A 72089-nucleotide genomic window follows, 5' to 3' on the forward strand; every position below is an offset into this window, starting at 1 on the left:
CACAACCAACATCATACTGAATGGGGAAAATTTGAAAGCATTCCTGTTAAGTACTAGAATCAGTCAAGGATGCTTTCTAGCACCACTTCTATTCAACATAGTGCTAAAAGTCTTAGCCAGAGCAATCAGACAAGAGAAGGAAATCTTGGGCATCCAAATGGGGTCAAAAGTGGTCAAATTATCACTGTTTGCTTACACTAGGATCTTATATCTAGAAAACTCCAAAGATTCTACCATTAGACTACTGGAATTGATAAATTCAGCAAAGTCTCAGGTTACAAAATCAACATATACAAATCAGTAGCATTCCTATATGCTAACAACAATCTAAGAACCAAATCAAAGACTCAGTATCCTTCACAATAGCAACAAAGAAAATAAAATAACTAGGAATATATTTAATGAAGGATGTGAAAGACCCCTCAGGAAAAACTACAAAACATTGAGGAAGGAAAAAGCAGAGGATGTAATTTCCAATTATTTGGGGTCTTTTTCAGATATTTTTGTGTAACTTCTAATTTAATTCTATTATGGCAAGAAAATTTCCCCTGCATACATTTTTAAAATTAATTAAGACTCATTTTAGATCTTAGCTTATGGTCTATCATGGTCAATGTTCTGCATGCAATTGAAATGAATGTTTATTCTGCTTTTCTTGGGCAGGCTTTATCAATATCAATTAGATATTCCAGAGTCTTTTATTTTTTATTGATTTTCTGACTTCTTCTATCAATTACTGAGAAAGAAGTGTTGAAATCTTTAGCTAGAATTGTGGATTTGTCTATTTCCCCTTCCAGTTTGATCAGGTTTTTGCCTCCTGTATTTTAAAGCTCTGTTTTTAAGCTTTAAAATGGATTTTTAGGAATTTTACGTTTTCTGGGCCCCTTTGTTATTATGAATTACCTCTTTTTATCCCTGGTGATAATTCTTGTTCTTTAGCTTACTTTGCATGATAGTTACATAGTGACTTCAATGTTCTCATGATTGAAGAAAAAGTGTGCAAGTTACCTAATTTTTATATCCTCCATTTTTAATTATATTCATATTTTTCTTTAAATCTTTGTTCATATTATACGTGTTTCTAATAACATTTTTAATGTCTGCAAATTCTACTATCTTTTTTATTTCTGGATCCTATTTCTATTTTTTCCTTATTGCATGCCTAATTTCCTTGCTTTTTATATAAGTAGTAATGTTTGATTAGATTCCAGACATTGCACATTTTACATTGATCGGTGCTATATTTTTTGGCTTTCCTTTAAAGAGTGTTAGACATCATTCTGGAAGACACTGTAGTTATTTGTAAATTTATTTGATCCTTTTGAGTCTTGTTCTGAAGCAAAATTTTTTTTTTCGGAAGGACATTTTGTTACATATAGAATATAGGTTAAAATTATTACTATTATTATTATTAAATCTAAATATGTCATTTCTTTATGTTCCCTTATGAAATCAACAGTCTGTCTTATTTTGGCTCGTTTAAAAACAAGGTGGTTCTCCTTGGGTGGTATGAAGCAGTTTTACCATGATTTGTATGGTATGATTGTTTCAATGTATTCTGTTATAGGTTAAAAAGTACTTCTTGAATTTGTGGTTTAATATCTCTTAGCAGATTTAGAAAATTATCTTTTATTATCTCTGCCAAAACTGTTTCTTTTCTATTCCTTTTCTACTCTTCTCTGTGGCTCCATTTAGTGTACTAGACCTTTCTTCTTTCATTATAGCACACAAGGCTTGGGGTTGTTCCCCCCATTACTTTTAATCTTTCACTATAGTCTTAAGACCTATCTCCTAGCTTTGTTGTTGGTTATATAACAGTGGAATTTCTGGATCATAGGGTAGTGTGTATTTAACTTTCTTTGAAACTACCAAATAGTTTCCTAAATTGATTGTGCATTTTGTACTTTCATTAGCCATATATGGGATTGCCCCTGGCTCTGTATTCTTGCCAGTACTTGGTGCTGTCAGTCTATTTTTTATAGCCATTCTGGTGATATATAGCACTACTCCACTGTGCTTTAATTTTGTATTACCCAAGAACTAATAACTTCCATATGATTACAGGTCATTCCTATGTTTGTAAAGTGTTTGATTTATTGGGTTGATTGTCTTTTTATCATTAAATTGAAAGCATTTCTCCCTTTACTATGGAAATGAATTCTATGTAGGATTCGGTATTGCCATTATTTTCTCCATGTGTGTAACTTGCTCTTTTACTTTATTAAAACTATTTTTGATCAGAATAAAATTCTATTTATAATGAAATCTAACTCATCTTTTTTTTCCTTTTTTTTTCTTTTAAGATAGTGTCTTTCTTGTTTTAAGAAATCTTGACAAAAGTCATGGAAATATTCTTGTATGTTTTTCTTCAATATGCTTAAAATTTAGTTTTCACATTTATATCTACAAATAATATTAGATTAATTTTATATATGATGTAAATTACTTTTGGTGAGTTAGAGCTTATAGTTCTTACTCTTCCATATAGATAACAGCTGCTCTAGCACCATTCCTTTTTAAATTAAACCAACACCTTGGTTTAAAATCACAAGAACATATATGTTTGGGTCTATTTCTGGATTCTTGTTTTCTGTTCCATTTATATACTTGCTATAGAGAGATCTAGTGTTCCTTCCTCTTCTCATACGAATGCTAGTTCTATTGAATTAGAGCCTCACCCTTTTAACGTCCTTTAACATTAATTATCTTCTTAAGGAATGCATTTCCAAATACAGTGACTCTGGAGGTTAGAGCCTCAACATATGAATTTTGGGTGGATACAATACAGTCCATAACACTACCCTTTCTTACTTTCCAAAGTCATTTGTCAGCATTAACATTTATTTTGAAGGTAAAATTATTCATTTTTCCTTCTTCTAGCCTTGAAGATTTTCTTTTTTATCTTCGGTTTTATGGAGTTTTTAATGAAGTTATAATACATTGTGCCTAGGTGTGGATTTCTTTTTCACTTACCTGAATTTGGATTTGTTTTTTTGAATCTAGGGATTGTTGTCCTTAATGAGCTGTGTTGTATTTTCAGCCACAACTATTTCAAATATGATCTAGTCTCTTCCTCCCTCTCTTCTGAAACTTCAATTAAATATTCATTAGTCATTTTTTCCAAGTGTTCATTTTATTTCTCATATTTATTCTGTTTTCTTTATTTTTTCATTCTTTCTATGTTAATTTCAATGAGTTACTGTTGAATTTTAGGCCCATAAAATATCTTTGAAAATTCTAAGCTCAACCTTAATTAGACACCCCTGGAGAAAATTCATTGTTTGACCCAGAAGCTGGCAAACTTTGTCTTAAGGTCGTGCATATTTCAGGTTTTGCAAGCCAATGGCTAAAATAGAAGATACTGTATAAATACTCATATAACCATTTAAAGTGTAAACATTGCCTCAGCAGCACCCTGATGCTGCCCTCTACAGAGTACAACCAGTACAACATCTTTACCTGCGAGGTAAATCATCAGAGCCTGGGCTCACCCCTCACCAAGAGCTTCAATAAGCAAGAGTGTTAGAGGGATAGTCTTCCCAGGCCCAGCCTGGGTCCCTCCCCTCCTTAGGCCATGGGCCCTTTTCCCACAAATGATCTACTCGTAGTGCACTCCTCCAGCCCCTCTCCCTGCCTCATCTGCCCTCTTCCTCCTTGGCTTCAATCAAGCTAATACTTGGGGGGGAAATGAATAAATAAAGTGAATGTGCAAAAAAAAACAAAAAAAAGTTTAAACATTAGAAAATGTAAAATCCATTCTTAATTCATATGCCATGCAAAAAAACAGATTCTTGGCTAGAGTTAGCTCAGAGGTCATTTTGTTCCCTTAATTTAGCCTATTTCTTGAGCTCTTAATTTTATTGTGTACGGTTTAGTTCTAAAATTTCTATTCAGTTGTTTTTCAAAGATACATTTCTGTTTCGTATTTTCTCTTGAAAGTTTCAGGATTAGCTATAATTTCCTTGAAAACGATAAAAGTAGTATTTTTAAAGTCTGTCTCATAATTTTGACAAATTGACTCAGTTTGAATTGTCTATTGTTTAGGGTTTTTTCTTGCTCACAATGGCTTGTCTACACATGTACCCAGAGAAACTTTTGGTGCACAGTACCTTGAAAAACTTTTTGCAGAAATAATTTAAGCTCTATGACAATTGCATCTTCCTCCAGAGAAAGTATTTATTTCTGTCAGCTGTTCAGGTATGCTAGCCATCTGAGGCCATCTAACAAATTTTAAGAATTTATAGTTAATATGCTTACTTACCCTTGCTCCTAGAGTGCAGCTCAGTGCAGTGTAGTAGGTGTTTACCAGTGTTCCTAACTTGGCAGGCCCTAGATTCCCACTTTGTGTCCTTGGCTTCACACATTACCAGAAGTACAGCTCAGCCTCTCTGCCACTTCTTTGTTATTGAGAAACACCCCCAGAGCAAAAGTGGTTCTAGGTTGTAGCCTCTGTTCTCTTCAGTTTCTATCATCTGTTTCACTTTTATAATCCCAGAGCTTGCTCTAGTCATGCCTCATTATCTTGGTAGCTGTGTGATGCTTTGTAAAGTTTCTTTGTGGATTTCCTTCAATTTTTTTTTTTTTCTAGTATCCTCTTCAGCCTCAGGTTTGGTCTGAATTAATAACTTCCCATTATCCACAGTAAAATATCAGTGCAAGGACAAATGTTCTTTTTAAACTTATCCAATCATTTTCTTGTTTCCTATCTCACAGCCAATTTCTATGTGTATTTCTGCCATCTATATTTGTATATTTTTTGAACATCCATTTAAAACATATATACAGTTTAATTGTGCTTTGTTATTCACATAAATGTTATAAAACTCTACTTATCTTTTTGTAACATCCTTTTCTTACTTGCCTTATGTGTCTTGAAGATTGAAACATAGATAGATATCAATAGTTCATTTATTTGAAAATTTGTATAATATTTCATCATGTGACTAAATCAGAATTTTTTTTTAATTCTACTCTGCTGTTGATGGACATAGTTTTTCCCCCTTTTTGGTTAGTTGTTTTAATTATACAAATGCTGTAATAAAATTTATTTGTTTCTATATCTCCTGCTGTACATGTATTTCTCTAGAAGTTGTTCAGCAGAGAGAACTCATTTTCTTTTTCTCCTCAGTGCAAAGCTGGGCTATGTTTTATAGTCTCCCTTATGTGGAATCAGGTCATTGATTTGTGATCAACAGAATCTCAGTGGAAGTGATGGATGCTCTCCCTAGAAGACACCTAAAACATCTCAAGCAGTCATTCACATTCTCATTTTCATCTTTCACCTACCAGACAAATATGCATGGACAAGTGGATGACTCTGGGTATAGGGATGGTAGAATCGTTGGATGAAAGGATCCTAATCCCTATGAATGACCTGTAGAGCAGAGATCCTGCCTCCCCTGTGACACTCATTACACTGGAAAATGAAGGCAAAACATACTTGTATTATTTCAGGTTACTGAGAGTTTGTTGTCATTATTGTCATAGTAGATACAAATACTATTGGAAATGATATTTCTTACAGAATATACCTTTTCAAATTCATTAGGCATCATCAGATAACTTTCCAAAATGATTTCATTTCCATTTATTCCCACAATGACCATTTTTTTTGCATTAAGAACATTATTTATTGTTTTCAAATATGGCCAGAGCAGGACAATTGCTACAACATTTATCCTTCTAGAACAGGCATAGTATTCACTTCATTCAACACAGCTGATCCTAATTCACTGTGTCTAAACAAAGTTAGTTTTAAGCATTTGTTTTGTGTGAATAAGGAAAACAAACAAGTCAGTGTACTACTTCTTTTTAAAATATATTTTTTATTTTTAGTTATTATAGGTATATAATAGTTGTATATATTTATAGGGTATATGTGATGTTTTGATATAGGCATATAATGTGAGTTAGTCAAATCATGGTAATTGGAGTACTCATCACCTCAGGCATTCATTATTTTTTTGTGTTAGGATCATTCCAATTCCATTCTTTTAGTTATTTTTAAACTATACCCTAACAAATTGTTGATTATAGTCTATTTCTTCTGCTGTCAAATATTGTTTATTCTACCTATCTAACTATATTTTGCACCCATTAACCATTATCGCTTTATCCCCTCCTCCCCATTACCCTTCTCAGCCTCTGATAACCATCATTCTATTCTCTGTCTCCATGAAATCATTTGTTTTTAGTATTTAGCTGCCACATGTGAGTGAGAACATGCTATATTTGTCATTCTGTGCTTGGCTTAGCTCATTTAACTTAATGTTCTCCAGTTCCATCCATGTAGTTGCAAATGTCATAATTTAATTTTTTTATGGCTATAGAATAGCCCATTGCATATATGTACCACAATTTCTTTATGCCTTCATCCATTGATAAATATGTGGGTTGTTTCCAAATCTTGGCTATTGTGAATAGTGCTGCAATAAACATGAGAGTATGGATATCTTTTCAATATACTGATTTCCCCTCCTTTGTATATGTGCTCAGCAGTGGGATTGCTGGGTCATACGGTAGTTCTATTTTCAGGTTTTTTTTTAGGAACCTCAATACTATTCTCCATAATGGTTGCACTAATTTACATTCCCACCAACAGTGTATGAGGGTTTCCCTTTTCTACAAGTCCTTGACAGCATTTGTAGTTGCCTGTCTTTTTGATCAAAGCCATTTTAACCAGGGTGAAATGGTATTTCGTTGTAGTTTTGATTTGCATTTCTCTGATGACTAATGATGTCAATCATTTGTTCATACACTTGTTGGCTATTTGTATGTCTTCATTTGAGAAACATCTAGCTCCTTTGCCCATTTTTTCAGTCAGATTATTTGATTTTTTCCTGTTGAGCTGTCAGAGCCCTTATATATTCTAGTTATTAATCCCTTGTCAGATGGGTAGTTTGCAAATATTTTCTCCCATCTGTGGGTTGTCTCTTCACTTTGTTGATTATTTCCTTTGCTGTGCATAAGCTTTTTAGCTTGATGTGATCCTATTTGTCTAATTTTGCTTTGGTTGCCTGCGCTTTGGTGGTACTAATCAAGAAATCACTGCCCAGACCACTGTCCTGAAGCATTTCCCAGATGTTTTCTTTCAGTAGTTTCATAGTTTCAGGTCTTAGATTTATGTCTTTATCAAATCCAGTTTGAGTTGATTTTTGTATATGCTAAGAGATAAGGGTCTAGTTTCATTCTTCCACATGTGAATATCCAGTTTTCCTAGCACCATTTACTGAAGAGACTGTCCTTTTCCCACTATATGTTCTTGGTAACTTTTTTTGAAGATAAGTTCACTATAGATGTGTGAATTTATCTGGGGGTTCTCTATTCTGTTCCATTAGTCTGTATGTCTATTTTTATGCCAGTACCATGCTGTTTTGCTTACTATAACTCTGTAGTATAACGATTCAGGTAATGTGATGCCTCTAGTTTTGTTCTTTTTGCTCAGATTAGCTTTGGCTATTCTTGGTCCTTTGTTGTTCTATATAAATTTTAGGATTATTTTTTATTTCTGTGAATGTCCTTGATTTTTTGATGGGGATTGCACTGAATCTGTAGATTGCTCTGGGTATTATGGACATTTTAACAACATTGATTCTTCCAATTCACAAGCATGGAATATTTTTCCAACTTTGTTTCCTCTTCATTTTTTTCATCAACATTTTGTAGTCTTCCTTATAGCAATCTTTCACTTCTATGGTTAAGTTTATTCCTAGGAATTTTTTTTATTTGTAGCTACTTTAAATGATATTATTTTCTTTTCCCAATTGTTTACTGTTAGCATATAGAAATGCTACTGACTTTTGTAGGTTGATTTTGTATTCTGCAACTTTACTGAATTTGTTTATTAGTTCTAATAGTTTTTTTGTGGAAAACAGACCATATAATCTGCAAAGATAGTTTAACTTCTTCATTTCCAATTTGGATGCCTTGTACTTCTTTCTCTTGTCTGATTGCTCTAGCTAGACCTTCCAGTACTATATGATATAACACTGGTGAAAGTGGGCATCCTTGTCTTTCTCAGATCTTAGAGGAAAGGTTTTCAATTTTTCCCCAATCAGCATGATACCTTCTGTGGGTCTGTCATATATGTTTTTTATAATGTTGAGATAAGTTCCTTCTCCTACCCAGTTTTTTAGAGATTTTATCACGAAGGGATGTTGAATTTTATTGAATGCTTTTTCAGCATCAATTGACATCATCATGAAGTTTTTGTTCTTCATTCTATTGATATGATGTATAACATTGATTGATTTGCATATGTTGAATCATCTTTGTATCTCTGGGATGAATCTCACTTGATCATGATGAATAATCTTTTTAATGTGTTGTTGAATTCAATTTGCTAGTGTTTTGCTGAGGATTTTGTATCTATGTTCATCAGAAATATTGGCCTATAGTTTTCTTTTTTTGTAGTGTCATTGTATATTTTTGGTATCAGGGTGATATGGGCCTCATAAAATGAATTTGGTGTTATGGTATTCCTTTCTCTTCAATTTTTGGAATAATTTAAGTGATTTATATTAGTTCTTCTTTGAATGCTTGGCAGGATTTAGCAGTGAAGCCATTGGGTCCTGGGTTTTTATTTGATGGAAGACTTTTTATTACTGCTTCTATCTCACTACTTGCTATTGGTTTGTTTGGGTTTTGAATTTCCTCCTTGTTCAATCTTGGTAGATTATATGTGTTTAGGAATTTATCTATTTCTTGTAGGTTCTCCAATTAGCTGGCATACAGTTCCTCATAGTAGCCTCTAATAATTCTTTGAATTTCTTCAATACCGGTTGTAATGTCTTTTCTTATTTTTCATCTCTGATATTTATTTGGGTCTTCTCTCTGTTTTTTCTTAGTCTGGCTAAAGTTATGTTAATTTGTTTTTCTTCTCAGGAAATCAATTTTTTGTTTTGTTGATTTTTTTATTTCAATTTGATTAATTTCTGCTCTGATCTTTTTTATTTTTTTCTTCTATTAATTTTGGGTTTGCTTTACTCTTGTTTTTCTAGTTCTTTGAGAAACATTGTTAGGATGTGTATTTGAAGCTTTTCTACTTTTTGATGTAAGCATCTATTACTATAAACTTTCCTCTTATTACTGATTTTTCTGTATCCCATGGTTTTGATATATTGTGTTTTCATTTGTTTCAAGAAATTTTTAAATGTCCTTCTTAATTTCTTCATTGACCCACTGATCATTTAAGAGGATATTGTTTAATTTCCATATATATATGGTTTCCAGTGTTCCTCCTGTTATCGATTTCTAGTATTATTCCTTGCTGTCAGAATAATACTTACATGATTTCAATTTTTTTGAAATTTTTAAGATTTGCTTTGTTGTCTAACATATGGTTTAGTCTTGAGAATGATCCATGAGCCACAGAGAAGAATATTCATTCTGCGACTGTGGGATGAAACATTCTGGAAATGTTAGGTACATTTAGTCCACAGTACAGATGAAGTCCAATGTTTCTTTGTTGACATTCTGTGATAATCCATCTAATGCTGAAAGTGGAGTGTTGAGGTTTCCAGCAATTATTGTATTGCAGTCTATCTCTTTCTTTAGCTCCAATAATATTTGCTTAACATATCTAGGTGTTCCTGTGTTGAATGCATATATGTTTAGAATTGTATCCTCTTCCTGAGCTGACAGCTTTATAATTATATAATGACCTTCTTTTTCTCTTTTTTTAGTTTTTGCCTTAAAATCTATTTCATCTGATAGAAATATAGTGACTCCTGCTCTGTTTTTGGTTTCCATTTGCATGGAATATCTTTTATTATTCCTTATTTTCAATCTATGTATGCCTTTATAGGTAAAGTGGATATCTTTTAGACAATATATAGTTGGTTCTTTTTTATAATTAATTCAGTCACTCTGTGTTCTTTGTTTTTTTTTTTTTTTTTTTTTTGTTTTGTTTTTTTTTTTTTTTTTTTGAGACAGAGTCTTGCTTTGTTGCCCAGGCTAGAGTGAGTGCCGTGGCATCAGCCTAGCTCACAGCAACCTCAGACTCCTCAGCTTAAGCGATCCTACTGCCTCAGCCTCCCGAGTAGCTGGGACTACAGGCATGCGCCACTATGCCTGGCTAATTTTTTCTATATAGATTTTTAGTTGGCCAGATAATTTCTTTCTATTTTTAGTAGAGATGGGGTCTTGCTCTTGCTCAGGCTGGTCTTGAACTCCTGACCTCGAGCAATCCACCTGCCTGGGCCTCCCAGAGTGCTAGGATTACAGGCGTGAGCCACCGCGTCCGGCCACTCTGTGTCCTTTGAATGGAGAGTTTAGTCCATTTACCCTTAATGTTGTTATTGATACATAGGGACTTACTACTGCTATATTGTTATTTGATTTCTTTTTTTTTGCAGTCTTCTCTTTCTTTCCTTCTTCCTTCCTGTCTTCCTTTGTTAAAAGTGGTTTTCTCTAGTACTGTCTTTTAATTTATCACTTTTTATTTTTTGTGTATCTGTTGTAGGTTTTTTTTTATTTGAGATTACCCTGAGGCTTGCAAAAACATTTTAGAACCAATTATTTTAAACATATGGCAACTCTGCTTACAAACAAATAAAAAACAAAGAGAAAACTAAAAGAAATTTTACACTATACCTCCATCCCCCACTCCCCCCCCCCGCTTATTAAGTTTTTGTTGTTTCTACCTATATCTTTTTATACTATCTATCTCTCAAAAAGTTGTTGTAATTATCTTTGATAGGTTTGTCTCTTGGTCTTCCTACTCAAGATATAAGTAGACTACACACTGTAATTAAACAATAGAGTATTCTGTATTTGTGTACTTACTGTTACCAGTGTATTTTATGCTTTCAGGTAATTTCTTATTGTTCATTGATTTCCTTTTCTTCCATATTGAAGAACTCCTTTTAACATTTCATGTAGGACAGGTCTGGTGTTGATGAAATGCCTCAGCTTTTGTTTATCTAGGAAATTCTTTATTTTTTCTTCATGTTTGAAGGACATTTTTATAGGATATAATATTGTAGGGCTAAGGGTTTTGTTATTGAGTACATTAAATATGTCATGCCACTCTCTCCTGGCCTATAAGGTTTCCACTAAGAACTTTGCTGCCAGATGTATTGGAAGTCCCTTTAAATGGTATTTTTTTTTCTTGCTTCCTTTAGAACCTTTACTTTATCTGTGACCTTTGGGTACTTGATTATTAAATGCCTTGAAGTACTTTCATTAGGGTTAAATCTGCTTGATGTTCTACATGATCTTCTTATACCTGAATATTGACATCTTTCTCTAGGTTTGGGAAGTTCTCTGTTATTTCTTTGAATAAACTTTCTACCCTGATCTGTCTCTCTACCTTGTCTCCCTCGGTCTCTCTATTTGCTTCTCTTTAAGGGCAGTAGCTCTTAGATCTGCCCTTATTTTCTGGATCTTGTAGCCATCCTTCATTCTTTTTTATTTTTGTTCCTTTTCTGATCTTATATTTTCAAATAGCCTCTCTTCAAGCTCACTAATTCTTTCCTCTGCTTGATCATTTGTGCTGTTGAGAGACTCTGATGAATTTCTGAGTTTTTCAATTGAATTTTTCAGCTCCAGATTTCTGCTTGATTTTTAAAATTATTTCTATCTCTTTTTAAAATTTCTCTGATAGACTTCTGAATTCCTTCTCTGCATTGTGTTGAAGTTCATTGAGCTTCTTTAGGATAGCTATTTTGAATTATTTGTCTAAAGAGTCACATATCTCCATAATTCCAGGATTGGTCACTGGTAACTTATTTAGTTCATTTGATGAGGTCATGTTTTCCTGGATGTTCTTAATGATTGTGGATGTCTGTTAATGTTTGGGCCTTGAAGAGGTAGGTATTAATATTTCTTTTAACTTTCATAGTCTGGGCTTGTTTGAAGCCATGCTTCTTGAGAAGGCTTTCCAGATTTCAAAGAGAATTGAGTATTGTAATTTGTGTCTGGTTACATGGGGTGCCCCAAGCCCAATAATGCTATGACTCATGCAGACTCCTAGTGGTGCCACCTTGGTGGACTTGGGTAAGATACAGGAAAATTCCCTATATTACCAAGCAAAATCTCTCCTTTCCTCGCTCACTCTCTGTGCTGGGTTCCTGGAGTTGGGGGAGGAGTGATGTGGTACTTCCTCATGGCCACACAGCTAGGACTGTGCCAGCTCACACCTCAAGCCAGCGCAAGTGTGACTTTTGCCTGGTTGCCTCTGAAGTATATTCAAAGCCCAAAGACTTATTAGTCAGCAGGTGGTGAATCTTACCAGAACTTGGTCATTCCCTTCAAGGCAGTGTGTTTCCTTCTGGACCAGCACGGGCTAGAAATGCCATCCGGTAACTAAAGCATAGAATCAGGGTATTCAGGAGTCTGCTTGGCACTTTATTTTATTATGGTTGAGCTGCTGTCCAAGTTGCAAAACAAAGTCCTCCACAGTCATCTCTTCTTTCTCCAAGTAGAAGAAGATTCTCTCCAAGCTACACTCTGTGGAGTTGGGGGAAGGTTGACAGAGGCACTGTCTTGGCTGCCTCGGCTACTATCCCACTCGATCACGTGAGTGCTGGCTCAGAGACAAGTCTGCTGGCTCTGAGCCCACAGAGCCATAGGAATTGCCCAAGGACTGCAGCTTTTGTGGCCTGAATGCCTTACAAACTCATTTCAGGTCCCAGGCCACTTTTTATCAGCTGGTGGCGGGACTCGCTGGAACTCAAGATTCTAGGTGAAGGATTTGCCTCTGGCTTGGCTGATCTAAATATTCCCTGCTTGCTTGCCAGCAGTATTTTCCCTGTGCTTTGTTCGCCTGTGACAAGGCGGCCCTGAGTTCCAATGCAAAGTCCCATAATCACTTCACTCTCCCTCTGGTGAGCACACAGATCCTCTCTCCACATGGCATGCTGGTGTGGCACTGCCAGGGGATGGGAGAGGGGTGATGCAGGCAATGTAAGACTGTCTTTTCTGCTCTCTTCAGTAAATCTGTGCTTGATATAATGTTAAAACCAGACGGATGAGAAAAGATGGTGGACTGGAAACAGCCAGTGCATGCTGCTCTCAAGGAGAAAATCAAAAGTTGCAGGTGGATGCCCACCTACAGATGAGTGTTCCTGAAGAGACCATTATGAATTATCAGAGAAGCAATGAGGGGCAATCAGAGTGAAGGAGAAAGTGAGGGGGCAATCCATTTGGGCAAGATCAAAAAGTACCTGGGGGAGGCATCCAAACACTAGGGAAGGACAGGAGAGAACTGTGGGGCTCCACACTCTCCCTGTGTGCACTGCAGCCCAAGCCATGAAGGAACCTCGACCACCATTGCAGATCTCTGAGTTGATCAGAGAGCTGATTGAAGTTTGTACAGCGATATTGCACCACAGAGTGGTCACAGCAGGGATCTGGTAGCTTCTGTTCTCAGCAACTGATGCCTTTCTGGAGCACCTGGTCAATGCAGGGCTTAGCTTTGCTGAAACTGTGTCTGCATCATTCTGGCCAGGCTGAGGAGGGAGCAGGAAGAGCAGATGCTTTCACATGCCCTGTGATTGGGAGCTGAGAATCCCTCCCCCTCACAGGGGATTATACCAGAACAGGCACCACAGAAGCCACCTGAGCAGGCTCACCGCAACTTCCTCAGTTGGATCTGGGCAGGGGGAGAGCCCTGGAAGCCCTATGGCCCAGTTCCATGGCCTTTGCCCACAAGGCTCTTGCACCACCACCAGAAGGTATCATGAAACATGAGCAGAATAATATCCCACATATTAATATTAACAGTGAAAAAGAATGGTCTTATTGCCCCAGTTAAAAGACATAGAATGGCTGAATGGATGAAAAACATAAGGCCAGTATATGTTATCTCCACAAAACACATCAAACTCCTAAAGAATTACACACATTTAAGGTAAGAGATGGAAAAAATATTCCAGGAAAATGGAAATCAAAAGTGAGCAGGTATAGCCATTCTCATATCAGATAAAATAGGCTTTAAATAAACAATGGTAGAAAAGAGTATATATGATCATTATATGGTGGTAAAGGGAGTAATTCAGAAAGAAAACATAACAATCCTAAATGTATATGCACCTAACACAGGAGCTTCCAGGTTCATAAAGCAAATTCTACCAGCTCTAAGCAAAGAAATAAACAGTAGCATCATAATTGCCAGAGACTTCAACACCCCACTGACAGGACTAGACAAATCATTGAAGCAGAAAATCAATAAAGAAATATAGGACTTTAACTGAACTCTAGAGCAAATGGACCTGACAGACATGTACAGAACGCTATACCCATAAAGTGTAGACTGTACAATCCTCTTATCGGCACATGGGATATTTTCTAAAATTAATCATATCTTTGGCCACAAGACAAGTCTGAACAAATTCAAAAATATCAAATCATACAATGTATATTCTCAGACCACAGTGGAATAAAACTAGAAGTCAATTCTAAGGAAAACACTCAAATCTACACAAAAAAAACATGCAAATTAAACAACTTGCTGCTGAATGATCCTTGGGTCAATGATAAAATTAAGATGGAAATCAAAAGGTTCCTTGAACTGAATGATAAAGGGGACAGAAGCTTTCAAAATCTAAGGGATACAGTAAAAGCATTCCTCAGGGGAAAGTTTATAGCCTTAAATGCCTACATCAGAAAACACAGAAAGATCACACATTAACAACCTAAAGTCACATCTCAAGGAACTGAAAAATAAGAGCAAACCAAACCCAAATCCAGTACAAGAAAAGAAATAACGAAGCTCAGAGCAAAAGTAAATAAAATGGAAACAAAAAACAGACAGTACAAATGATCAATGACACAAAAATCTTGTTCTTTGAAAATATAAACAAAATCAAAAGACCACTAGCCAGATTAACCAGAAATAGAAAAGAAAGGACTCAAATAAGCTCAATCAGATATGAAAAAGGAGACATTATAATTGATACCATAGAGATACAAAATATTGTCTATGAATACTATGAAAACCTATACACAAACTAGGAAATCTAGAGGAAATGGATAAATTTCTGGAAACACACAACCTCCCAAACGTAAATCAGGAAGAAATATTAATAGGAACCCTGAACAGACTAATAATGAGTAGCAAGATTGAAGCTGTAATTAAAGAACAAAAAACAAAAACAACTGCCATCAAAAATAAGCCCTGGACCAGATGGATTCATAGCTGAATTCTTCCAGATCTATGAAGAAGAATTTACACTACAGAAATTATTCCATATCATCAAGAGGATCCTCCCTAACTCATTATATAAAGCCAGTATCATCTTCATACCAAAGCCAGAAATGGACACACACACACAAAAATAGAAAACTACAGAACAATATCCCTTATGAAAATAGGTGCAAAAATCCTCACCAAAAATACTAGCAAACTGAATTCAACATCACTTAAAAAAGATAATTCACCATGATCAAGTGCATTTTATTTCAGGGAGGCAAGTATGGTCTAACATATGCAAAACAATAAAAATAATTCATGACATAAACAGAAGCAAGAACAAAAATCATGTGATAATCTCAATAGATGCAGAAAAAGGCATACAATAAAATTCAGCACACTGTCATGATTAAAAACTCTCAACGAACTAGATATAGAATGAACATATCTCAAAACCATATAAGACTGGGATGGGGGGTGGGGGGAGGGGATGGGTGTATGCCTACATGATGAGTGCGTTGCACACCCTCTGGGGAATGGTCATGCTTGAAGGTGCAGACCCGGGGAGGTGGGGGGGGGAGGGGATGGAGGTATGACTACATGATGAGTGCCAGGCGCACTGTCTGGAGAATGAGAACAGATGCGCTTGGAACTCTGATTTGGGGGGATGGGTGGGACATGGAAAATGTATATAACCTAAACTTATGTACCCCCATGATGAGCTGAAATAAAAAGGAAAAATAAATAAATAAATAAATAAATAGGTCCATTCTTTTAAAAAAAAAAAAAAAAACCATATAAGAAAAACCCATAGCCAACATCATACTGAAAGGAAAAAAGCTGAAAGCATTCCCCCTAAGAACTGGAACAAGACAAGAGAGTGCTCATTGTCACCACTTCTATTCAACATAGTGCTGGAAGTCCTAGCAAGAGCAATCAGGCACAATATGGAAATAAAGGGCATCTAAATTGGAAAAGAGAATGTCAAAGTATCTTTGCTGATCATATGATCTTATATCTAGAAAACCCTAAAGACTCCTCCAAAAGACTCCTAGAACTGAAAAAATAAATTCAATAAAACTACAGATTACAAAAAAGACCCTTATCCTAAGTGAAATATCTCAGGAATGGAAAAACACATACCACATGTACTCACTTATAATTGGGAGCTAAACAATGGCACAAAGAGATGTAAAGGACATTGGAAACCAATAAGAAGGGAAGGTGAAAGGGGGATGAGGAGTAAAAACTTACTTATTGGGTACAATAAACAGTATTATGGTGATGAGCAAACTAAAAGCCCCAACTTAAGCATTACACAAAGCATCTAGGTAATAAAAACATTTGTACCCACTTAATATTTTGAAATAAATGAAGAAAGAACAGTTACTGGCATCCCTCACCTGATTTTTGGTTCTTCTGAAGGTGCTTCCTTGTGTGGATAGTTGTTGAATTTGGTGTTTGTGCGAAGCGTAACCATCACTGGCATATTCTATTCAGCCGTTGTGCTCCCGAGGGCATTTTAATTTCTAGCATTCTCACTAAAATGTCAATAATCCCAAATCTGTGGTAGAATTGTCTACCCTCTATTTCATTTGCTACTGAGGAAATTGAGCTTTTAAAGTTTGGTTTTGACCACTAAAATTTCTTTTTCTTATATGTGTGCAATTTGCCTCTTATTTTATCTCCTCGTTTTTCATTGGATTTGCCTTTTTAAAGAATTTTAAAAATCCTGTATACATTCTAAATAGCTAATCCTTTGCCTGTTGCTCTTGTTCTGAAATTTTTCTATCAGTCTAATGATTTGCCTTTTGACTTTTTATGGAAATAATACATAATATATAATAGTATAATAATTTATTGGTGATATGATATTCTATAACATATGACTCATTATTTTCCAAATTATTCTTGGAGCTATATGTATATTATATATTTTATATTATATACATATACAAAATTATTTCTTCTTTCACACAATTATGTGGTGGATATTTCTGTGCATTTTTTTTTGTTTATTGCCCTAGAATAAGTTACAGTGAGAGAAATTAATGTGTCTAAGGTTATTAACATTTTCATGTCAATCCCTGATGTTTTTGGTCAGTTATCTGTTTTGATTTTGCTTTTTAAAATCATTACTCATTTAGTAGGAATAAAATTTTACTTTTTTTTAACCTTGTATCTCTTTGATACATAATATTTCTTCCTGTATTTATTTTTATCATCTCATAAGAAAATTTGTTTGTTTTAAGCACATTTATTTCATGAGAACTCTATTTTCTTAATAATTTCTAATAACTCCTTATGTAACACAAATATTATCTAGTATGATTTCAAATTGTGAATAGTTTTCTACCCTGTTATTTTTATATTACTGCTCATTATATTTTCACAATTTACATAAAAGTTCAAATTTTACATTGTTGAATGTATCAGACTTCCAGTTTGACTTTTTTATTATTGTGATGAAATTTTCTTTTAATTATCAGAAAAAATTTATAAAGTTATGTCTACAGATTTGGTAAAAACAATCATAATTTCATTTTATTTGAAAAAAATACTTACACCTTTACCATATTTTAGTCTATATGTGTGTGTGTGTGTGTGTATATTTATAGAATTTATTTATTTATTTAGGGGCAGGTTCTTACTCTGTCACCCTGGCTAGAGTGCAGTGGCATCATCATAGCTCACTGCAATCCCAAACTCCTGGGCTCTACTCTTCTTCCTGCCTGAGCCTCCTGAGTAGCTTGGACTGTAGGCATGTGCCACCATGCCTGGCTAATTTTTCTATTTTTTGTAGAGACAGGGTCTCGTTCGTACTCATGTTGGTCTCGAACTCCTGACCTCAAGTGATCCTCCTGCCTTGGCCTCCCGAAATGCTAGGATTATAGGCATGAGCCACCTCGCTTGGCCAGGTTTTATTTTTAATGCACACAAAAAAGAGAGAGGTGAGCATTTAAAACCATGGGATAGTTCTCAATTGTTCAATAGCACCTCAGAGGTTGAAAAAAACATTCTTTATTGGGCAAATATGTATCCCTCTGAGGACTCAATATCTTAAATAGGTTAAACTATAATTTGAACTATCCAGCAGATGCAGGACTTTGATCCTGGGGTCTTACATCTCTTCTGCTTCATGTTTTATGTTGGGGCTCAGGAAATGATACTTCAAAATGAAGTCCTCAGAATCATGGTTTCTCTGTGACCTTCTCCTGCCCTCTTGTCCATTGCCCTTTACTCTCTGCTAAGGTAAACCATAGAAATGAAAATTCTTCTTCACCAAAGTGGGTCATAGAAACCAAAACCCCCCTTTTCTCCAAAGTCATACATAAAACTTGAAAATATTACTGTAACCTTTCCCTGTATTTCTGTGTAAAAGCTGGCCAAAGAAATCGCCTGATGTACCTTGTTTGATAGTAGGTCATAAGACCCTCCATTCCAGAAAGGGTCCTCCCCATAACCAGAAGAGAGGAATGCTACACAGATAGATCAAGAAGTATCTGAACAGACAGGCCTTGATGAGTGTCCCCACTTAGCTATTACCATTAGATCATTCCCTTTTTGTCCAATCATATTCCTACGTGGCTGTGCACTCTTCATTGAATGTAAGCATAAAAATAGACCATTTTCCCTTGAGTCTTTGAGTTTTTATTCTGAAGGCTCCTGTGTCACTTAAAATTATGATTAAATAAATTTGTTTTGCTTTTCTCTTGTTAACCTCTCTTCTGTTATTAGAACTGTCAGCTGTGACCCCTATGATTGAGAGGAAAGGTATCACACTCCTTCTGCCCCTACATTTCTAACCAGTGCTTAATGAGCTTCCCCATGCGTGACCCTTATATTTAAAAATTACTCTCACTACAAGCATTTGTTGAGGTTGAGAAGTTTTGTTCAAACAAGATAAGAAACCCTCAGCTGTCATGAATAAATACAGGTGTGCTTTGTAATTTGGTAAAACACCCATATTTTTGGAAGACATTGCCTTCAGCACAATTGGAAATGTGATCATCTCTATTTTTATGAGACCAGTGGCAGTTGCTATAGTTGACAATATGGTTCATTACAGCTAGCCTAACAAGCATGTCTTGTTCCTGACTAAAACATCCTTATTCTTTTCTCTTCTCACTGCTCACTATTCCTAAGCAATTGCTTTTATCTCAATGGTTTCAACTTACAACTATGTGTCAGTGACTATAGAACCTATACCAGGTTTTCATCCCTTATTCCTTTTTTACCTGATTGTCATGGCTGGATTCACTTTTCCCAAAGCAAATTTATCTTACTTTGCCAGACAACTCCTCCTGTCTTTTCTGTCTTCATGACAGTTACCATGATTTATTCATTTCTTAAATCCAGAAATCTGGTATCTTGGTGTCAATTTCTGGTGCTGAAAACATTACAAAACAAAACAGAAACACAGTATTTAATGTAGCCTTCATCTGGTACGTATGGATAATCACAAAGACCTATACTCTAACTACAAAATATTAATAGCCCTCAAATGTTATCAACTCTTCACCTCACTGCCACAACCTAAGGATTTCTTGTTCCACAACTCACACACTGCAATAAATCTGCAGCCATCCCCATGTCTCTGTGATATGAGCTTTCACATGAACATAGGGACCTAGAGAGAAATCACAGCTGTGCTCTTGACCAGCTGGGTGACCTTGTGCAAAGGGCTTAGTCTGTACAAGATTTAGTGTCCTTTTCTGTAAAATGGGAATAAATATACTTTATATAATTGCTGTGGAGTTTTAATGAGATTAATAAAGAATTTAACACAATTTCAAGATTATATTAAAAGTTAATGACTACTGATCAAGATGGTCTCAGTTACCCTTAGCTTGACCAATTTTAAACAGGCTTCTTTCCACTTCTAGGCTTCTGATCTCCATTTTCTTAGAGCATTGATTCTATAAAACTTGCAATTTGTAAATTCTTTCTCTGCCCCTTTGTAATAGCTATAAGTAGCCTCTTGCCAGCTTATAACTCAGAAAATGTCTTTCTCTACGAACTGGGAACCATCTCTTTGAAATGTAAACATGAAGATTAAAATATTAGTGAGGAAACCAGGAATCATTTCTGGTTTGTTTGGGTATTATTATTTTCTTTTTCTAAGCATGATAAAAAAAAGAAATTAAAGAATAATGCTGAATATATATTATAGTGAAAATATATAAAAATAAAAAATATACACACATTATATGCAGGAATATTTTGAGAATACATATAATAAATCTTTTAGCTGAAGCAGAGATGTGTGTCTTAAATTGCTGTCTGAGGTGAAGCATGTCGTTGACGAAGACTCTTTGCTGACTAAATTATAGTATACTTCCTGAATCTTCTGCTAGGCCCATCTGTACATTTCCTTACAAACTTCAGTTTTAGCAAGAACCCTTCTAAATCAGTTTAATAAGACCTTCTTTTCCTTGATACCTGATCATCCTTGATATTTGGTTTCTCATATTGTACCAGTACCATACCCCAGGTGATATCTAATCACACTGTCCTGTCTCCAGCAAGAATTCTATTAGGTTGGTTTAATCAGAATCTCTCTTACCCTGATGTTTACTCTTAGTAATTTTTCATCTACTGACCCTGCCCTGATCCTTGGCTATAAACCCCCATTTGCCCATATTTTACTAGGAGCTGAGCTCAATCTCTTTCCCCCACTTCGAAATCTTACTGCAGTGGTTTTTGTACCTATCACAATTGCCGTGAACAAAGTCTGCCTTACCATGTTTTAATGATTATCATCGAATAACTTTTTCTTTAACGTTCTCAGAAAAAAAATGTGCTCTTGACACTGTAGCTTTTTATTGTCATGGAGTATTTGGAAATACTGAAACACTTGCTGAAATAATCCTTGATTTTCAACAAGATCTGTGTTTTTATAGGGTAGAACTTGAATCATATCCATAGCTAAGAGTGTCTGGAGGTTGAAAGACTAGAGGAAAAGACTCTAGAGCCCTTAAGACATTACTGTGAAAAAGAAACCTGCATAGTACTGCATAGTACTGGGACTGAAGGTAGCAAGGAGCTATTGTTCCAAGTACAGATATTATGTTACTTTCCTATGGGTCCTGAACAAAGTATCACAAACTAGGTTGCATAAAACAGCAAAAAAAAATCATTCTTTCTCACTTCTGGAAGCTAGAAGTCTGAAATCAAGTTGTCAGCAAAGTTGGTTCCTTTTGAGAGTCGTGAAGGAGAATCTGTTCCATATCCCTCTTCTAGCTTCTGATGCCAGCTTACAGTCCTTTAGGTCCTTGCCCTGTAGATGCATCACTCCGATCTCTCTCCATCTTCACATGGCATTCTCTCTGTCTTCACATGACCATGTTCCTTCTGTGTCTCTCTCCTCCTCTTATAAGAATACCAGTCATATTGGATTAAGAGATCAACCTACTCCAATATGAACTCATCTTAACTAATTACATCTGCAGCCCTCTTTCCAAATAATGTCATATTCTAAGCAACTTGGGAAATTAGAATTTCAACATATCTTTTTGGGAAGGATGCACAAGTCAACCCACAAAATATCCCTTTCCCAAAGAGCCTATGTATGTACTGTAAAGTAGGAACTACATTTTAAAAGAAAAGCTGTCCTTACATTGCTAGGACTCTGAAAATTCTGCAGAAGGAAATCCATTTAATGAACTGATCACAAGAGCAGAAGCATTTTCCTACTGATCTTGTTTGGAGACAAACCCCAGAGTTGGTGGTCTTGAGAAAGTATCATTGATGAGATTAATGCTCGCCCAAAAAATGAGAGGTGAGTGACAGTTGTTCATGGGAACAAATGGCTGGAAGAATGCTAGAAATGAGGGGAGAACAAAGGGGCCTGGAAGGAAAGTCTGGAAGAGGGTCATGCCATAACTTCTGTGTATTATCTCTCCCTTTTTTCTCTGGTTTTCATTTTTATTTGGCAAAAAAAAAAAAAGCCAAAAAAACAAAAAAACAAAAATCTAAAGTTGCAAGAGATTTACAACGAACCCGAATATGTTCTTTACCTAGACTTGCTTTTTTTTTTACTTCAATAGATTTAGAGGGTACAAGTGGTTTTTGTTACATGGATGAATTGTATAACACTGAAATTGGAACTTTTAGTATGTCTGTCACCAGAATAGTGTTCATTATACCCAATACATAGACTTTTATCACTCACTGCCTTCCACTATTCCTCCTTTTAGTTTTCAATGTCCATCACACCACTTTGTGACTGTATATTACCCTCCTTTAGCTCCCACTTGCAAGTGAGAACGTGTGGTATTTGTTTTTCCATTCCTGAGATACTTCACTCAGGATAGTGATCTCCAGCTCCATCCAAATTGCTGTGAAAGATATTATTTTATTCCTTTTGATGGCTGAGTAGTACTCCACAGCATATATAGACCACATTTTCTCCCATCTAAACCAGCCCTGACCGTGCTTAGCTTCCAAAATCAGATGAGATTAGGCACCTTCAGGGTTGTATGGCTGTAGACATATATACCACATTTTCTTTATTCACTCCTCTGTCTTGGACACTTAGGTTGATTCCATATCATTGCAATTGTAAATTGCACTGTGATAAACATTTGGGTGCAGGTGTCTTTTTTGTAAAATGACTTCTTTTCTTCAGGTAGAGATCCAGTAGTGGAACTACTGGATTGAATGGTAGGTCTACTTTTAGTTTTTTGAGAAATCTCCATACTCTTTTCAAAGAGGATGTACTTTAATAGTTTATATTCCCACATACAGTATAGAGGCATTCCCTTTCCACCACACCTGGACCAACATCTATTGTTTTTTGACTTTTTTAATAAAGGCCATCTGACAGGGATGGTAAGGTGGTATCTTGTTGTGGTTTTAACTTGTATTTCCCTGATGATTAGTGATGTTGAACATGTTTTCATATGTTTATTTGTGATTTGTCTACTTTCTTTTGAAAAAAATCTTCATGTATTTCATTTCAAATTCTTCCTTGTGTTATAATTTTAAAAGAGCTGGGAGTTTTAACTTTCAGGTGTTTTTACACTGGTGGGCATCAGTTGTTCTCTTCCATGTATATAGCACTTTTGAGCCTTTCCTGTAGGGCAAGTTTAGTAGTGACAAATTCCCTTAGTCTTTGCTTGTCTGGGAAAGACTTTATTTCTACCTCATTTATGAAATTTAGTTTTTCAGGATAAAAAAATTATTGGAATTATTGGCTGACAGTTGATTCAGAAGACTAAAAATAGGACCCCAATCTCTTCCAGCTTGTAACATTTCTGTCTAAAGTCTGTTGTCAGTCTGGCAGGTTTTCACTTGTAAGTTAGTAGTTGTTTTCTTCTCACAGCTGTAGGGTTTTCTCCTTCACTTTGACTTTGGCCAAACTGATGGCAATGTGCCTTGGTGATGTCCTATTTGCTGTGAATCTTCCAGGTGTTCACTGACCTGCTTGTATCTGGATGTCTAAATCTCTAGCAATACCAGGGAGTTTCCTCCGATATTCCCTCAGATAAATTTTCCATGTTTTTTGCTTTTTCTTCTCTCTCAGGGATACCTATAGTTCTTATATTTGTTCATTTTACATAATCCCATATTTCTCAAAGAGGTTGTTCACTCTTTTTAATTCTTTTTTCTTCATTTTTGACTGAATGAGTTAATTCAAAAGTCTTGTCTTCAATCTCTGAAATTCTTTCTTCAACCCTGCTGTGCCTTCTCTCTGGAGTACTGCCACTCCACAGTCTCCAGTCAGCTCCCTGGATCAGACTGGAGGCCTGCTGCAGTGGAAGGGCCCTTCCACAGCTCTAATTGCAATGTCCATGGGGAACGTGTGGAGCCCAAGGGTTCTTTCCTCTGTCCCTTCCCCATATGTGGCACCTTCCCTAGATACTTCCAGTTCTGCTGAGTGGGTTCCTCCACTTCCCTCTCCTTTAACTTTGGGTGTCTCCTGTCACCTCTCTGTTGATTCCCAATGCTCTCTTCTTGATGAGAGATCTGAAGGTGAATATCTACTCACCACTTTCGACCCTCTCCACGAGAGTGGCTTGTCCAGGCTGCTTCTAGTCTACCATCTTGACCCCTCCTACTATGTATTGTCTTTACTGATGATGTTACTTCTTTAACAAAGAACCTATTTCTATTTAGGTTTTCAAATTTTTATTTTAGGTTATCTTTTCTTAATCTACTCGTCATCTATCTCTGATGGATCTTTTAATCTCATCTTGTCTTTTCGTTTTTGCCTACTCTTTCCATAAAGGTATTTCGGGATCAAAAAAAAAAACATTAATTCAATAAATATTTGTTAAAAGGATAAATTTTATATATGTCAAATATTGTCTTTGTTCTTGTTAATTATTGTTGAAGGATAAACCTAGACATTTTCCTCCTGATGAGTGAATTGTCCTTGCCTATAAAGTTCACTTGGGAGGTGACAAATTCCCCTTCACATATCTAGAGAAGATCAATTAGCACATGTATGAACTCCTTTCTTCTGCATCTAAGGAGATTTTTAATTTTCGTAGCATACAACTCTATAGGACTGTAGGAAGAGAAGATATTCTCTTCTACCACTTATGCTTAGTTCTCTGACTTCCTGAATCCATTTTAAATATATAAACAGCTGAAATTCTCAGTGTGAAGCATCTGAGGCACGTTCCATCTATAATACTTTGCCACATTATAATGATTTGGACAATGTTTCCTGGCATTCAATATGCCATACCAGCTCCCACTGTTTTGGTTTGCTTTTGGATTTCATGATCTCCATATGGATATGTATAGAGAGGTACTTTAGGATACTTGGGGGAACAGTACTCTGTCCACTTCACAGAGTGAGGAATACCCTTGCAAGAAACACACAGCCACCACGTTTTCTATTCAGTGGAATCTTGCATTTCTGAGCATGGGGCAAATAGTGCAGTAAGAATGAATTGTCTTCCTACAAAAACAGCTGGGTTCTGCAGACAAGACCATACTCTTTCCTATGGCTCTGCTCATATAAGCCACAAATTGAGTTCCTTAGTGGTAATCCATTACCTTTCATTAAATGAAAATGCTTCTCAGTTTTTAGCAATACATTATTAACTTTATATTTTTTCTGTTTTTATTTGTAGTCATTATATGTAAAGTAGGGGAAGAATGTGTCAGGAACTACTAGCCAGTTGCATGTTTCCCTTATCAATATGTTCCCCTGAGTAAAAAAACTTTAATTCTCTGGGAATATAAAACAAATGGTGTACATTTATATATGTATGTACTTACGTTTATGTGTGTGCATGTGTGTGTGTATTAAGCACTTGGTAGGAAGATAAAATTTCTCAAGAGAAATAATAAATTCAATTAAATCTTCTTCAAAACAGTAGTCCCAAGGAGATATTTAAGTTATTTAAATTAAGCATGCTGTAAATTATTTTTATAGACATAGACTTAAAAAGAGACTTAAATCTAGTAAAAGATAAGATTTTCAGGCAGTAGAAGGATCTCACCAGAATAAGCTTTTTATCAGGGGAACAGCTTTTTGGCAACACTCTCAAAGTATTTTGACAAAACACAGGTGAATTCACACAGGTGTTATTATGCTGACAGAAATAAAAGTTGTGTTCAAATGTGAGAAAACAATGACTTTGTGTTAGCTGTGATAAATATTCAAAAAATAATTCAAAATTTTCAATTAAAAATTATAAAGTCAGTGGACCGAGAAAAAAATAGTCATTTTTGTTTACATATATTGTCAACACTATATTCCTACCCTGCTGGACAAGTTTATTTGAGTAAATTTATTTGCAGTGGCATTGGAATACTCAAAATCCCAAATGAAAGAGCTCAGAATTTTGGCATTTGGGTTCCTCCTCCACTGCTATTTGCTATTGTGAAACAAGACAATCCTTCTTAGTGTGAAAGATGCTTTCAAATATTCACATATTGCTATATATTTTAAACTTGTAGAAATTTACATGAAGCATAACCAGAAATTAGTAGAAAATGTCTAGGTTTACATGAAGCATAATTATGACATTAACAGAAAAGGAGGTATTATAATCACTGGAATTTTTGACATCTTTTGCTATACCAGATCTCTCCAGATATATTTGTATGATTTTTTTTTCAACAGAAAAGACAAAATGAGGAACCCAATATATTTTCTATTTCAATTACTTATCTGAAAACAGAAGGCAAATTGCATAATAATATATACATTCTTTTTTTTGGTACTTCTCTGCTTCTTTTAATATATATTGTTTCTCTATATTGAGTATACAGCATCCATTTCCATATGCATTTGTTTTTAAAAGAAAATGATTATTTAAAAAAACAGCATCATGAACCTCACACTAGCTACTGTTTCACCCATACTTTTGAAACCTTTTCCAGGTCCTAAGAATTGTTTTTAAGGACCTATAATTATATTGGCCTTTAGAACTTAGACAGTGTATTGAATCATATTATCTTATAAAATAAAACTCAGAGTGACTCTGTGAGGGAAATATTTACTTCCCTTTGCAAATAAGCCAAGTCATTTGATCAAGAAAACATCATTCATAATTGATAGCAACTAGATCTTAAAACTCATTTTCTAAATTCTAAAGTAATAATTTTTAAACTAAACTATTACTATTTAAATTGCCTGATATTCTCCTTTGTGTCATTTTTACTACTGATGGGGTATAGGATACACTGCACCAGAATAAGGCACCTTGAAGGTCATTCTGACCTTTCCTACTTTTCTGTGTGAGGGCTGCCCATAAAATACTTTTCTGGCTTAACTTTTCTGTAAGTAGATCATAAGACTTTCATATGACAGGTGTCCAACCCCATGCCCAGGAAGCAGGAACATCATACAGTCTTAGAGAAAGGGATCCAAATACACAGGCCTTGCTGGGTCTTCCCTAATTTATTACCAATAGACCATACTCCTTTTTATTCAATCATGTTTCTTCATAACTGTCTACTTCTTTTATCAGACATCACATATAAATACAGTTTTCTCTGGGTCTTCATTTTTAAAGTATCTTGTGTTATGCAAAAGGAGATGGGGGTGGGGGAGGGGATGGGTGTATACCTACATGATGAGTGCGATGCACACTGTCTGGGTAATGGACACGCTTGAAACTCTGACTTGGGGGGATGGGGGAGCATGGGCAATATACATAACCTGAACTTTTGTACCCCCATAATAAGCTGAAAAAAAAAAAACTTTGGTTAAATAAATTTCTTTTTTTCTTGTTAATCTGTCTTTTGTTATTAGGGTGTTGGCCATGAACCTTGTAGTATGCAAGCAAGATATTATTTTTTCCTCCCATACACTATCTAGGACTTTGGCTAATATCATATGCCTTTAGTAAGGTGAGAAAAGCTAGCTCCTAGGAAAGTGGAGAAATACGTGCCACCTTAAGTGGAGAGATAGGTCCAGACTAGATCTTGCAGGATATGTTGCTAGACAGTAGTAACAACCAGTGGTTTTGAAAAGAATGGACAAACAATATCACCAAAACAAATTTAAAAATAAAACTCCTACTATTTCTATTTTATGAGGCTTTGTACTAGACTCCAACAAAGAAACAATAAAAAGACAATGGTCCCTTTCAGTATGATACCATTCAAATCAACAATATAATGTTTAATTATATATATATATATATATATACACACACACACATACACACACATATGCATGTATATAATTATAGTAAAACAATAATGAAAAACAAGGGAATAATAAATAAAAAATTAAAATTAAGTTTGAAAGTGACATAGGCATATTCTATTAGTAAGGGGTACATGAGACCTTTAGTATATTGATAATGTTGTCACTTAAGTTAGTGCTGATTATTTTGAGTATTCACTTTATTATTCTTTTTTTAATTCTTTTTTTATTTCAGCATATTATGGGGATACAAATGTTTAGATAACATATATTGCCTTTGCCTCACCCAAGTCAGAACTTCAAGCATGTCCATCTCCCAGAGGGTGCACACTGCACCCATTAGGTGTGTATATACCCATCCCCTCCACCCCCCCACCTGCCCGACACCCAATGAATGTGGCTACTGTATGTGCACTTAAGTGTTGATCAGTTAATACCAATTTGATGGTAAGTACATGTGGTGCTTATTTTTTCATTTTTGGGATACTTGACTTAGTAGAATGGGTTCCAGCTCTATCCAGGATAATACAAGAGGTGCTAGATCACCATTGTTTTTTGTGGCTGAGAACTCCGTGGTGTACATATACCACATTTTATTAATCCACTCAGGTATTGATGGGCACTTGGGTTGTTTCTGCATCTTTGCAATTGTGAAGTTCACCATTTTATATGTGTGGGATTTGTGGCCCCCACAATCACAATAGTGACATCAAAGATCACTTATCACAAATTACCATAACAGATATGATAATACTGAAAATTTTGAAATATTGCAATAATTGCCAAAATGTGACACAGAAACATGAAGTGAGCACATGCTATTAGAAAAATGGCACTACTAGACTTCCTGGACACAGGGTTGCCATAAACCTTCCATTTGTAAAAAATGTAATATTGGTGAAGTGTAATGAAACAAGCACAATATAAAAGGGATACCTATGTATGATATACTGAGAAAACAAAACTATAGAGACAGTAAAAAAATCATTGGTTTCTAGTGCTTTGGAGAAGGGAGGCGTGAATATGAACAGTGCAGAAAAATTTTATAGCAGTAAAACTATTCTTTATAATACTGTAATTGTAAATATATTTTATTATGCATTTGTCAAAATCCAAAAACAACACCAAGAGTGAGCCCCAATGTAAAGTATGAACTTGGGGTGATAATGATATGTCAATATGGGTTTATCAGTTGCAACAAATGTATTGCTCTGTGGGGGATGTTGATAGTGGGAAGGCTGAGTGGGAAGGGAACGAGATTGTATGGGAAGTCTCTGTACTTTCTGCTCAATTTTGCTGTGAACCTAACACTACTCTACAAAATAAAGTCTAATTAAAAAAATTTTAAAGACATGGGAATTTTTATCAAAGATTGCATATATATTTAGAAACAAAGGCATAGAAACCGACAATGATAATGACATAACATTGTTGATAGGATAATTGGGGTTAGTGGGTTCAAGGGAAGTTTCACTGTGATTCTGACATTTTGGGTTTTTAGTAGGTTTAAAGGAGAAAACATAGAGAGCAGCATAAAAAGATAAAGGAAGAATGTGCATTTTATATGTTTGGGGGAGCTAGTTTTTAGGCATATAAAAGCATGCTATAAGGATAAGATGCTTGGGAGAAAAACCTGGGGAAATGGGAGAATAAAGAAAGAATGAATTTTAAAAACAGCCATCACTATTCAACATAGTAACTATATGTCTCTGAGACTCAGTTTTCTTAACCTGAAAAATCAAAGGGCAACTGAAAGGGTGGGAAGATAAGATGATTCACCCAATCTTAAAACTGAGCTTATCTAGATCCTGTCTTCATCACACATAGGGAGAAAGAAATCCTTAAATAAGCTCATGCCACACTTTTTTCACTGGCTAAAGCTGGGTGCTAAGGGGCTTGTCTGCCAAATAATGAAAAGGGATGTGTGAGAAGGATGTACATTCTTGTTTCAGCCACTTCAGGGCTGCAGCATAATTTACTTTAACAATTTGTTTGGGTAACAACAGTGTACTGTTAGAGTTATTCCTGCACAGTTCTAAGAACAAGCACACAGAGTTTAATTTTTGAGTAGTTTTGACATTAATATTTTACTATAATTTCCTGAGAGGTAGGTTAACATGGCAAAACCCTCACCCAGTATGTAATGACCTGCTGCACCCGGAAGAGTATGAGCCATACAGTGAGATCAAAAGCACCTGGAGGAGGGGAAGGGGTTATGAGTTTCAACAGGAAGAGGGTCTATTTTCATATGAAAATGCAAACATGTAGAGCCTGTAAACTTTGAAGGGAAGGAGAAACAGCGACAAACAGAAAGTCATGGGTGTGCCATGCAAAAATTAGTTGGGGTAATTCTGTTGTGAGAGAAGTGGGATGAGACATGAGTAGTGAATGACAAAGTTACATGATTGTCTGCTGTGCTTAAAGATAGTGGAAATGCTAGCCAAGACTGTTGAGACTTACTATGTGTTAGACACTAGGATACATGCTTTCATATATTATACCATTTTACTTTAACAATAATCCTTTGAAGTGAGTGCTACTATATATATATATATATATATACATATATATATATATACATATATATATATATATCACCATTTTAAAGGTGATGAAATAGGATTTAGCAAGATTAAGTGATTTACCCAAAGTCACACAACTGGCAAATAAGAGAAGATTTGAATTCAGGTAGCCTTTCAAAAATTATTCTTCTTGTTACCTTATTTTATTGATTTATTCTCTCTTAGCTCACTGGTTTCAGTATTTAAGTCTAAAATGAGCCAGAGTAACAGCTGACTACAAAGGGAAAGAGATATCAGAAGCCAGGCTATCCCCACCCCAAGCCCCGTCCAATGTGTAACACGTGTTCATTTATATCTTCTGGAACTAGTAAGACGGAAAGATATAAAATATGTCAGATAGCCAATAATTAAATTAAATCCAAGACTACACTCTAAGCTGGCTAAATATTTACTGAGCATTCTCTTGTTCATTTCAGATCTGTAGTTAGGCCCCTGTCCAGCCCTGCTCACTGAAGAACTTTATGGCGAGTGCCATGTGATAGCACAGCACAGATACAACATCTGCAATGTAGAACTGACTCACATTGGAACAATGTGGGTAGCTGTTATCAAATCTACCAAAATTGAAGCCTAAAAATAAAGTCTATTTCTTGTCCAGAAAATTAAAATTATCCCAAAACCTCCTTTACAACTTTTTACTCAACCGTGTCTGAGCCAGAAGGATTAGTGAGATTCTTGGTGGAAGCTCGTACCCTTCAGCAGCTTCAATCTGAAGGTGCCCTTACCTACATCTATGGGAGCTTTTGTAAATCTTCCAGTGTTAGACTAATCTAACTCTACATTATTCATGTGTCCCAATTCCAAATTGCCAAAAATTAATAGTCCCCATAATAACATACATGCCTCAGTGTCAAACCCATAAAATTTAGAAATGCAAGCAATTTCTTACCTTCTAAGCAATTTATCCATAGCAAAATAATGTTATTAGAACCTAGTACATATTGTAATCCAAAGGTGCACTACTATTTCCAGGCAAAACAATATTACCTGAGTGAAAGAATTTGGACAGAGTAAGAAAGAAGAAATTTTTTCTTGGTTTCCATGTCATTAGGATATCTAGTCAATTAGTGCCTATCTTTCAAAGTCTTTGATGTTTACCTTAATTCCACTGGGAGAGAACTCCTGTCAAAAGGGTAATTGGGCTTCTGTATGATCTTAACAGAGACTTGAAGAACCCCAGGGATTTCTTCACCCTGTGGATATGCTCTTAGCTCTTCTAAAATTCACTTTGGATTTAGAGGTCCAGTGAAAGGTAATAATGTCGTTTTATGTTCCCTCACAAAACTTCTGTCTTTTTTTTTTTTTTTTTTTTGGTAATTGAATAATCTCCACACTATTTGGATTCTATTACTTTTCTCCTAATGTCATTTTTCTGTTCCAAGGTCCCCTTTAGGATCCCCCATTACCATTATTATCATATATCCTCAAGCTATCCTGTGCAAGTTTCTCGGACATTCCCTGTCCTCACAAAGCTTGATAACTTTGTAGACTATTGGTCAAGTATTTTGTAGAATGTCTCTCAATTTGAGTTTGATGTTTTTTGCATGGTTAGACTGGAGTTATTGATGTTGGGGAGAAAGACCACAAATGTGAAGTTTCATTCTGAATGCAACATATTAAGGTTTCATGCTATCAACCTGACTTGCCACAGATGATGTTAACCTTGATTACCTGGCTAACATGGTGTTTCTTAGAATTCATTGCTGTAGACTTACATTTTCATTTACCTCCTTTCCATACTGTACTTTCAGAAATCAAGTCACTACATGTAGTTCATATTTCAGAGACAGAAAATTATACTCTATCTCTTTGAGGGTGGAAAATTTGAGTAAATTCATTGGAATTCTTCTGTATCATAAAATTATCTCTTCTTCCAATTTATTTATTTATATCAGTATGGAATCATGGACATCTATTTTTTACTTTGGGTTATAATCCAAAACTACTTTATTTATTGTGCTGCCCAAATTGTTATAGCTTTGGGCATTGGAAGATCTTTCAATTTAGCATTTATGTCCCCTTGACATAATACCATCATTTTATTTTTTGGGTATTTCCTTACTTTCTGGCACTATGAGATGTTCCAGATTTATGCTGTGTAGTCCCTGCCCCAGACCTGTAATCAATCATCTCTCTAAAGAATCATGAGAACTTTTTTTTTCACTGGAGAATGGCATTATAAACCAAGATCTGAGTGCTAGTGCTGAATGTGCTTCACTTACTCCTTACAGGGATGTCATTTCTTCGAGACCCTCTCAATGAACAGAGCATTTCCTTGATAACAAATGATGTTGAACATCTCTCCATGTTCTTATTTACCATCTGTATATCTCAACAATGTATTTCACAGAAGTATTTAATTTCAATAATGTTCAACTTATTTTTTCTTTTGTAGATAGTCCTTTTGGTAAAGTAGTTCAGAACTCATCACAAAACCCAATATCATGCAGATTTTTGTGTATGTTTTCTTAAAAAAAGTTTTATTATTTTGCATTTTACCTTTAAGTCTATGATCCACTTTGAGTTAATGTTTTATAAGTTGTAAGGTCTCTATAGAGGTTTTTCTTTTTCAAAATATGGACATCCAATTTTTTCAGAACCATTTATTGAAAATATTGTCATGATTCAATTGCCTTTGCATCTTTATAAAAATCATTTGACTATATTGTATAGGTCTATTTCTAGGCTCTCTTCTGTTTCAATGATCTATATCTATTTTTCTTACCAATATCATGCTATCTTTATTATTGTAGCCTTATAGTAAATTAAATTTGAACATTGTGAATCCTATAAATTTGTTCTTTTTTCTAAAATTGTATTGTGTAGCTTTGTACTTTCATATAAATTTTAGAATCAATTTGTCAATATCTACAAAAAGTTTGCTGGGACTTTGATTGTAATTAAACTGAATCTATTTATCAAATTGGGAAGAATTGATATCTCAATAATATTAATTATTCTAACTCATGAACATGAAATATCTCTTCATTTATTTAGGCCTTCTTTGAACTCTCTCATGTCTAGTTTGTTTTCTGTGTACAGCTAGATCCTATACATGCTTATTTGCTCTATTGTTTCTTTGTTTTAAATTTTTTTATTTCTGTCCTAATTTTTTTCATTTCCTTACTTCTGCTTGCTTTAATTTGTGTTTCTTTCCACGGCCTTAAAAGTGGAAGTTTAGATTATTGATTTTAGATGTTTTCTTTTTTCTACTATATGCACTTAATACTGTACAATCCATCTAAGCGTTGCTTTAGCTGCATCCCATAACATTTGATGAATTATGCCATTTTTATTTAATTAAATATATTTGTAAATTTCTGTTGAGACATCTTCTTTTACCCATAGATTTAGAGGTGTGTCTTTTAATTTACATTATTTTGAAATTTTCCAGCTCCTTTTTTGTTGTTGATTTCTAGTTTAATTCCATTGTAGGCTGAGAGTATATGTGAATGATTTATATTATTTTGACTTAGTTAAGGTGTGTTTTATGGTCAGAATGCTTGAGAAGAATGTATATTCTATTTTTGTTGGATGAAATGTTTTGTAAATGTCAATTTTATCAAGTTGATTGATAGTGATGTTCAGGTCATCTATAGCCTTACTAATTTTCTGCCGGCTTTATCTATGAATTGCTGAGATATGGATGTAGATGTCTATAATATTATAATATAATATAATATAATATATTATACAATACTATAATAGTATGTTTGTCTATTTCTTTAATTAATTCTATTATTTTTGCCTCTTGTAATTTGATGTTCTGTTGTTACATGTGTAAAAATTTATGATTGTCATGTCTTCCATAATTGACTCCTTTATTATTGTGTAATGTTCTCCTTTATTCCTGATAATTTTACATATTCCAAAGTCTGCTGTGTCTGAAATTAATTTACCTCCTCCAGGTTTCTTTTGATTCATATTAGCATTGTATATTCCTCCATCTTTTTAACTATCAGTGTCTTAATATTTAAAGTGAGTTTCTTGTAGAAAACTTGTAGTTGGCTTTTTTATACACTCTGATAATCTCTTTCTTTTAATTGGTGTATTTGGACCATTCATATTTAAGGTAATTAATAGTATATTATCTTACTTTATGCTATCCCTTAGCATATCAATTGTACTTCTTTTTAACATTTTTTTAGTGGTGGTCTACATTTTCTATTATATATTTTTAATTAATCTAGGTCTTCCTTCACATAACAACATACTGTTTCATGTGCTGTGCAGGGATCTTGTAACAAAATATTCCTAACTCCTCCTTCCCATTTCTTATGGCATTGCTGTCACTCATTTTAATTACCTCACATTACTTTACATGCTTTTGATATGATCCAATATATTGTTACTATTGCAGTTATCTTTCACATCAATAAAGAATAAGAAAAAAATAAATTATATTATTTTATGTATTCCTTTCCTGATACTCTTCTTTATAGAAATACAGATTTCTGGCCTATATCATTTCCTTCTGCCTGAAGAACTTCTTTTGAGATTTCTTTCAAGAATGTTTTACTAGCAATATATTCCCCAGTTTTTGTTGTTGAGAAAGTTTTTATTTCTCCTTTACTGTTGAAGAATACTTTTGCTGGATATAGAACTCCAGGTTGGCAGGGGTTGTTTGTTTTTCTTTTCAACAGTTCACGTTTCACTTTACCTCTCGTTGTTTGAGTCTATTGTAATTCATTATGATTATTTTTTCCTTGAAATGTTTTATAATTACTTGTTCTTCTTTAGATAAGGACACCCCCCTCCCAGTTCCTTCAAAATTTTCTTCATTTCTGTGATCTTGTTCTTGATTTCTAACATATCCTTTCAATTTTTCTTACAGTTTCCATATCTCTGGGGACATTACTCCTCTGGACTTGCATGTAGTCTACTTTTTCCTTAGGGCCCTTAACACATTAATATAGTTCCTCTGAATCCCCTATCTGATAATTACAACATCTGTGCCATATCTGCGTATAGTTTTGATGATTACTTTGCCTCTTTGGACTGGTTTTTCTTACCTCTTGTTATGCCTTGTAATGTTTTTGTTGAAAGCTAGGCATGTTTTATACGATAATATGAACAGAAGTAACTAGGCTTTTAGTATAAGGATTTATATTAATTGGACTAGACAGTGGGCTGTGTTTAATTTTTGTTTGCTTGGTTTTTGTTTTGGAGTTTCTTTATTTTTTGTAACTTTTAGCACAATATCTCGCTAATTGCCATGGTTATTTTTTTTTTCTTCATTTCCTTTTGTCTTTGGGACTTCCCTTTGTGCTCCTCTTCACAGAGGGCCTGTGTTTTCAGCTCTTTTACCTGTGACCCACCATTGATTTCACTGTAGGCTCATTAGCATGGTGATAGCATATGAGAGAGGAGGGGTATGATCTCTCTCTCTCCAGATACATATATATATATATATAAATATAAATACTATCTTCATTGTCATATAGGCATATATTCCACACATATATGTATGTATAAAATAATGCATGCATGAATTATTTGTGTATATATATATATACAATATAATATACATATGGTGTATGTGTATATATAATTTATATTTATATGTATATAAATTCCTATTGTTTATGATTTATACTAGGGGTGTTCTACAACCTTCTGATTTAGTCTGCCTTTTAGCAGTTCTGTGTCTCAGGGGATTGCCTTCATACGTGTTTCTGTTCCCTTCCAGGGGTACAGCTTTTTTCCTTCATGCTAAATTACACATAATTCATGTTGCAATTGCAAAGAAGGGACTATCCCCAAGTCCTTTTCCTGAGTACAGCATTCTTAGTCTATTTTCTTTTTTTTTTCTTTCTTTCTTTTTTTTTTATTTCAGCTTATTATGGGGGTACAAAAGTTCAGGTTATATATATTGCCCATGTACCTCCCATCCTCCCGAGTCAGAGCTTCAAGTGTGTCCTTTCCCCAGACAGTGTGCAACGCACTCATCATGTAGGTATACACCCATCCCCTCCCCCCACCCCTCACCTCAGTCTGATACCCAATTGGTGTCATTCCCAAATGTGCATTTAGGTGGTGATCAGGGAAACCAATTTGCTGGTGAGTACATGTGGTGCTTGTTTTTCCATTCTTGGGATACTTCACTTAATAGAATGGGTTCCAACTCTCTCTAGGAGAACAAAAGGGATTCTATATCACCGTTATTTCTTATAGCTGAGTAATATTCCATGGTATACATATACCACAGTTTACTAATCCATTCATGAATTGATGGGCATTTGGGTTGTTTCCACATCTTTGCAATTATGAATTGTGCTGCTATAAACATTCGGGTACAGGTGTCTTTGTCATAGAATGTTGACTTTGTCTTTTATTTTTAATTTGTATTTATTTTTTTCTTAATTGAGACAGGGAAAGTGGAGTTGGATGAAGTGGGGCAGAATTCCCTTCCTCTAGCTGGGAAAAAATTCAGAATTCCCCTCTGGTTCAAATCCAATTTCCTTACATACTAGGCCTTTGGGAGGAAAAAGTTGTGTGGGTGGGTGTCACAATGATTACCCTTCCACTCCCCTGTCAGTGCCATGGGGGGAACTGTCCTGGATCCTACCTGTGGGAACATGGTAGGGATCCCGAAGCAAAAGTGTGAAAGTGTGAGGGTCCCCCTACGACCACAGTCACCCTACGACCATGGTCCTCAGGAGCTTCTCATGCTCATGCTGGTTCCCACTCAGCCTGCAGCACAGCGTCAAAATTAGCAATAAGGTGTTCCTGCTGCCTTAGGCTTTGGGTGGCACCTCCTCTCAGTAAGCAAATCTGGGATGTTGCATCTTTCTGGATGTGCCCGACTCTCCAGATTTTGGGGTGATGATTTGCCCTGTGATGTCTATTCTCTTATAGTTTAAAACAATGATAAAATAATAATTGATTTTCACTTTGCCCAGCTCTCTCTTATTGTAAGAATAGGAATAACAATACCTGTGTTCTTTATATGTGGGAGCTGAACCCAGAATTCCTTTATTCATCTTTTTAATTTCTTGAACCTTTAAGTTTTAAAGCAATGAAAAAAGAAAAAAAAAAATCCATTACCTATTTTTCTGCGTTGTGATCTGACCTACTCTGAAAAATACAGTAGCCCTGTCAGGCCCAGACAAGAAGAGATAAAGAGATCAAGTGGGGAGATAACTCAGGAAATCCAGGATGACATTGAGATGGGTTTTTTCTGGCCTAACCGATGCTTTGTGTTCTCCACATGGGACTATACTCCAAAGTATGCCTACTTGTATGAGTATAGAAGTTTCCATAAACACTTTTAGGAATCTCACTCTCTGCGTGTCTTTGTCTGTTTCTGTCCTCCCCCCCCCCACACACGTGTGCACACACACTCACATACACATACACATACACACTGACACTCAAGGAAGGAAGTTTCTAAACTAGATTTCTACTTGCTTCCTTCTGACAAGCTTATTCTGACCCTGTGTCTACTGACATAAATTTATTCTAAATTCACTGTTGCTTTTACTTTATTCTTTTTGGTTATGACATTTAATTCATGTTGAAATGACAAATTAAATCAATCATGGTATTTTTCTAGGATGATGAAATAATAAAATAAATGTTGGCTTCACTGTCCTCAGACCAATCTCAATATCTTCACCACTGAGGTTAAAGAAGACCAAGGGGTGGATTGATGCGATGAGCCTTCAGGGACTGCTGGAGCTGAGTTATTTTTAATACCCAAGTCCAGGCATGCCCAGAATTGATCTCTCAGTTTCTCAGCCTCACAGTAAAACCCTCAGGAATTGGCTGGGCTCATCGCTGGTGTTTCCAGTACCAATTAGATGTTAGGAGGGTCAGGCACCTTCAAGAGTACAGCATAGACGATGTTTCTTAGGCTTGTCAAACCCTACTTCCAAAAGGTGGTTCTATAAGGAACAATAAATCCCCATGGTAAAATCTGGGGAGAAATGGGAAACATGCTGCATGTGAAAACTCAAAATGTCCTTGCAATCAAACTTCAATCCCTCTGTTTCTCTTGGTATGTTACTGTCAATCATTGTCCTACAGTGATATTTCTGCAACAGCGAAAAGCCATTGAGAAATAATTATCCTAAACACTTTGCATATTATTCTTTATCCCCCAAGTTCTGCTACTATTTTCTTTTTCTTTCAATATTCGGCAGATAGTTTACAGTTTGCTGTAGGATACTATCAGTATCCATTCTTTGTTTTATCCTTTTTCATCACGGAAAAACCAAGTATAATTTCTTTATAGGTTCTCACCTGACTTGTCCAGTTTTCTCTGAAGGACTGCCTATAGGATAATATAGACTTACATTGAATTCTGAGCCTAACAATTGTATGCTTATAAAAAAATTACTTAATATTCATCTGGACTTCAGTTTTATTTCTTCCTGAAAGCATTTTCTTTTCAAGGAAAAGGTGTGAGAGGGTAGTGTGACTTCCATGATTGATCTGCTAAAACCTGAAAAGCTGCCCCCAGAGTAGATATGGTTGAATGAGTTGAGAAGGCTGATTCCACTCTAGAGGAGAGCTGAAGGTGGGTGATTTTTACTGATCAGAGGACTGGGCTAGTTGCTGTGGACAAAGCAATGATAGGCATTAAGTGTGAGCCTAGACAGAATTAGACAGAGAGGGGTGGGAAAAGCTGAAAAGTCAGGAATTTAATAAAACATTACTAAAGACTTCTCAGAGATCTGCCCTTACCTACGGAAGGTTGATGCCTTCCTGGATAGTTGATATCAGAGTGGGAAGCACATGATTACTATGTGGGAACATCAGTATGATATCCCAGTGATCTGATACTTTAAAAAATTCTGCATGTCATCAGAGAGGGCACTACCAGAGAGCACTGGAATACATTGGCATTTGTACATTATACAGACATTTAATTATTTATTTGAATTGTAAAGTTTGAAAAATTATCTAGGAAGCAATTATTTTTTTTCCACAAAAACATAACAGTTCACTTCCTATCGTCTATAAGACCGAGGGAAAATATATGCAAGGAAATTAACTTAGCTCTAAGTAGTGAATGTTCGTGCGTGTGTGTGTGTGTGTGTGTACACGTGTGTCTGAATGCTCAAGACAGCACAGAAGTGGCAGACAATTTAGATTTCCTTTTCTAAATTATTTTCCCTGCTCCCAAAGGTAAATGAATTTGACACACACATTTCATCAAACTATTTTTGATAATGTTTTATTAAATTCTCACAAAAACTATGAGATGAATCAGGATTAAAGCTCAAAATGATAATGTCACAAAGCAAGAAATGCGCAGTGTTTCATTATTAATCAAAGGATAGTTCTGATCAAAATTATTCATTTTGAATAATGAATAGACTGAGAGTGACATAGCAACCGAATCTTGCCACAGAAATAGGGGCTGAATCAGCATCAAGAGAACTACATCCAGGTGCTGGTGCTGAGAGAAGATACTAAGTTGGAGGCTATAAAGCCTGGTGCACAAGGGATTGCAGTATCAGTCCCACACAGTTCATTAAAACAATTGTCAGGAAGTCACCCAAGATGAATAAATGAGTTTTGCAACAGATGGGAGAAGTAAGTTGATGGGAAACTCAAGACAACGGCTATATGAAAATCCAAGAAATTATTGTCAAGTAATGTAAGTAGGTATTACAGACCCTAGGACATAGCTGTACTCTCTTAATGTGGAGCTGGAGTGTATAAAACTAATCTAGTTAAATGAAGTGGCTATGGGATTAGGAAGATTTATAAAAAGTATATTCAATAAAATAAAACAAGGCTGAATCTAGATACTCAAACTGAAGGTCCTAGTCTAGGCTGGAGTAATATACTAGTCATGAGAGGGTAGATTAAGCTGTATTAATAAAGAATAACCCATACCTTAGTGACCTAAAATACTTATTTCCTGTTCAGATATACTTGCACCCAAACTTGGCTGGGAGCCCTGATCTGTATTGTCATCATCTTCTTTTTGGGATCCAGACTAATAGAGCGGTTGCTTTCTGGAACATTTTCAGTGGCAACAGGAAAGGAAAACAATGCGTGGCATAGTGACTGGCTTTTACAACTCTGCCCAAAAGTGAAATATGTCACTTCTCCTCAAATTTCATTAATCAAAGCATACCATGTGTCAGGCCCGAGTTTAGTTGGATGGGGGAACTATAATTAACATCCAAGAAATAGAAATAGAGAGATGAAAAATTGATAGAGCCTGCTGCAACTGGCCCGGTGTAACTGAACACTGAGCCATAGAACGTGGGCCCTGGTCAACGCTGGTCGCTTCCAATACTTTCTAAGGTAGCCTAGAAAATAGGGAAGTCAAACTTCTATTTTAAGTTAAATATTTTAGCCAGATTTGTGTGTTGGGGTGTGTGTGTGTGTGTGTGTGTGTGTGTGTGTGTATGTGTGTGTGTAGAGAGAGAGAAATAGAGAGAGGAAGAGTATGAGTGTATGAGTGTGTATGGGAATGGGGGCTGGGAATGGAATGTAAAGGTTTAAATAGATCACTTGCTAAGACAAAAACATAAAATGGGGTTAAATTATGAAACCATACAGAATGAATTCCAACTTGACTACTTAGGGCCTAGAGTTTGAAAGAAACTGACACAATACTAGGGCTCACAAAATATTTTATTCAATTCCTCCAACAACCCTCCAAGATCAATATATAGGCTTAATATTAACATTCCAATTCTGTAGATGGAGAAACTTGAAACTCACATAAGACTACAAAGTTATAGGTCCAGAATTTTAACCTCACCTACAAGTTATTTTTCTAACCCCTTTATATAATGTCTCCTCATTTCAACCACCTGGGCAGCTCACAAACATTTCCCACACAGGGCAGGATGAATATAAAGCTATAGCAGCCAAGAATTCCCAATCCAGTGGGATTGGCTCAGTCTTGAAAAAAACTAAAAACTTAAATTCCTAAAGTCACTCCATTAACCACACATCAAATTTTAGATAGACTCTTAAGGACTAGCTTGTAGCACACTGCTTTGTCTAGCTTTTAGTTTTACCACAAAGTGTCTCCCAGGCTCAGGAAAGGTGCTTGTTCTAGCAATAGTTTTACAGACAGTCTATTTTTTCTTGAATGGTCAGCATCGTGAGGGATTTTTCTTCCTTTGGAAGAAATATTAAAGGCGCCTATTATTTGACCTCTGCCAGGTAGGTAGCCTTGCAGCTGGCCCTCTGGTGTAAATTCATCCAGGCAGCTGAGATCAGCCTTAATCTAGGTACGTAGGTGAGAGGTGCAGCGGACTCCCCATCCGCATGCATTTGTTATTCCAGAGAAGTAGCTCAAGCCCTGAAACCTTGTTAGAGGAAGAGGCAAGCTGCACAAAGACCTTGGATGTGAATCATGCTTTCTCTCTCAGCTTATTAAAGCCGCGTCTATTCCTGTTTGGCCTCCGATGCTGTTTTGTTGCTGTCAGGGAGATTTTTGAGTGAGGAATGAACAGTCAGATACTTTGCAGTTTATTGCACTGTGTGGACACGGGCCATTTGTCAGAGAGCCGACCAACAGCAACCTCAAACAATGCTCTCTCTTAAAAGATTAAGCAGAATTATTGATATGGACAATTCTAGCAGTGGAAGGAAAATATATTTTGATTTCTGACAGACTTTTACCTGAAACACTAAAATAGAACTTAGAAATAAATAAATTTTAAAGAGCTCCTTAAGGGTTCACAGGGGGGAGGGCGGAGGAGGGGAGGGGGATAAAACTTTACATTTGTTTTACAGTAAAAGGGCCTTTCCCTAAACCTTTCCCTTCTTTCTTTGTTTCCAAGAATGATAAAATTTTATCCTGAATCTAAGACAACTATTTGAGATTTACTTTAGAGATTTATTCATTTCTCAGGTTATCTTCCATATGTATGAGGAGGTACACGTGTTATTAAAATTCTGTTTGTTTTTCTCTCATTAATCTATCTTTTGTTGCCGGGAGTCCCAGGTAAGAACTCATGAAGGGCAGAGGAGAAGCTCATTTTTGCTTATATCCAGGACTGTCTGCACAGTCCAGGACAATAGAAAGAGCGCTGTACTGGGAGTGACATACCTACTCACTTCCTCTTTCTCATCGTGGGCTTCCTATCATTAAGCTGGTATCAGTGATGCCCAACCCACCTCTCTCCTAAGGCAAGAACCTGCTGGTGTGAGGCAAAAATTCACATTTTGTAGAGCAGGGTTATTGGATGAAAGGAAGTTATTTGACTAGCTGAAAGGACAATACGGAGTTGCATTTTTCTGTAGATCACAACAGCACTTGTTTCATTTACAGTGTCATGCAAAAGACCACCAGCATGGTTAAACAGTAAAAAGGAGAGCTTTATTGGTGATATCAATTTGCAAACTGGGAAGAGGTAGTCTCTGGTGTGGATCAAAGGTACTCTCTCTTTGAAGGGGGTAAGGGTAGGTTGGATTTTATACCTCACAAGGCCTGTATTACAAAATAGAATAATATATATTCATCAGGTTCTGGGGGAGGGGTAAAGCCATACATATTTATGAGGGGAGCTGAGTGAGTTTATGCACAATGGGTGAATATACATGTAACATACATCCCCTGTTTACTTCAGGGTGGGGTTTTAGCATTAAAATGAGGTGGAATTTGGCTCTTTACATCAAAAGGTAACAAAGGGCACAAAGACACAAACATGAAACACAATGACATTGTGGTTTTGATTTGCAAGACATCTGCACTCAAATGTTTATAGCAGCACAATTCATAATTGCAAAGATGTGGAAACAACCCAAGTACCCATCAATACATGCGTGGATTAATAAAATGTGGTATATGTATGCCATGGAGTTCTACTCAGCTATAAGAAACAATGGTGATCTAGCACCTCCTGTATTTTCCTGGATAGAGCTGGAACCCATTCTACTAAGTGAAGTATCCAAAGAATGGAAAAATAAGCACCACATGTACTCACCAGCAAACTGGTTTCACTGATCAACACCTAGGAGCACATATAGGAATAACATTAATCTGGTGTCGGGCAGATGGAGCGGGGGATGGGTGTATACCTACGTAATGAGTGCGATGCACACCGTCTGGGGGATGGGCACGCTTGAAGCTCTGACTTGCGGGGTGGGGGGCAAGGACAATATATGTAACCTAAACTTTTGTACCCCTGTAATATGCTGAAATAAAAAAAAACCACAATGACAGTTTGAGCCTATATAAACTGGCTGAAACTGGCTTAATGTCTGCAGTTGCTTATCAGAGAAGAATGTTTGTAAGGCCAGTTCTCTGTCCAGTCAGAGTTGTGGTGATCTGGGTTGTAAATTAGAGTTAGGAGAGGGGAGGGGAAAATGCATGTTCCCCACCACACAAAGAGGAACACTATGCTGTGCTAGCTTGGAGTGCTCAAGAAAATTGTTACAAAATAGATTAAGCAAATGCCAAAAGATAGTGATAAGGCACAAGAGATGTGCTTCATCTTTCTTGAGGCAGAGGCGTACACTAACCCTGACTCCTTTTGAACTACTTTAGCAGACCTACTACTCTTTAGCTAATTATAATACTAAAATCTCCTTTTAGTGGAGAATTATAATATTATTAACATAACATGGGTTGTTTGAAGGCATATGATGATTATACTGTGCATGCTTGATTTATTTCAACATGAACATGCTATGATACAATGTAAGAGCTCTGCCACTCACTAGGAAGAGATTTAAGGTGACATCATGGGTAGGCAGTATGGGTTCTACTCTCCAATGAACTTCCGCAAGCCCGGGAGTAAGTATCCAGAGAGCTGAATTTCCAGGGAACTCCTGTGCAAGGAATGAACACCCCGTGTAAGTAACCTCTAATGAAATCATCTAACTCACCAGGCTGGTCTTGTCTGAGTCATTCTTTGGTCTCTCGCCTCCATCTCAGTTTGTGGGGCATGGGGTGGGGGCAGTTTTTCTACACTGTCCTGGGTTTTTCCCAAAACAAGAGGTCTGATAATTTGCCTGATAGCTCCTCTTGTCAGGGAGTCCAGCAAGAGTGTGGTTTTTCTTGTAGCCACAGAAATTTAGAAATTTGCCATGCTAACCAGGCCCTGAACCCTCCACCCATAGGTAACTTCTGTTTCCTTAGCCTTGGGGTCCATCTCAGTTGGTAAAAGGGTGTCTATTTTGGTCTCTCAGATCACAGCTACCTTTTAAATGGATCAGCATCAAATTCTTCAGGTTGAAAAACTAGGTAAAATCCACTCTTGAAGAGTAAAGAAAATGGAAGCCTATGGGCAATTCATTTAGTCCTATAGGACATATTAACAGAAAACCCAGAAAATGCATGTTGGTGTTATTTCCCGGCCCCCTGCCCCCCGCCCCCTACAATTGGGGCAAAAGTCCACAAAGTTTCACTTCGTGAACACAGTTTTCAAGAGTATTCCTCTGAGCGTAAACATGGTAGAGAGGGAAGAGTATCAGGGCCCCTGTCATAGCCCATGGTAGTGGTTATCTGGCACTATCTTCCCTGTGCTTAGGGCTGCTTTTTTGTGGTTTCTTTCCCCCTGTTCTCATTCATTTGTCTTGGTGACAGTGTCCCTCTTTTTCCCTGGGCTCCCGGGAGCCAGGTGACACGGATGGAGATGCCATTCTCTGGGTCAGTGAAATTGTGATCCAGCGTGTCAGCCACGTGGCTTCCTCCTTTTCTGTCTGTCTGGTGTAGGGACTGGAGGCTTCATCCTACTGGAGCCTGCAGGGGTGCATTTGTGGAGGCTTAGAGATCTGTCGAAAAGCTCTCAATGTCTCCGTTTGCTACTAGAAGCCAAATCTGAGATCAGCCACTGTCACCGGAATAGCAGACAGAAAGCACTTGTGATTGCCTCTGACAGCTGCTCCGTGGCCGCCTCAGGCTGTGGCGCTGTGGCCACGGGCTTCCCCGCAGTTTGGCTGCACAGTGCTCCCATCTGAGGTAACGAGGGAGAACACATTCCTTGGTCAAGTTCAGGCCCAATACAGTTTCCGCACACCAACCGCCTACATCGCATAGGTGGAAATTTCAGTTGTGATTGGGAGGTTATGCGAAGACCCCTGCTTATCCTAATGCGAAACGGTTCAATGGAGAAACGCCGAGCACTTGGGGTATCGGATCCACGTGTGTTTAGGGATAACACGGGGAGGCGGCAGGGTTGATAAACTGAGTCAGGAAGTTGTGTTTATTCATTGTTTTCAGAGAAGTTCGTCAGTCATCTGCTCTGCACATCAGGTTGAGAAGGAGATGTGGCTCAAGGATAGAAAAAATGAAAAATTAGCAAATCACAAAACAGGCCACACAGACTTGGAAACGGAAAGGCAGGGGAGTCAGCTTTAAGGTGGAGGAGGAAGCTGTTAAATCACAAATTCTTCAATCTAAAGACTCAAATGCTGAATTTGTTCCAACTTCTACCTGCAGGAATTGAGAAACCCAGTCTAAAAAAAAATGTTAGTCCTTAAATAAAGTGCAGGTTTATTTGAGAGGGAGGAGAGTGAAATGTAGATTTTAAATAGTCAAAAAAAAGATTCTGGTATATTCTCATCAAAAAAGCTGATTGGGTAAAGTCTGATAGTCCAAAAGGGCTTGTAAATAGTGAGGATTCAGTTCCTAGTTTTATAGATTCTAATATACAGATGGATGGCATCTTGCAAGAGATAGTGGGAGTAACAGCTTTCTCCCTGGTGCAGGTAGGTTTTTAATTCATTTTTTTAAATTTTTATTCTCAAAGCTAATTAAATGTCAATAGCCAGAAGGGTTGATGGTGCTTACATGTTCATGGATCTTCTAGTCAACCTGGACTGAATCTTGTTTAGAATATAATAACAGGAGAAGGAGAGGAGAATTATATTAAATAGACCTTAAGTTAAATCTAGCCTATAAAACTAGTTAATACATATGTTTCATTCAACTGTGTGAGAATGCAGTTAAAGTGGAAAGGGCTGTTAGACTTTAGTTCATTGGCTTTTTATAGGGGAAACAGAGGTGACTGGAAGTGTGTAGGGACATTTTGCTGATTTGTGTTTGTGGTTGCCACAATGATCAATGTGTTACTGGCATTTAATGGGCAGCACTTAGAGGGTAAGCATTCTGTATGTTCAGGACAGCCCTACAAAATCAATTTTCCCACCTCAATGCCAATAGTGTCCCCTGCCACCTAAGAATTTCCCACTGGGAGATTTAAAAAAACTTCAGGGGCCAAAGAAGCTCTTGAAATGCTCCTTTTGATCAGATCATAATAGAAGATTATGGCCCAAAGACCAGAATAGAAAATTACTGGGTCAAGAAATAAAATATCTTTTCTTCTAATCTAGGGATTTAGGGCCCAGGCTTGAGGACAAGATCGTGTAATGAACATCCACTGGACAGATATTGGGTGCCTTTCCACATTGCACATCTGTTCAACAACTTGATGAGAAAGGGAAGATTTCCCTGTTTTACAGACAAGAAAACTGAACAGAGAAGAGAGAAGCTTGCCCAAGGGCACAGAGTTACTAATAGTAAGTAGCATATCCCAGGGGAATGAGAGGGCAAGGCCCAGGGGCCAACCTTCAGGCACCTCCTCAGCCCTTTTCACCCAGAACAGTTCCACTTAACACACTGCATTTCTAAGTGGAATTTATTTAAAAAAGTGAAAAGGAAACTCCAAAGCTAAGAATTTATTGGACCATGTTTTCTTGACTATGTGAACTAGCTTTGAGGTAGAGTTGTGCTTCCAATGGAAATGTTGCTGAAGCATTTGAACAACTTATATCCCAGCCAGGGGACCTCATTACCATAAAATTATTCTTTGTGATTCTGTCTTCATGGTAAGCCTAGGTCTTTTTATTCTTCTTTTCTGTTTGTTTGCTCATGTTGGTCTACACCAAATACAAAGAGAATACTGTAGTTTTTATGTCAATCCTATAAACATAGTTACTGAAGAATTAGAAATGATTAGCCTCACAGCTATCTGAAAATGTACTGTTAAATAGTAAGAACTAATTCTGAAAGCTAGAAACTCTTATGCACAGCCCGTTACTATAATTGGCTTTTGTGCAACAAATGGAGTATGTTCCTCGGGGCTTTGTAGGGAAATGAAATAAATTGAATATAAACTAGATTACCAGTTCTTAAAGTACTGTTAAGTACTTTGTGTAGTCTAGTACTTCAGAGATATTTGCCAATGTTATGGCCTCTCCCATGTCTCATTCATTTGCTGATTTTCATATTAGAATCTAGTAAACAGATCACTGAAGAATATCAGAGAGCCCTAACTTAAGTATCCACATTATTACAGATTTGATTTTACACTAAATATAACATGACATTTGCTTCTTTATCAGGATAAATATAAGCCATTAATTTGTATTAATGTAACTTTTAGTTATTTTTTTTAATTTTAAAGAAATTTATTCTGAGCCAGATTTGAGGACCATGACCCAGAGCCACACTCAAGAAGTCTTGAGCAAGTGGACTTGCTGTGGTTGGGTCACAGTTTGGTTTTATACATTTCAGGGAGACAGGGGTTACAGGTAAAGTCATAAATCAGTACATGGAAGGCATACATTGGTTTGGCCCAAAAAGGTGGGCCATCTTGAAGCAGGGGGCTTACAGGTTATAGGTGGGTTTAAAGATTTTTTGACTTGTAATTGGTTAAAGATATGAAGCTTTGTCTAAAGGCTTGGAATGTTTAAACATAAGGAGCTGTTAATCAGAGACGAGCCACCTGACATATATTCGTTGTGTAAATTGAGGACTGCAGGTTTGTCTTGAATACCCTTAGGCCTGCTAATGGGTTACAAAGGGTGTCCCCAAGAAGTGGAGGGGGGGCAATGATGAGGCATGTCTGACCTCCCTCCTCCTGGCAGGCAATTTAGTTTTAGGATATTTCTTTGGCCAAGAGGGGGTCCATTTAGCCAGCCTGTGTGGGGGGTGGTGAGCCTTAAAATTTTATTTTAGTTCACAATTCTCTGCTTTTGGCCAAGGTCTATCAGAGGGAGAATCTATGGCCAAACTCTTATTTTGTCCCACCTGTTGCCAGGGTCGTGTGGCTTCCTGCCCTGGGTCCATCCAGTCCCTCAGTGGGACCCTTGTGGCCAGGAGGACTGAAGAGCCAGAAGGGGGCTTACAGTTAATTAAATACTTTAGGCCAAACAGGACTGGAGGTAGACAGGCACTCATCAACACTTGAACATCTTTTAGGTGACATAAGAGTAAAATCTAAAATGTCAAAGGCAAGACTACAAAACTAATTTATCTATAAGTGTTGAACTACTATATTCTTGGGTTTAGTGGTAGACTTGTAGCAAATATAAGCATCATTAACATTTAAGCTAAGGGAATTTAGAGACTTTTATTGTGTCACAATATTTTAGTCTCTTTAGTAATTTATACTAAGGTGGCTGATACATTACTCATTATATCTTCTTTTGTATAAATCCATAACTGAGAAAAATTATACTCAGGAAGTTCTAAGTCTAGAAGAAGCAGGAATAAAAAATTTATTATTGGGATGGATATCTGCAGCATGTGGCCTGAAAAGACAAAGCATTTTAGTTGGTATTCCTTTAGGCTTCTGTGTGCCCCTCCTTGATCTGAAGCATCTGAACTAATTCCATTCCTCGGAATTGGCCCTTACAATCTCACACGCCCCCTCTTCCACGATAGTCCCTGGTCCTAGCGGGAGGATATTTGAACAGGGCTTTGCCAGATTTCATCAGATAATCCATGTACTCTCTTTATTAGGTTTTTACTAACAAAAAAAACTAAACTTTAAAAGGGTTAAGGTTTACACCCATGTAACTTTATCACCTTTAGAATCTTTTGATGAGTATCTCTCTTGGTTAAATAAATGACCTTTATTTAATAGTGGTTTGTGATTTGTATTTGAACAAATGTTTTAAGCCTTTGATATCTGACAAATTTTTTAAAACTTAAATTCTAAATCCAGCCTTTTGATCTTAACCTGGCTTTTTATATATTAGGATCACTGAAAGTCTAAGACGGACATTAGATTTATTTGATGTGTCAAAACCATCCAGGGAACATTATCAAATATGAAATGACGTTTAACTTTCATTGGGCTATACTTGTATAAGTATGTTATTAATATATGTTTCAGTATCATAAAATATTGACATGTCTTGGTGTGTATCAGTAATTATGGTTATTATGTAAATTGCTGTATGCCATAAAAATAACCAGTTTGGTTTGTCAGTTGTCTCTAACCATGGCTAGTCCAAGTGCTATCATCTTTAGAAAATTATTATTTTACTTTGATTCATCTCAGAAAATGGTTCTTTCTGGCCAAGTCCAAAGTTGGCTTCTTCAAGAAAAGTCATGGAAAGGACTGACAAATCCACTTGAATACTGGTCTCTGATAACTTTGGAGATTATATACCACTGGACTAAAACAAAGCAAACTTCCAGGACTTTAATTAAAAAAACTGATATGACCATGAGTACAGCTAACTCAACCTTATGAGACAGAACTAAATTTTCACAAAAAGACTATTTAAAACATTACTAATTCTTTTGTTTTGTTTTCCAGAGTACTGACAAATTTTAAGTAAATGGAAAGTTTACCAATCTCTGGGACCTGATATAACTTTTAAAACAACATTTTAATCTTATAGTTTTGAGGCATTCTAATGTATCGTCACCATATACATCTTTAATATGTTTCCATATATATATCTACCCCATCCTTATGAACATTTTACATCTGATGATTCATAGTGCCATTATTAACCATTAGGCATTCAAATATCTTGATGACTTAATAAATTCTCATCTATCATTTAGAAATATAGGAAGACTGTTGTTTTTATGCTTGGTCACAGTATCCAGGAAAAAAATCAAACCTTTTCTGGGGGCAAGTGTGGACAGTCTTCAAGCTGCTCATTAGTCTTAAGAGATTAATTTTTAAGATTTTATAAATGACATCTTTTAGAATAAGGAAGATATTAATGTTTATTCTATTTCACCTCTTACTCTCCATGATTCTCATAATCTTCAACTTGATTCATGAGGGATAATACACATGGAATTAGTAAATATACTAGTAAATATACCTCTGTGTATATGTCAAAATTAATACTCAAGGATCTATTTTTAGAAGTATATCTTAAGAGTTTTACCAATTTGTAATCTGTGGACCAGTGACACTGATACCACGTGGGGGCTTTTAGGAAATGAGTCCCATGCCTTACTCCAGCTCTGGAGTTTCAGAATCTGCATTTTAACAAGAAATCCCAGTGACTCATATTGAAGTTTAAATACCCATTCCTAGAGAATCATATATATGTTTAAATACTGATGTAATCAGTTCAAGCTTATACCTTGCTGCAGGACAGCCAATCAGTAGAGAGGCGTTGTGTTGGGGCCAATGCATTGTGTGTTCCAAGAGCCAGCAAAGCAAGAAGATGGCTGACTAACGTCTCAGAGATATCTTAAGTTAGAATGAACTTTAGGCTCTTTTTTATCTTAAAGGAAGGGGAAGGTGGTGGGAGATTTGGGTTGTATCTCTTACAACCCAGGAGGTCTGAGGACCACAGACATCCTGGCATTAGCGAGGGACTGAGGAGGTTGTAAAACTTCTTTGCTCTTGGTCAGTTAACTTTGGAGGATGAAGGTGAGGATGTTCCTAAAAATCTTTAACATAGCATTGTTGCTTGTGTATATACTTTTCTTACCTCCCTGGGAGTTAATTTTGGAAAAGGCACAGTTCTCACTTTTCTTCTAGCCTATGTGGAGAGCTAAGCAGAGCTTTTAAACTAAAGGATATTACTCTAGGAGGTCAGAAGCAAAATAGAGCTAGTTGTGGTATGCTTCCCTTCCACTGTTACACAGATAGGTATTTCCAATATGAATATCATTAATCATTTTTTAAATTTGTGCAAGGCTAATTGATATTGTGTTATTTTAATTTTCATTTACTTGATTGCAAATAGGTTAAGCATCTTTCATTATATTTGTTAACAATTTGTTTTACTCCCTGAATTGAACATTCATATACTTTTCTCTTTTTTCTACATTTTTTTGTCATTTTCTTTATAATACAAAAAATTGTGTATTGCCTTTGACATGTTGCACATATTTTCTCCAGCCATTTGCTTAATTTTATTAATTTTGTTAAAATATATTTTATTCTGAAAAATGTTGAAGTTAAAACTTCAAGCACAATTTATTTGTCAATCTTTACTTTTTTGGTTCTTAGGTTTTTTTTCTCAATTCAGATGGCCTTTATTATCATAATAATTATAAGTTTGGGGTTTTTTTTACACAGATGTTTTTAAAATTTCTGAAAATTAGTTTTTTTAAATTTTTCTGAATTATCTCATTGTATTTTTTCTAAATGCTTATTCAATTGTTCCCAACCATTTATTGAAAAATATATTCATTCCTATATTGAAAAGCCTTCTCTGTCGTGTATTGAATCCTCATATATGGGTCTATTTCTGTATTCTGCATTCTGTTCCATTAATCTATTGCTATTGTTGTTTATATTTCCATATTGCATAGTAAGTTTTGATATATGGTATAGAAAATCCATGCTTTTCTTCTGTAAATATAAACTTTGTTAGTATCTGCTTTTTTGTTTTTTTAAATTTAAAAAAAAGAAGTTTTTTTGAGACAATGTCTTAGTTTGATACCCAGGCTGGGGTACAGTGGCATGTCATAGCTCACTGCAGCCTTGAACTCCTGAACTCATGTGATCCTCCTGCCTCAGCTTCCCGAGTAGCTAGGACTACAGGTGCATGCCATCACACCCCGCTAATTTTTGAAATTTTTTGTAGAGATGGGGTCTTGCTGTGTTGCCCAGGCTAGTCTTGAACTCCTGGCCTCAAGCAATCCTCCCACCTCGGCCTCCCAAAGTACGGGATTATGGGCGTGAAGCACCACACTCAGCCAATATTTGCTTTTTGTGGAGGCTCATTTTAGTTTGTTAGAATGTTTATATCTTTATTTATAAATTCATGCATGATAACTGTTAGAAGGAGAGAAAAATATAGATGAATAAAAATAAGTATTATGTCATATGGGACATTTCTCAGAGACCTTCACTTTTAACAGTTAAATGTATATACATATGTGTATAGTGTGTTTTTTTAAAAAAAAGTAATAATGGTATTAGCAATAACACCTAGCATTTATCATGAAGTATAATACAAATGCTAAGTGCTTAACAGATTTTTTTTTATTTAGCTTCACAGCAATCCCTAAAGGGAAATACAAATAGTAGCATTTTACTAATGAAAAAAACAAAGTATAAGTAAAATGAAGAGTCCACAGTCTCATGGTTAATAAGTTGTATGATCAGGGCCTTGATGGCACACAGGACTAATAAGTTGTTGATATTCCAAAAATAATCTAGATCTATGTGCCATCAAGGCCCTGATCAAAAGTGCCCAGGAAGCTTTGACCACTTAACAATATATTCTATACATGTGTAGTTAAATTTTCTTCCACCTGTGACACTTAACTGATAGTTAGATTCCTAGTATGTAGATGTATTGGAGTTTATTTAAAAATTAATGATTAAATCATAATCATACCTAACAGGTACAATGCACACTATCTGGGGGATGGACACAGTACAAAAGCAATTTATGTAGCCAAATCGTGTGTACCCCCGTAATATTCTGAAATAGAAAAAAAATTAATGATTAACTTAAACCTCAATTTGCCATTCATAAAATCAGAATAATGATAGTGCTTGCTGTAAGTTTAATAAAAATAAATATACAGGCCGGGCGCGGTGGCTCACGCCTGTAATCCTAGCCCTCTGGAAGGCCCAGGCGGGTGGATCGCTCGAGGTCAGGAGTTCGAGACCAGCCTGAGTGAGACCCCGTCTCTACTAAAAATAGAAATAAAAATTATCTGGACAGCTAAAAATATGTATAGAAAAAATTAGCCGGGCATGGTGGCGCATGCCTATAGTCCCAGCTACTCGGGAGGCTGAGGCAGTAGGATCGCTTAAGCCCAGGAGTTTGAGGTTGGTGTGAGCTAGGCTGATGCCATGGCACTCACTCTAGGCCGGGCAACAAAGTGAGACTCTGTCTCAAAAATAAATAAATAAATAAATAAATAAATAAATAAATATACAGCCATATAAATATACATCCAATATATGTATAATGGATGAATGGAACATATGAGAGACAGAGAGAGAGAGAGAGAATAGAGTTTTATATATGTATGCACTGTGTGTGTGTATATGTATACATACACACACATGAATGTGTACTCATATATATCCATCCATAACTTCTGCAAATATATAAGAAAAGGATAATTAATCCAATGAACAACTACCAAAGACATGCTTATACAGTTTCTAAGATGAGACATACACGTGCCTAATAAAAATTTGAAAATATATTCTACTTTACCTTGCTCAAATAAAGGCAAATAAAAACCAAATGGAGGTTCCAGCATCATTCATGTTCTTTCTGGGAAGAAGCAAAGTTTATTAATTTTTATACAAGCATGATTTTAAAATTAAGCATACGTAAAAAGAGCACAGTTTATAAATGCATAGCCTTTAATATTCACAAGGTGAACATACACATGTAACCAACACCGAATTCAAGAAATAGCCTCCGTAAGGGTCCTTTGTATCTACCTTCCAGTCACTGCGTCCCTGAGTTCTCTGCCCATTTTTCTATTACCCTGTCTTTTCTTTTTCCTACTGACATCAGGACTTTTTATATAAATCATAGGTATGACCCCTTTGTACTTTAAACATCTACACCCACTCTGTGGCTTACTTTTTCATTCGTTTAATAGTGTCTTTGGTGAACAAAAGTTTTTAAACTTGATAGAATGCAATTTATAATTTTTTCTTAGTACTTGGTACTTTTTGCACCCTGAAAAAGAAATATGTACTCATTCCGAAGTAATAAAGTTCTCCTACTTTTTTTTTCCTAAAAGCATTATTGTATTACCTTTCACATTTAGATCTGTAATGCTATTGCAATTGATTTGTGTTTATGGTGTAAGGAGAGGATAAAGAATACTTTTTATTTCTCATAAAGCTGGCCAGTTGACCAAACATCAGTTATTGAAAATACCAACCTTTCCTCGTTGCACTTAAGTGTCAGGTAACCGTAGCTGTGGGTGTGAACTCTATTGTATTCCACTGATCTGTTAGCCTTTCGCTGCCTAATTCCATGCTGTCTTCATTACTATAGCTTTATAAACATCTGGAAATTGGTAGTAATAGAGATTCTCTGAATTTGTTCTGTTAATTCAAGGTTTTGATTAGGCTATTTTAGGATCTTGCATTTTCAAATAAATTTTAATATTAACTGTCAATTTTGAGTTTAAAAAATCTGCTAAGATTTTGGTTGTAATTGTGTTGAATTGATAAATGCAGTTGGGAAGAATGGAGAGCTTTAAAATATTCAATTTTCCTACCATATAATATGGTACATTTCTGGAGGTAATGCCAGCAACGTGGCAGAATAGGAGGCTCCTGACTCTCCATCCCCTCACAGACAGAATGTACTTCTACACGTGAATCAATTATCTCTAAGAGAAAGCCGGAATGTAGGTAAATGACTCTTACACACTGGATGACTGAGAAAATACCCATATCAAAAAGGGTAAGAAAATCTGAGATAGACTCACACCCTAAGCCAAGTCTGAGCACAGTGCCATACAATTAAAAAAGGATTCTCAGCTCCCAGCTTCTTCCTGAGGGGTTAGGGGTTGTACCATATATATATAGTGCACATCTTTTACAGTCTCCGCCAGAGGGCTTGGCTCATAAATCACCTTGCTTGAGAAATGGCAGGGAGAGGGCATCAGAGGATCTTCCTCAAGCACAAAGAACAAAGGGGGATTTTGAATCACACAAGCACTCCCAGAAGCTGCATCCCCCAGGATCAGTATATCTTCCAACTTCCCTATGGAAGGGGTTTGGCTGCATACTGCTCCAGCTGCTCCATGTGGTTCTGGCCTCTAACAAGCCAGTATGTGGGAGCCTACGAAGTAAATAAAGAATAAATCTCCTCAAGCCTATATGGAAGGGATGACATTTTCAGTGCATTCGACCCCAGCTTGCTTCAGTGATAAATCCTTGCAATATCTCATCGGAAGAAGAATAGATGACCTTTCTGTGCCTGAAGATAAAACTGGGCACCCTCTGTGTCTTCTTCCTCAACTTTCTTCAGTGATAACTCCAGGCCAGAAGTCTCTCCTGCAAGGAGGATGTGAGACTTTTGCTCACTTGAACAGGATAGTGGCCACTCCCTGTACATTCCTCTTTGCCTTGCTCCAGCAAAAACTTCAGCCCATCAGTCTATTCCTGGAAAGAGGTCAGAGGCCTCTATCAGCAGGGAAAGAGGGGTGGCACTCCATGCACTTTCTTCCCTAGCTTGGTCCAGGAATAAATCTACATTGAAGACTCCCCTTGGAAGTAGTTTTTACATGTACCAAGTACCTCAACTTTTACAGCCCCCACTTCAGGGACTAGCTTTTAAATCACCTAGCTCTGGGACTTGAGGGGGCTCTGAACTCCTGTATCTTCTAGAACACAGAAAACAAAAAGTGGTATTTACACTTGTAAATATTCTGCAGCTATCTCTCCAGGTTCAAAGTGAACCATCTGGACAAGAGTACAGGCATCTGGCACAGACCATCTCCTTGCTGTAAAGCAAAACAAGTTAGAGAGAAACTCTCACTCTAAGCTTCTCCACAAGGAAAGAAGGAACCAAAAAACATATCTAACATCCCAGCTTCTTCAGGTGCATTCTTAGGTAACAGCTTCTATCCAACGTTTCTTAAGGCAATAGCATGACATGGCACTCTCTAATCTTTTATGAGCCCCTAAGACTAAAGATACGCTGGACAAGCGTAAAGAGTTTACAGGTACCTAGAATTTATAGCCAGGCTGACTGGGGAGAAATATTCTAAAAAGACTGTGACAGGTGGTCGTTTTAGCTAATGTGCAAAAATCAACACAGACATTTAAGTAAAATGAAGAAATGAGGAAATGTGTTCCAAATAAAAGAACAATTTCCAGAAGATAACCCTAATTAAATGGAGATATGTAATTTACTTGGCAGGAAATTCAAAAGACTAGTCATAATGATGCTCACCAAGACAAAGAGAAATGCATGAACAAACTGAGAATTTCAACAAAGAGAAAATATAAAAAGAAAAAAATCCAGAAGTAATGAAAGTGAAGACTAAAATAAGTGAACTCAAAAATTCAATGGAAGTGTTCAATAGTAGACTATATCCAGGAGAAGAAAGGATTAGTGAACTTGAAGACAGGTCTCTGGAAATCAAGCTGAAGAGCAAAAAGCAAAAATAATGAAAAAGAGTGAGATAGAATAAGGGACGTATGGTACGCCCTCAAGTGGAATAATATATGCATTATTGGAGTGTCAGAAAACAGGAGAGAGAGAATGAAACAGAAAACACACTCAAATAATGGGAAAACTTCCCACATTTTGGAAAGGAAATAGAAATCTGGATTCAGGAAGCTCAATGTACACCTTATAAGATGAATCTAAAGGGAACCATTCCCAGACCCTATAATTAAATTTTCTAAACTTAAAGAGAGAATATCAAAAGCTACAAGGGAAAAGTGACTTGTTAAATACATAAGAAACTTCCTAAGATTATCAGAGGATTTTTTTAGCAGAAACCATGCCAGCCAGAAGAGAGTGGGGTGATATATTTAAAAAGCTGAAAGAAAAAGAAAAAAAATGCCAAACAAGAACTACTGTACCCAGCAATCCTGTCCTCCATAAATGAAAGGGAGATAAAAACTCTTACAGACAAACAAAACCTGAGAGAATTTATCACCACGAGACCTGCCTTACAAGAAATGCTAAAGGGAGTCCTTCAAGCTGAAGGAAAAGATCACTAGTTAATGACATAAAAATAAATAAATATATTAAACTCACCAGTAAAAATAAACATGTAGTCAAACATGTAGTAAAACACTACTACATATACTACAATAATGGTATTGTTGAAATCAATCATATCTTTAGTATAAAAATTGAAAATGAAATGACTAAAAGCAATTATAACTAAAGTAATTTGTTAAAGGAGACAAATTATAAAAGATGCAAATCATGACATCAAAAACATAAACTGGGCCAGGTGATGTGGCATGAGCCTGTAATCCTAGAATGCTGAGAGGTAGAGACAGGAGGATTCCCTGAAGCCAGGAGTTTGAGACCAGCCTGAGAAAGAGCAAGACACCATCTCTACAAAAAAATAGAAAAAATAGCCAGGTGTAGTAGCAAACACTTGTAGTACCAGCTACTCAGGAGGCTGAGGCAGGAGAATTGCTTGAGCCCAGGAATTTGAGGTTGCAGTGAGCTATGTATGATGACAACACTGCACTCTAGCCCAGGTGACAGAGTGAGCCTCTATATCCAAAAAAAAAAAAAAATTGTATCTGAAATGTATCTAACTTTATTCTAGTACAGTTAAAATTTTAAAATGTTCGTGAAAATGATATGAACCAATTTTAGGAGAACATTTAGCTAACATTGGTTATATCTGAATTATTTGTTATATTTTTCTATACTTTTCAGTATGTCTGAAGTATTTTGTCATTAACATTTTAAGAATCTATAAAAACTCAACAAATTGTGTGTGGGACAGTAAAAGTGTTCCAATTTAGTAGTGAGTACATGTTGTGTTTGTTTTTCCATTCTTGTGATACTTCCTTTAAAAGGATGGTCTCCAGTTCCATCCAGGTTGATACAAAAGGTATTAGTTCACCTTTTTTATTATGACTTAGTAATACTCCATGGTATACATATACCACATTTTATTAATTCACTCATAAATTGATGGGGATGGGCACTTGGGTTGTTTCCACATCTTTGCAACTGTGAATTTGCTGCTATAAACATTCTAATGCAAGTGTCTTTTTTACAAAATGTCTTTTTTTTCCCTTTAGGTAAATACCTAGTATTGAGATTGCTGGATCAGTTGGTAGGTCTACTTTTAGTTCTTTGAGGTATCTTCATACTACTTTCCATAGAGGTTGTACTAGTTTGCAGTTCCAGCAACAGTGTGTAAGTGTTTCTTTCTCTCTGCATTCACACCAGCATCTGTTGTTTTGAGACTTTTTGATTAAAGCCATTGTCAATGGAGTTAGGTGATATTTCATTGTGGTTTTGATTTGCATTTCCTTGATGATTAGAAATGTTGAGCATTTTTTCATGTGCTTATTGGCCATTAGTCTGTCTTCTAGTGAAAAGCTTCTGTTCATGTCTTTTGCCTATTTTTAATGGGGTTGTTTGATGTTTTCTTGCTGATTTGCTTGAGTTATTTTTTGATTCTGGATATTAGCCCTATATTGGATGCATAGTTTGTGAATATTTTTTCCCATTCTGTGGGCTGTCTATTTACTCTGTTAATTATTTCCTTTGCTGTACAGAAGCTTTTTAATTTAATTGAGTCTCATTTATTTCTTTTTCTTGTTGCATATTTGCCTTTGGGGTCTTAGTTATAAATTCTTTCCCTAGGCCAATGTCTAGAAAAGTTCTATCTTTTCTTCCGGAATATTTATGGTTTCATGCCTTACATTTTAGTCTTTTATCCATCCTGAATTAATTTTTGTATATGGTGAGAGATAAGGGTGCCATTTCAATTCTTCTGCATGTGGCTATCCAGTTTTCTCAGCATCATTTATTGAATAGGGTTTCCTTTCCCCAGTGTATGTTGTTGTCTGCTTTGTTGAAAATCAGTTGGTTGTATGTAGATGGTTTTATATTTGGGTTCTCTATTTTTTTTTTCCATTGGTCCATGTCTCTACTTTTATAGCAGTAACATGCTGTTTTGGTTGAGATAGCATTGTAGTGTAATTTGAAGTCAGGTAATGAGATGCCTCCATATTTGTTCTTTTTGCTTAAGATTACTATGGCTATTCAGACTCTTTTTTATTTCCAAATGAAGTTCAGAATTATTTTTTCTAGATATGTGAAGTATGATGTTGGTATTTTGATGGGAATTACACTGAATCTGTAAATTACTTTGAGCAGTATGGACATTTTAACAATATTGATTCTAACAATCCATGTGCATGAGATATTTTACCATTTGTTTGTGTCATATGCGATTTCTTTCATCAGTGTTTCTTAGTTCTCCCTGTAGAGATCTTTCACTTCCTTGGTTAAGTATTTTACTTTCTTTGTAGCTATTGTGAATGGTATTGAGACTTTGATTTGACTCTCATCTTGACTGATATTAGTGTATAGGAATTCTACTAATTTGTGTACATCAATATTGTAAACTGAGACTGCTGGATTTATTTATCAATTCCAGGAGACTCTTAGTGGAGTCTTTAGAATTTCCTAGATACAATATATCATCAGCAAAAAGCAATATTTTGACCTCCTCTTTCCTGATTTGGATACCCTTTTGTTGATATCTGGCACAATTTGTTTAGATTTGATCCTAGACATTTATTTTCTTCTAAAATGCTTTTTAACATTATATTATTTCATATTTCATTTTCTTCATTTCTGGTATATAGATCATACTTTCTTTTGTGTATTAACACAGGATTCGGTGATCTTGCTACATTCATTATTAATCCTATGAGTTTTCCTGTAGGTATTTCTACACTTATTATAATAAAATCATATTGTCTGCTAATAATGGTCTTATTTTTTTCTTTTCTGTTTCAATAACTCTAATTATTTCTTTCACTAACTGTACCATTTAGTATGCCCAGTAGAATGTTAAATAGACATAGTTGAACACACATCCTTTTCTAATTCCTAATATCAAGGAAGGCTTCTAATAATGGCAAGTTTTAAAACCTTTTTAAAAGCTACACTATTCATTGTAAGTGAGGATATAGGAAAAAAAGAACAACCTCGTACATACAGATGGGAGTGAAAACTGGTTTAGAAAGCAATTTTGCAGCACATCTCAACATTTAAAAGTGTGATTTCAGACTTTATATATACATAGAGGCACTGTATCAATATTAATAGTAAATACCAGTGGCAACGGTTAACTAAAAGATATTCCTGTAATAAATAATATGTAATTATTTATATGAATCAATGAATCAGTAACTCCTACGTGGATACCTTCAATATACTTTTACATTTAGTTTGAAATACTTGAACTATATTATCCTATTTTATGAGATCTACAGTACAAATAACAAATGAAAAGAATTATATTGTTTTCAAGACCCCATCATGAACATTTGAAATCTTCTGCTCTTACATAGGCTAATAATGTGAAGGGATTTTACTCTTTCCTTTTTATTTTGGGAAAAGTTATTGACACTTCAGATATTAACTATCTGGAACTCTAAACAACCTCCTATATACCTCAGAGAAACTCACCTGCCTGAAACTATTGCTTCCCTAGGATTTCATTCCATCCAACTATCCTTAGCCCATAGCTATTTACTTTCGGTTAGGTTCCCTATGTGGTAACTTATTTTGAAAACTATTGAAAATTCAATAACATTACAGAGTTACTTGCCTTCATTCTTTTATTAACTTCTCTGGTCATTTCTTACTAGTCAGAGAGGCACAATTTTCAAAACACAGTTGAGTCATATTAATACTTATTCCTTTTACAGCAAACTCATAATTCTATGTAATATCTATTTTTATTTCAAAATATTATGGGATTATCAACTTTTTCATTACAAGGATCACTTTTGTAATGCTTGAGTCATGGCTATAGGTATGCCTATTACCCAAATAGTGTTCATTGTGTCATTAGGTAGATTTTTGGCCCTTCCCTCCTCTCCCCTCCCCCCTGCTTGATTTCCACTGAGTTTTACTTCCTTCTGTGCACATGTGTGCTCATCCATTAGTTCCAATTTAATAGTGAGTACATGTGGTGTTTGTTTTTCCATTCTTTAGATACTTCACTTAGGAGAATGGTCTCCAGTTCCACCCAAATTGTTGCCAAATTGTTGCAAAAGGCATCAATCTATCTTATTTTATGGCTGAATAGTACTCCATGATATATATATATATATATATATCATGTGTATATATATATATATATACATGATATATATATATATATATATATATATATATATATATATATATATACCACATTTTGTTAATCCACTCATGAACAGATAGACACTTGGGTTGATTCCACACCTTTGCAATAGTGAATTGTGCTGCAATAAATATTCAAGTGCAGGTGTCTTTCTGATGAAAAGTCATCTTTTCCTTTGGATAAATACCCAATAGTGGGATTGCTGGATCAAATGGTAGGTCTACTTTTGGTTCTTTGAGGAATCTCCATACTGTTTTCCATTAAGGTCGTACTAATTTGAAGTTCCACCCACAGTGTATTAAGTGTTCCTTTTTCTCTGCATCCACATTGGAATGTATTGTTTTTGGACTTTTTTTTTTTTTTTTTTTTTTTGAGACAGAGTGTCTCTTTGTTGCCCTGGCTAGAGTGAGTGCCATGGCGTCAGCCTAGCTCACAGCAACCTCAAACTCCCGGGCTTAAGCAATCCTATTGCCTCAGCCTCCCGAGTAGCTGGGATTACAGTCATGCACCACCATGCCCGGCTAATTTTTTCTATATATATTTTAGTTGGCCAGATAATTTCTTTCTATTTTTAGTAGAGACAGGGTCTCACTCTTGCTCAGGCTGGTCTCGAACTCCTGACCTCGAGCGATCCACCTGCCTCAGCCTCCCAGAGTGCTAGGATTACAGGCATGAGCCACCACGCCCAGCCTGTTTTTGGACTTTTTAATAAAAGCTATTCTAACTGGGTAAGGTCATATCTTAATGGGGTTTTAATTTGCTTTTTCCTGAGAATTAGTGATGTTGAGCATTTTTCATAAGTTTATTGGCCCTTTGTTTATCTTCTTTTGAACATCTTCTGTTCACGTCTTTTGCCAACTTTTTAATGGGGTTGTTTGGTTTTATTCTTGCTTATTTGCTTGAGTTCTTTGTAAACTCTGGATATTAGCCCTTTATCAGATGTATACTTTGAAAATATTTTCTGCTATTCTGTAGGTTGTCTGTTTGCTCTATTATATAATTACATAATATTATGATTATCATTATTGCTGCTGTTGCTGAGATGGCAATTCTCATACGTGCATAATGTCATATTATTGTGGATCAAACTTGCATTCACCTAATAACTAATTATGTCTCATATGCCATGTGCCATCCATGTATTTTCTTTTGGGGAGCATTTGTTCAAATATTTTCCCATATTGTAATTTGCATTTTTGTTTTATAATTGCATTTTAAGAATTCTTTAAATATTCTATAGATAATATGTCTTTTGTAAAATATGTCATTTGCCAACATTTTCTCCTAGGTTATAATGTCTTTTTATTCTCTTAATAATGTTTTTCACAGAGTCAAAGATTTCATTTTGCATCAGTTATTCTTTTTTGGATTGTCCTTTCAGCGTCAACTTGACTTCTTGTGGGAGGCAGAATAATGCTGCCCAAAGACATCCATGTCCTAATCCATGAAACTGTGTATATGTTACTTAACATGGCAAAAGGAACTTTCTAGATGTGATTGAGGTAAGGGTCATGAGATGGGAGTTGATCCTGGGATATATGGGAGGATCGAATTTAATTACAAGGGTCTTTAAAGTCATATATCCTTTCCTGGATGTGGGGCCCAGAAGGATGTGCCAGTATGAAAGAATGGTCAGAGAGATGCAATGATGCTGGGTGTGAAGATGGAAGAAAGGGCCATGGGTCAAGGAATGCAGGCAGCCTATGAAAGCTTCAAGCGGCAAGGAAACAGGTTCTTCCTTGGAGCCTAGAGCCTCCAGAGAGAAATGCAGCACTGTCAGTGCCTTGATTTAGCCCATGAGACCTGTACTGGAGGGTAACAGAAACCAGAACTTCTGAGTTCCCAAACTATAAGATCATAAATTCATGTAGTATAAAATCACTAACTGTGGTAATTTGTTATAGCAGCACAAAAATGAATATACTTTTTGAATCATAACCACGTTTCTCAGAGCCTAATAATGTGTATTCAACCTAGGAGATTTCATGGAAAAGTGATCTTTGGATTCTGACAGAACAAATATTACATCCATTTTTTATTAACTGTTTCTTTAGGGAGAATTATTAATGTCATGGGTTTTAATTCTGTAGTTTGAAAAAATAGAAATAACACCCAGTAATATTTTATATTTGTGGATTAAATTTAGAAAATATACAGAAATGCTGGTAGTAGTGCTTGCCACAATGTAGTTAATCAAAATTAAATTTAAATTTCCCTTATTTCATTCACTATTTTACAAAATAATTGAACATGTGTTGAGTGCCTATACTATGGAATATTCTAAAGTCATTGATAACTGGAGCTGTAGGAGACCCTTTAGGTCCAAACTTTTCATTTTATAGCTAAGGAAACTAGACCAAGGATGAGAAGTGACTTGAATATCTCACAGTTTTTATGTAACAGATTCAGAATTAGAAACTGTTCCCTGTGTGGGCGTATTCATCTCGTGTGTACAGAACACCATTCTTTCTATGGCTTGCACTTGTGAAGACTGGTGAAAAAAATTGGCATCCACTTCATATATACTATGGACATAATAATATTTAACATTTATTGCATATTTATCAACTTCTATGAAGCACTACAACTTTCTCAAGTATCAATTAAATAATTCTCAGACCAATCTTATAAGATAAAAAGTATAATTAGCATCCCTATTTTACAAATGAGGAAACAAAGACATAAAGAGGTTAATAATTTGCACAATATTCCAGTGAAGGTGGGATTTGCACCCAAGTAGTCTGGCTACAAAAATATGCTCTTAGCCATTATTCTATAACACATCTAAAAACTAATGTATGCTGCAAATACTCCTAACTAACATTAATAATTATTGCACCCCTCCTATGCACCAGACACTATATTTGCATTACCTCATTTAATTTCACCAACCTATGGAATCTATACAATTATCGTAATTCATCAGAAGAAGAATCTGAGACTTGGGATAAGTGATTTTTTCAGGTTCATATAGCAATATTTTTAAAGCCAGGTGTTCAGCTTAGCTCTGCCAGACTCCAAAGTCCATGATCTTCTGTTACTTCTTAGCAATTGGTAAGGTATTTTGATTGGCAGCAGTGATTCCCTCTGAATTATATAAGATAATGTATATTATCTATCTGTCATAACCATTACTTATCTAAAGTTCGATAACTTCTTAAGTATATTTCAGGTTTTTCAAATTTCTCGTTTCAACAATGTGTTTCTCTTTTCTTAAAAAAATATTAATAATTAAGCATTGAAATGTAGAGCCTGGTTTTTCATGTTTAGCAGACATTTCAAAATCAAGTCTGTTAGTATATAATCATCAAAATCAGACTCCTTAATTCTCATCTTCAGATCTTTCATCCTTTTTATGTGCATTTAATATCCATAGACACTTGCAAGGCAGAAACTCAAGCTAGAGTGCTATTTAGACCATTTAAAGTGGTCTGCAGAGCTGGCACTAGGAGATTTGAAATCTCAGAGGACATGACCTTTGCCTCTGAACATATAAATGTTACTAAAAAAAAATTTTCTCTTAGTAGCTTAAGAGGGCGAATCTAGGAAGATCCTTGGCTGGGAGGTACAGGAGGTAGTATAAAGAAAGAGAAGCTAGTTTTAAAACAAGTGTTCTTAATTTGAGTTTAGACAACTTCTGAAAGTGCAATTTAAAATATTTTATATTTATTGTAAAAATTATCATACGTCTAAACAGTAAAAATAAGTGAGAGCTAATTTAGTTTTATTGGAAAAAACATAACTTTAAAAAATTCTAATAGTACTCAAGGCTTTTCCTTCTTTTTTTTCTCTTTAAATAACCCACTGCCATTGCGATCTAATTATTGAAGCCATCTGGATCTCCTTTTTAATCAAGAAATGTGTCTCATTTTCTCTGCTTATCCTTTTTCCCACCTTACCTCCAAAGTTAGGAGGAGACACGGTGAAAACAGGTATAGGGAAGATTGTTTTGACTGAGGGGACAGCAGATTGTTAAATAGTTTCACAGGTCACATAATGATAGGAAACGGGGTATTTATATTTGATAAGCATTTAAAACAACATCTGTGTCCCATTACAAGATATATAGAAAAGAAAGAATCCTTTTGAATTTGCTATAAAATCATAAGTTCACTAATTATAATTATAGTAAGAAATATAGAGGTCTATGAGAAGGTAGAAACAAACCTTTCACCTTTAAGAAGAGAGTTGAAAGAAGAGATGAACAAATGTGAAGGTCTGTTCTGAAGCGGAATATTGCATGTTCTTAACCGGATGTTATTCTTTAGGAATGGATCTCTTGACAGCTGGAGCCCAGGATGCTGGGGGAAACCCTGCCCCATCTCCCAGGGAACAGTGTGGGATGAGTTGAGGTTGCTGTGAACCTATTTCTCCTACCTGCCGAGCAGAGAGGCAGGTATTTATTTAGTCACCAGAACAATCAGAAAGTGAGGTGCTCACGAGGGACAAACTGACAGAATTGCTACTTTGCAGGAGGGGTGTAAGCCACAGCTGTGTATGCCCACGAGGGATATTAAATTATGGTATAGTGAAATCCCAGTCAATACACTAATTAATTTATTTGGAAACCTAAATATGTATATATAGATACACACACTCCATACATACACAAACACACACACACATACACGCACACACCCTATTTGGGTGAAAGAAATAAATCGGAGAGACAGCATCTAGTATAAAATAACATTTAGCTACCTGACCACAGATGCACATTCTATGCCAATGTTTATAAAGCATCAGAGAAAAATAAAGATAAAACAGCCCCCAAGAGTAAGACCCAACTACTTGCCTAATCTTGGAAGAGTATTGACTCTACAAGCAATGGAACTGAGATGGGATTACAATCGATCCTTTCCGTGAGCCAAGTGTGGCAAAAATGCCAGCTTGAAAAGTGTGACGAAGTGGTTTTATCCCTCCTCTCTCCCTCTACAAGTTGTTTGATCCCCAGGAACTGAGGGTCTGTACCAACTAAGATAGGAAACAGCCATTTCTTCCTGCATGAGTGAGTGCCTCAGAGGCCATCAAAATCTCACCATTTACTCTCATCTTTAACTGAACAATTTTGATATGAAAAACTGAATGCACAGTAGTGATATTAACTGAGATATGGAGCATTGGAGGAAGACAACTTACAGGGAGAGAAGAAGAGAAAGATAAAGACATAGTGAATCCAGTTTGGGATGTATTGACTTTGGAGATGCTTATGTGAAATCCAAAGGTGACGCGCAGTAAGATTTGTATACTTCTTTCTGGATTACAGGAAAAGACATGTACGAACTCCACAATTTCCATACTATTTCTGCTTACATCAATCCACTGCATTCTCAATTGTATCTATCAGACTACTCTGATGTATCTTGTCAAGGTTATCAGTTATTCCCTACTGGTTAAATCCAATGAGTGCTTCTCAATTTTTATCTTACTCTTTTTTTGTTTGCAAATGTTGAGGTCTCCTTCCTCTATGAAACATTGCTCTTTTGGCTTTAACAACACTAAATTTCCTGTTTTATATTAAGGTTTACTCTGTGTGTATATAGTGCATATATGTACCTATATGTGTGTGTATATGTGTGCATAGCTGTATATATGTGTGTATTTACTGTGTGCATACATATGTACATATATATACACATATGAGATAATTCCTTTCCAACCTATGTAGTTAACTGTTCTTCCTGCCAGCTAAATTTGGAATTTTCCAAAGTTCTCCCCATATTTTCTTCTCCTACTACTTTGGGTGATTTTTCTGTGATGATTTTATTCATCCCCATGGCTTTACCTGATAATCTGATAATTCTCCAATCTTTATCCCAACCCTTCTTTTAAATTAACAGGTATTTTCCCAGTGCCAGTGACACTTTCCTTAATGTTCATATTCTTTGGGGAGCAAAGGCTCTTTGGTTTATCCTGTTTGGGCACCTGATATGACTTTGGTTACATACACAATGAGTTCCTGTTTTTATTTTTCAGGGCCAGGAAATGAGATACAATAAAAGTTTCCTGCCATTTTATTCCCACTTAGATCTCATTTATGGCAATGTGGCAGATGAGATACCTTGAAAATTCTTTCTTTATAAACAAGACAAAAAACTGTTTAAAGTCTAACAAAATTTTAAATGCATAGTTGAATTCTCAATAAAATAAATAACTCTATCAATCAAAAGCAAAGAGAACATAGAAAACCAGAGCAGTCCAGGAAGGACAAGGCAGCTGGCAGCGTGGGGGTGGGGAGATGGTGGCTGATCTTGGTAATAGTGGTGCTGTGACTCTCACAGCCTCTTGTGGACAGGAGAGGACACTCCAAGGCAGAGAGCTGAAATTAAACTTAAGTTAGGCATTGCTAATAAGTTGTGAAGGTTGTAGGTTGTGGTTAATGTCATAATATCTTGGGATTTAGGGCAGACAGGTGGAGAGGAAGGGAACGCTGTGGTATCCACACTGCTCTGTGTCCTCTTTCCCATGCTGGGTCGGTACATCCTGCAACTTTTCTCTGTGCTGCGGGAAAAGCTAACACTCCTCCCGCACTCCCTGTGTGTTAGGCACTGTTCTGAGAACTGTACATGTATTAAGTAGATCACTGGCATCTATAATAATGCTCTGAGAAAGCCAATCTTACTATCTCCATTTCCAGATGACAAATTAGGGGTTCCCAATGGTGAGGTCACCAGCCCAGGGCCATGTGCATGAGAGGGGAAGCAGCATTCAAATCAGGGGAGTATAACTTCAATATTGTTTTTCAGTTGGTTATGAGAAATCCCAAACGTACAGAGGAGTTGAAATCATGGCACGATGAACATTCATATTATCCACTATTTATAGTCAACTACTTATTAACATTCTACTATATTTGTTTTTTCAATATAAATGTTGTTTGTGTGTATGTTCCATTTGTTTTGTTTTTCAAGGACTTGTTTTGTATATTTCTGCTCAATAATTTGAAAATCAGTTTCAGGCATAACAATATTTCACCTCTAAATACTAGGGTATTTTTCCCACACATAATTATCAACTACGATACCAGTATCATACCTAAAAAGACTAAGACTTACTAATACCTACTTCACATCTAAATTTCCTTAGTGGCTCTCAAAAATATCATTTTATAGCTGTTTTTTAAAATCAAGATTCAATTAGGGTTCACACATTACACTAGAACTGTTATGTCTCCTTAATCTCTTTCGAAATAGAACAGTTTCCACACCTTTTTCTGATCTCACAGTATTGACTTTTGAAGCGTTCAGGACAGTTAGTTGTCCTGCTTAACTTCCCACATTGTGGATTTGTCTCATTTTTTCATGGTGTTGTGTAAATGGTTCTATAAATCCTAGATTTTATCTAGTATGCTATTTTTCCTTTCCTTTAGTTTCTGGGAATTTATTCATTTGCCAAGAAAACATTCATTTAAAAAAATGATGTTTTCTTCATGCATGCTCAGTTAAAAAATAAAAAAATAATAATTTTAAAATGATGCTGTCTCTTTACTCTTAAATAGAATGGATAATATCTTAATATCTAAGATTGCCTTTGGAAACTGTCACACTTATTGATGCCAGGACCTGATCTTATTGAGTATGTTTGGGAACTTGTAGAGGAAAAATTAGGCCCATGGCTTGACCTTGTCTTCCCCAATGACCATACCTGGCAGCAGATAGTTCTGCCACTACGTATAGCTAAAATGAAATAACATCTGAGTGCCTAATGCTACACTTGGTTGAATGTCTGTGAGTCTGATTATGTGTAGGCATGTATGTCCATCTATGTACATACACTCACACAATCATCAGCTCCGCACTAAACCCTTATATTGTACATGTTATTATCCCATTTTAAAAATAAGAGTCATTATATAAGTATTCAAAGCCATTATTTACATAAGATTTGCTTAACTCTAAAGACTGTGAGATTTCCACACCCCAAATAGTAAAACAATTTCATTTCTTATGCCAACTCTGACTATTAGTGACTAAATAGAGTACCGTCTTGAGGAGGATTCTGAGGACATTCTTCATCCAGTGAGAAAGAATGCCAGTGAAAACACTCAACATCTGCTGGACGGATGAATGCCAGTACACACGTAAAATATTTGAGACCCACAATGAGCAAATTCTGCAACCAAATTCTAGCAGGCTTTTCTGGGAACATCATTTGTTTTCCCCTCCAAGGACAGTTGTGATACTCTAGGATTTTATGAATACCAGGTGTCGAGATATTGACTCTTCCATGCAACATGCATGTTGACAAAGTGAGGTGACGATGGAGGGTGTTCGGGAGACTGAAGTGAAGTTTATAATACTCCCTAAACTAGACAAGAGGTTACTGTTTACACCTGACTAGAAATAATTGCTATGTGAGTGGTCGCATAATGTTTCCTCTAACAAAGATTTTACGCAAGAGAGCATTGAATGTGAAACAGCTTCATGGGCCATTTAGATGGAACCCATATTTTTGTGACTGAGAAGTGCTGAGTGGATGCTTTCTATTTAATTCTTCTTAGAAAGTTCTAGACCCATGGAAAACATGGAAAGAAAAGCAATTTTATAGGATGACTTCTCCAGGCTTCATTTACTCCACGGTACGGAAGGCATTGTGACACTTTAGAGCCATTGCTTTGGAAACAAATGGCAATTAGGAACGGAGGCAGATGATTTGATTTTGTTATTAAGTCTGAGGTAATTAGAGACATAATTTGATTCCCTCTAATATGGCTATTAAGTACAAAGTCATCAAGAAAGCCCAAGATGCTAGTGTGAATGGAGGAAGAAAATGCTGAGAATTCACTCTCTAACCTCTTTCAAATCCTGCTGCTATCTGTCATTTCCCAATTTCAAGGCATTATTTTAACACTGGCATTATTGTGAGAGTTTATGTTCAAGTTTCACTTTACATTTCTTAATATGGGATTCCACCAATTACTCAACCCGAGTTTGACAACAGTCTAACCCAGTGAAGGAGAGAAGCTCATCCCATACCCATTTTACAGTTGAAGAAGTTGACATTTAGTGAGGTCAGATGATCAGAACATCATCACTTGAATTTGAAGAGGTAGAAAAGTAATTAAAAACATAGCTATCTCTGTTTGTTGCCCCACATTATGATGAATCTAGACTCAACATGAAAAACAACACATAGATAAAGAAATGCTATTGGGTAGTGCAATGGAATGTATTATTCCATTTATTATGTATTAATTAATTGTATTATTGTATTAATTATTGTATTAATGTATTATTACATAGCTTCAAAACCTTTTGCTGCTTTTTCACAACCTTGGTTCATACATCCCTACTCATCCCCACAACCACACAAAGGAGCTTTCTTTTTTATTATGGCAGGTCTAGAACCCAGGTCTTTTTCATCTTATTAATTCTTTCATCATCCATCTACTATAGTCATTGGTTCCCTGGTCCCCCTCCCCATCACCAAAATGACTTTGAATAAAAATAAATGTACACTTTTTATTTTAAGATTTTTTTCCAGCTAAAGGAGAAAATTTAAAACTTATGTGTAAAAATCACCTAAGGAACTTGTTAAGACTACAGATTCCTAGAATCTGCCCACAGAAAACGACACTATGTTGGTCTTCATTTGGGATCCAGGAATATGTATCTCTAACAAGTACTGCAGAAAAATTTAATTTAAGTTACTTTAAGACCTGAAATTAGAGAGGTAATAGAAATAGCATAATGGGAAAGTTACAAATCCTTAAAATTTTGTAGCCAGTGTCCTTTATCTGTGCTCTCATCTCTTTAATGTTAAAATTCTTCCTCCCAATGATATTCCTAAAAGATCTCTCTAACCAGGCTCAGGAAAAAAGATGGTGGACTAGAAGCAGCTCATGTGTGCTGCTCTCAAGGAGAGGATCAAAGTTGCAAGTGGATATCCACCTACGGGTCTTCTTGGAGAGAGCATTGTGAACTGTCACAGAAGCAATGGGGGACATTCAGAGTGAAGGAGAAGGTGACCAGATTGAAAGGTACCTGGGGGAGGCATCCACATGTGGGGAAGGATAAGAGAGAACCTTGCAGCTCCACGCTTCCCCAGCAAACAATGCAGGCAGAGGGAGCCTCCACCAATACTGCAGACCTCTGGACTAATCAGGGAGCAGCTTGGAGTGTGTGCAGCAAGATTGTGCTGGAAAGCAGGCACAGCAAGGACCTGGTGGCTATACCTGAGTTACTACAACTGATGCCATTCTCAGTTTTCAGGTCCAGAGTGCCATGTCAACACAGGGCTTGACTTTGCTGCAGCTGACTCTGCATTGCCCCGGCTGGGCCACAGAGGGAGCAAGGAGAAAACAGACTACCTCATGTGCCCCATGACTTAGAGCTGAGCACCCCTCCCCTCCATGGGTGATTTGAGCAGAACACGTGCTACAGATGCCACCTCAGAAGCCTCACGGTGACTGATTATGCAGGACCTGTATAGGGGGAGAGCCCTGGCCACACAGCTGCCCTGCAAACCTGTCTGCCCTAAACTGAGGGAAGAGCTTTTAGACGAGAAGGAACCAGCAAAAGAACTCTGGCAACATGAAAAAGAAAAAGCTAGTTCAACACCCCCAAGGGATCACAATAAATCTACAGCAACAGACCCCAAACAGAAAGAAATTCAGAAATGGAATTCAGAATATGGATTGTAAACAAGATGAAAGTGATTGAAGAGAAAGTTGAAAACCAGCATATAGAAGCCAAAAAAATATTGCAGGACATCAGTGAAAAAAATGAAAAAGTCACTAAAGGCCTAAACTACATAAAAAGGATATATCTTAAAGAAATGAAAGAATCATTTAGGGAACTT

This window comes from Lemur catta, chromosome 14, assembly GCF_020740605.2.
Source record: "Lemur catta isolate mLemCat1 chromosome 14, mLemCat1.pri, whole genome shotgun sequence".
NCBI lineage: Eukaryota > Metazoa > Chordata > Mammalia > Primates > Lemuridae > Lemur > Lemur catta.